We start from the raw sequence: 57,043 nt of genomic DNA, 5'->3' as shown, positions 1-57,043 counted from the left end.
AATTTAGAATCGCCAATTAACCTCAGCATATTTTTGGACTGTGGGAGGAAGCTGGAGTACCTGGAGAAAACCTGCACAGAGAGACCATGCAAACTCCAAACAGAAAGATCCTAGGCTCAGGCTGGGACGCAAACTGGAGATCTTCTAGCTGTGTGGCGACAATGCTAACCACCAACCCACTGTGCAGCACATAAATAATCTAGTGATGGTATTTTAAATAATACCTTAGCCACAGGTATCAAACTAGTACTTTTATTTTAATGCTTTAACTACAATCTGCTGTGATTACTTTCCTAAATAACATTTTTTTTGCAGCACTTTTACTTGTCATGGAGTACTATTACATTGCTACATTGGTGTTTTTACTTCACTGAAGGACTTGAATACTTATTCCACGACTGGATGCATCCTTCATTTGTTACAATTATGACTTTCACTGGTTCTGTAATGAGATGTCATGGAAATTAAGCAAACCACTGCCTAAGCTACTTAGTGCCAGTGAAGAGAAATTGCTTCATATCGTCATAAGGGTCTGACATCTAAACTAAAAATAAATTTCAAGAAAATGAAAGCAATTTACGGATGAATCATCCTTTTGTGAAGATGCAAGGTTGAACAGCATCAGCTCATGAAGACTTCAGCAGCCTTGGAAAGAATGCAATGTTAAATAGACAGAATATCTATCACAGAAGAAGACGACCCTTTTAGAACACCCTTGGAAAACATAAAAGTGCACCTGCATTGTTGCGCAACACCCACGGTTGTCCTAGCACCCTCAGTTCAATTCCAGATGGATTCTTTCAACCTGAACATGACCTTGGCTCTGCATGTTTATCTATCGTCATATAATCCACTAGATGGAGCACCAGACCACCGCAAGCTCACACTGCACAAATCAGACAGAGAGATCATTTGTATGGGCTTCTTTTGAAATAACTTCACATTTGAATTTGGTTTTGTTCAGTTATAAAACAATACGCAAAAGAAGTACTCACTTTTCCTGATGTAGTCTAGATGAATAAAAGCTGAAATAAACCATTAACTGAAGAGTTAAGTGTCATTCACCAGATAAACCATCAACTGATCCTTGTGTGGAAATTCACAAGCTAACCAGCAGTCGATGCATTTATTTGTTACCTTTACCAGCTAAATAAAGATATACACATTAATGAATAAATACATTTAACATACCTATATCACTGAAATGCATCATTCTGCATCATGCGTTACTGTTCAGCATGATGAGTATAGGTTTTATGCATTATGTTAGGGGTGTGGGGTCCTCCTCCATCAACGTTCAAGCATGTACCACTTTATTTTCTACATTCTGGTGAATTTTTATGCAAAGTGCAATTTGCAGATGCAATTTATGCACTTGTTTATGGTAGAAATTTATTTACATAGAGATAAACACACAGTGACAATTCAAAATTTTAATGCACTACAATACAAGAAGGCTCTCAGGCATTTTGCATTGCTTCCAAATATTAATTCTCCTGTCGATCAACTTTTCTCACGAAATATTATCCTTGCTGAACCTTAACATTAGCCTAACCTCAACTTTAGACAGGATTCTTCTGTCCTCTTTTGGGCCTTATGTTTAGGGGTGTTCTAAACAAAAGACACATGTTTTAAATGCTGAGTAGAATATATCCACTGCTGTCCCCCTCACAGCCCCTCAATACCTTCATCTATGCTGTTTCATGCCTTCAGTTATTTTTGATGCTAATGATTTTCTTCTTTAACCTAAGTATGATTTTGAATGCATGACTTTACCTTGTTATTGTGCGTTACACTCAGTTGTGGTATTGCTACTGTATATGTAAAACATCTCATTTATTTCATGGATAGGATAGAAACACTTAAAGTAAACAAATGAATGATCCCAAGAAGTGTACTTGCCGCTACAGGCCGATAGGCTGAAGAAACCCTCTTAGGACCGAACACAATTTGGTCACTTCCGTCCAACTAAGATCTGTTGAATTTGATCTGTTAAAATGATCATGTGGTCCAGTAGTAACCTACACCTGCAAATCTGTCACCACTTCCCTGTGACTGCTTCCTATATACTACATCTGTGACAACTGCTATCAGCAACATGTTAACTAGCAGCAGCTTAGTGTACATGTGTAGATTTCAGGGAGTTCAAACAGAAAACGTCCCATCTGTATGTAGAACACATGTATTGCATTTGTACTCCCCAATAAAAATGTGACAGAAGCTGGACTTTTATTTTGGAAAACTGCTTTTACCTTATGTTACTCACAGACCATCCTACATCTGTGATAGCTACAGTCTGGTACAAACATCTTTGCTCTTGAGCTTAATGTCATTGTACACTGTCCTGATGAATGAAATGAATGAAAATGAAATGAAATAGTGGCAAGTCTGTTTTCTTCAGCATATCAAAAACAGATACGTATATGTTCTGAATGCGCAGAGAGGTTTGAACAGAAGTAAAAAAAATCTTTAAGAACGTGAGCCCTTACACTCGAGAGGGTTTATAAGCAGAAATACAAATGCAGCAAGCAAATTGTCTTCTTTCTGACTTTGAGAAAAAAAGTTTAAAATGTAATTTATGCTTTTTTGATTTGAAAACTATTCAGTTTAAATACATTTTGCAGAACAATGTTTCACTTGTTACCTGGTGACAAATTCTGGACATTGTGATAATCTCACAGTCTGGTCAGGCGTTACTTTAGAGGACAATAAATGACCAATGACGACAAAAGACTACTTTAAAATGCAGTTTTATTTAAATGATACAGATGGCAAGAGAGACATTAGAACAGGCTGTTGGACTGCTGGATCTATTGGGGCCAAAGTCAGGCACTTGGATGCCCACAATTCAACAAATTGTCGACTAAGAAACTGCTTCAGACAGACAATCTGCCACATGAATGCAGACCACATGTCACCACCTGAGCCCAGAGTCATAACGTCCGGCCCTTCCATCTGTGAAATGGTTTGCGATCTGCAAAGACTGCCGATGAAGTTGTTGGTATATCTGCTCAATCTGTGAGAAATTGCTTGAGGCAGAGGCTTCCTCGCCCACACCAAGGCCTTGATTTAACAGCAGAATTATGTTGTAATCGGCTCCAGTGGGCAACCACTCAAGTTTATGGAGATGGAGGGTGGCCCGGTTCACTGATGAATCTCACACATCAGTGATGCATAGAGTTAATAAGGTTGTCACTGCTGCTTGATGAATGTTGTCCCACTCTCTCTGAAGGGCTTGGCAAAGTTGGTGGATGCTTTCTGGCACAGGATCGTGTTGTTGGGTACATCTGTCCAAAGCATCATGTGGCAGATGAATGAAACAAGCAGGCGATTTCTTAAATGATGAATTGTGGAGTTGTGGACATTCAAGTATCTAGCTATGGCTTTACCTGATGTACCAGCAGCTCATTCTTGTCTTTGTCTTGCAGCATAGTGTCATTTGAATTTTGCATATTAAGGATGCCGTTTATGGTCACTGTTTTAAGAAATGTCTGTGTTCTAGTCACACTATCTGATCTCTGCTCATTCAAGACATACCTGACTAGGCTGTCTCAACTCAGTGACTGAGAATTTGGCACTAGTTGAACAGTTCAAAAACATTTGTGCAGTACTGGCTAAATATAGTCCTTGACAATAATAGAAATGAGATTCCAGGAAAGAAGATTGCTTGCATATTGTCTTGTTTTTCTGTTTTTGTTCATCATATCTGAAAGCAATGCTGAATGCCTGAAAGCCTGTTAGAAAAAACTGTGATAATCTGGCAGCAAAGGTGCCAGAAAAAACTATGCTGAAAACTACTGAAGACTATCATATTCAAAAAAAAAAAGTGAAAACTGTTAAAATAATGGCCACTATCAGTAAAACAATGATATTTTAGCTCAGTTAAATTAATGATTTACTTAAAAGTGTGCAGTTTTATGGTCACACATTGTACAAGAACAAATTGTTTAGTTTTTACGGTCAAAATGTAAATGAATGCAGTTTTCCATGTAAAAATAGTGTAATGTTACAATCAAGCCTTCTAAAATAACTATTTCCTATTTACTTACGATTGACTTTTTTGTGATTTTACTGGTTGTTATCTGTATTTTACCAAGACAGTAACAATCTGACAGCAAATGTACCAGAAAAAAAAACATACGTTAAGACTGTACGTTCAAGAACTGTGGAAATAATGGCAAATACCTGTAAAGCAATTATATTCTTAGTTAATTTAAATACAGTAAAGCAGTGTAATTTTGTGGTCACACATTCCAAAACAAGAAATTGCAATTTGTAAAGATAATTTTGAAGAGATTTTTTATGTACAGTTTTGACCTGTTGTTTTCATACTAAAATGGAAATTAATATTTTTTTTTCTATGATTAAACTAGATATTATCTGCAATTAACATCACGGTGAAAATCTGTAATACAACAGTTAAAAAATGTTTAGCATTTTCGAAATGCAGTGAACATAGTGTCATTTTGCAGTCAAACTTTACAAAAGAACAAATTGTTGTTTGTAAAAATACATATTTTGTAGACATTATTTGGAATTTTACTGGGATTTTTTTTTGTTTGTGTGTTTTTTAGGGTTAACAAGTACATTAATGTCTTTTTCTGTGATTTTACTGTTTTTTCTCTGTAATGTGATCAAACAGGGACAATCTATAAAATATTTATAATTTTTAAACAGTTCATATATTTTATTTTGAGCAAACTTAAATACAGTTTCAAAAAGGTGCAATTTTACAGTCAAACCGATAAAGGAACAAATTAGTATTTACAACAATACATGTTTTGTGGGCATTATTTACAGGTGTGGTGTGTTTTTTATGGTTAAAATGTGTAAATTCATGTGGTTTTTTTTAAAGTAATTGTCTGTAATTTAACCAAAAAAAATTGAAATCTGTAAAGTGTTTATCATGTTTAATTTTTTAAACAGCTCCTATGTTTTACTTTGTGCAAAATTAAATACAGTAAAAAGAAAAGAAAAGTGTAATTTTACATTCAACCCTTATGACAGTACAAATTGCTATTTGTAAAAACACAGATTTTGTAAACACTTTATCCACAGTTTTGGTGTGTTAATTTTTTAGGGATAATATGTTATTATGTACTTTTCCTGTAACTTTGCTGGTAATTATCTTTAATTTAGCCAAGCAAGGAAAATTTGCAAAATTATTTTAAAAATCACAGTTGAAAAGCTGTTTAATAACGATTGTTTTAGAAAACAATGTATTTCATTATATTTTGAATTCTCACTTGGTGCCTGTATTCTGTTTTCTTTTACATAAACAAAGACACTTTTACCATAAGTTGATACAAAAAAGGACCAAACTGGAGCATAAAAATACACCAGAACTGAGTGTTTGATGAGACTCACCATCACCTCTACCTCCACTGCTAAGGTGAAACCCATGAGGCTGTGTGAGTGTTCAGCAGGGTGATTTATCACAGGCACAGTGAGTGAAACAGTACACTCATCTGACACTACAATACAGTACGGCACAGTACAGTAGGGGGGTCACATCTGAGGGAGGTGACCACCAGCGAGGCAGCACCGTGTTACCTGTGTGCGCTACAGCTGGGCCGCTGATTGGTCCGCCGCCGTCCTGCCCCGAGGTGACGTCAGGCGGAGCGCTTCTGGTGAAGCTGCGGAGTTGAGATTCAGAGACAGACGGGGAAAGACGCTCCGAGCCGGACGGACAGGCGGACAAAGCACCTCACTGACTGACAGCATTCAGGTAGGAAGCACCGCTGCTGCTCTGTCATGACACAAACTTTGACTCGAACTCCCCAAGAGAGGAAGGACGTGTGTTTTTTGGACGCTTTTCCAAACAGCATTTATCAGTGTGTGAGGTTAGCTGTCGTTAACGGTCGCTTTAGCTAAAACTGCTCCGTGTTGTTCGGACTTCAGAGGGACGTTTATATGCAGAGACCTCAACTCGTTTTACTACAGTAGAGGCAGCTGAAGATCACAGGGTTGTATATACTCTCATTCACAGACCTCTGTGTAACTGAAGCTGCAGTTTAGAAGATGAGATACTGACATGGAATATGCCAGAGGACTAAAGTGATATCTTTGTTTCCTCCATAGGAGCCAGTATACTATAACTAGGCTGCTGTTTGAATTAATGAGTCTAGTTTAAACTGAAAAACTGTATAGAAATAACTCCTGGGTGTGTTATTCACATTGAAAAGCAGAAAAGAAGTGATGCTTCTCTCACTAAACAAGACACGGTGTGTAGTTTTCTCCCCTTAGTATTTTTACTTCTTCCCTCATTTCGCATTCCCTGCCCTCTCACTGTTTCTCTTTCATTCTCACCTCTCCACCACACACCTCCTCTGACTGGAAGGAGAAGTCCACTGATCAATTAATAAGCTCACGTTGACAGGAGAGTTGTTGTGCGTCACTGACACCAGTTGACCAATCAGACTGCTGTTAGCAAATCTCTGTGTGTTTGCCAGTCAGACAGTGGGGTTGATTGATAATTCAGTTTTGGATAGAAAACAAGGCAGCTGTTCTCCAGATCCACTAATAGGTAAGGTTAGCAGACCTAAGTTAATAAACGGATGGATTAGAAATGGACTTTTCTTTGCTCTCTCTGCTTTGAAACACTTGGCATGCCGGGAAAACAAAGCGCTCGCCCACCTCAACGGAGGCCTTGAATGTTTGTCAGTTCAACTGCTTGACCTAATGAATCTTTTTGTTGTTTGGTGCTGTCGTATGAAGTGTGTGAATGGAGTTTTGTTGTCAGGTCCAGCTTCCTCAAGCTTCTTGCGCATTTCATGCTGCTCGACGTGCACATCTCTGCTCATCTACAAATGTCTGAGAAACGGTTTTAGATTTTATTTCAGTATGCCTTTTGTCCATTCTGTGTATGCACTAAAAAAAACAAATCTGGTGTTTGTACACAGCGCTGGCTCTGAAAATTGGAAACAAACAAAGTGGCGTTGATCGATCCATAGGACACTGTCCCAGCATATCCTGCACGTGCACGTTTGAGCTTGTTTGTGCACATTTGTGTTCGTGCACAGGACAAAAGGGGAAGTGGGAATCAGAGGGAAGGTAAATCTCTCACAATAATCAACAATCCCCATCTAGAAAATGCAGACCCCTCCTTTTAAGGTTATCATTAGCAAATACTAGTTAAACTATGAAATGTGACCCAAAACGGGCAGCTGAATGTGAAGACTGCTCAGCTTTGGTCTTCAGATTTCAGATTGCTCATAACTATCTGACCTTATGCACTTCTGAAATCATTTGCAGTTATTAAAAGTTCAGACATGCATGACTGAACAGTGGCAAAAACAAATAATTCAGTCAGATGATTTCAGAAACAGTTTGGCTTCCAATGTAGTGGGTCTGCTTTAGTAAGAATGTAGTTCGTTGACATGCATCTCTGACCTGAATTTTTGTTCATAACTTGGCAGCAGAGTTCCTCACAGTTTGGAGCTGTGCCATGGATTGTCTGCTGAGATATGACATAATAGTAGTAATGTGGAGCCAAAATCAATATTAAGCTGTGTTTAAAGACAACAGAGAACCAGCTCGTAAATGTGTTAGTTTGTTATCAGCACTTGTGTGGAGACAAAAGTCTAACCAGCTTAGAGTAAATCTGCAAATTTGTCCAGAGATGTGCAGAGCTTTTAATGAAACTTTTAAACACATGCTTTTTTTCTTCAGTTGCTTTACTGCGTCTGTTTGTATGATGAATTCTTTGTGTGAGCGTGTGTGTATTTGAAAGTGTTTCCAAACATTTTGACACCACTGCAGTAAATTTTGCGTTCAATCTTGTAACTACATGTCATGTTGTCACGTTTAACCGTCGTCGTGTGTATGTGTGTGTATTTCTTCTGTCCACTGCACATCACAGGAATGGGAAACCAGTGAGTACAGCGACTATCTCTGTGTAAATCCTAAACAAGGGGGAATGCTGCATGTCACCTACGACTCAGGGAATGTGGCTATGACATTATGCATCTCCCAATCTCAAGCTTCTTCAGTCCTGTTGCTTCTTGGGGTTTGAGCAGCTTTTCTTCACCCACTGGCCAAAAGTCATGTCATCAGTGGACATTGAAGAGCTTTTTTTGGCCCTCCTACACGCTCATACGATACCTGCATGTGTCTTTCCTCTACTCTCCCACATATTTAAGCTTTGCCCCGATCTGCCCCTGCGTGTTTGAAACATGAACCTGATTCTGCTGTTTATAGCATTTGCCTGTTTGAAAAACAGACCCCCTTGCTCATCTTTGACAATGTCCTTAAAACTCAGTGGCTTGAAATGTGCTGTCTGAAATGTGACATGAAGTTGCCTACTAGAAACCATTTCCAGATCTTTCTGCCATTGAAATGAAAGTGTTCTGCCGGAGATTTTAGGTGCATGTTGGCATCTGCTGGGTATAGCTACCTGTAGAAAATGATCGCAACTAGTGAAAAGCAAAGGTTGATGCATCCATAGATTTTTTTTAAATGACTTTGATGTTTAATGTCATTCATTCTCAGTGCATGAATTAACATGAATCTACATGTATCTCCATATGAGCAAGGTGAGATGCTACAAACAAGCAGTGTGTGAAAGGTGTTTTCACTGTTTCTCTGGTTTCAGTTTCCTTACAAAAAATGTCTTGTGCTGTTGCAGTTATTTTTAGCAAAAAGGTACTACTCCCCAAACAGAACAACTGCGAGCCTCTGGGTAATTATTGCTGGTTAGAGACTGATTATAAGGCTAAAGGTACAACTATTGTTTATTTTCACTTCATCAATACTGACTCACTTTTCAGTGGTTTCATTATTTTTTTGATTTATAAAAAAAGGGTCATCTCTCAATTCATTCTGTTTCTTAAAAGCTGTCTAAGCACGCTGTGGGTTACATTCACTGAGATAGACAGAAGCAAATATTCACATTCAAGAAGCTGCACCCATGAACTGATTCTTAGTTTTTAACTGAAAAACCAGTGATGATTTGCATAATTAGCATATGATGTTTATTTATTTATTTCTTAGTCATCAATTTTTCGTACATATATTCTTCTAATTAAAATCAAACATTAAAAGCCTAAATCATCTCAACATACTAGAACAAACACAAAAACACACACTATTATTTATACAAAAACTGTGGCCTCAGCTTACTCCAGATCATTTTTCAATGAAAACAGTGACATAAAAATCATGCCTGGTAATGGATCCTCAGTTTCCACAGAAAGAGTGGTGTCAAATTGAAGATGTACGTGGGAATAGAGTTACAGTCTACTCTGTATTGTTTGTTTATCCTCTACAGGGGTTATAAGACTCTACTAGCAGAGGCTGCAAAATGTCAGATTTACCACTAAAGCTTTCACACACATTTTACTGGACTTCCTCATACTGCTTCCCTTAAGCACATTACTTTGCATGCTGTCTTTTCATTTCAAATTAGAGACACTTCCTTTTACTTCATCTGCTCTAAATAGCATGCAAAATGAAGTGGTGTAGAATGACTCAGATGTGTTTAAATGTTAGCTGTAAGCTCCGTTAGCTCTGTTACATTTGGTTGTACTTTTCCTTAAATTTATGCACAAAGTTGTACATACGTGCAAAATATGCTGTTTGAGAATATATAATTAATAACCAGTCATGTGTTTAGTCTATTCCAAAAATCATCAAACTAAACATAATCTGCTGCAGCCAGAAGCAACCAGAATGATATCCAGCTTAGCTGCCACCTGCCATTAGACAGTAAAGCAATTTAGACTCTCTGATACCATAACAGCTCCTTTGGGTTTCCATGGCGACACATATGAAGCTGACTTCTGGCATTAGTGAAGGTAGGAAGAGGGCCACTACATGTTACGTGTGTGTGCGTGCGCATGCGTGCGTGTATGCATGTGCGTGTTTGCAAAACAAGAGACAGATGAAGAAGAATCTATTAAATTATGCTGCTGTGTGCATGTGTACATCATTCAGTGGCTGCAGCCAGAGGAGGCCATGTCCTATTAACATTTATTCTACAATAACTGCAGTGTTAAGCCCTCCCATGTTTATCGCTTAATGCCTCTTAAACACACAGTTCAGCATTTAAATGAGCTGATTCTGAACTAATTGCAAGACGATTAGCCACGCTCTTATATTTAGCAAAACAGCATTTGCACGATCCAGAACAATATGTTATATCATCTCATGTCGACAGACTGTGAAGTTGCCAGGCAGGCAGCAGGAACAGAGGAGGAGTGAGGCATGCTGATATGAACGGGGCTATTTTAGTCTTCCAGGTCTTGAGTTATAGGCACTTTCTGGGTTTTGATGATGATAGCGGTGACAGCAGGGTCCTTTGTGATCACTTCCACTCTCCAAAGTGTGCCATGGACAAACATTTGAATGTTAACTTCTCCTGAGATAAATGAAGTGATAAGAGAACAGGAAGCCACAAGGGAATCAACACTTTTTGATTGTCACCTTTTCTAAGTTTTATTAGTAAGGATGTGTTTATAATGATCACCTATTATTATATCCACATTCATTGTTATGGTTTTAGAGCATGAGGCTCTTCAGTAAAGTTACAAACACATAAGCTTGATTTTTCACTTCCTCACAACAACAAGCTTCTTCAGAGTGAGAGGCTCATCTTAAAGCTTCTGTCTTTGCTCACTGCTGAACCTTTGCTTTCGTTAGCAGTATGTTCATTTTTGAACCCTGGATATAACCGCTTGTATTCACCTAAAGCCACTGGGCACGTGGTATGAAAAATCAAACCACTGTATATTTGAACATATGCACCCATCAGAATACCAGAGTGACACTATAGTTTACTTATTAACCTGGTTACTCAGCTTGACTTTTGGCCCTCTCTACCATAAATTCCACTCTTGGATAAAGGTTCTTGAACATGACTGCAATGACAAAACTTTTTACTACATGTCTGAAAAAAGACTGAAATAACCACAAGGTAGCCACAACATTGCAGTAGCCACTCTGAATGATCTTGAAACATGACCACTGAGTAGCCTTTGAGCAGAAGTTGTAGACACCAGACTCACGTCAACAACAGTGATGCTGTATTTACCCATGACAAGGGTTTCAGTACAATAGATAAAAAGTAACGTGAGCCTGTGTTCAGTATCCCATATCGCATGATATGTTTTGTGTGTAGAAACAGTATTAGAAAAGAAACAGGATTTATTTCATCACTTGACACATAGACACATGTAGTTGTTGCTGTAACAGGAAGTTGCAGCTGTTAGTTTGTCAACAATTGCAGCAGATCTAATGGTGTTTACCATAGAGCATGTTTGACATAGCAAGGTTTCTTTGCTTTAGCTGACCCAACAAAACCTAAAACCCCAATCAAAGAAAATGAGTATCATGACATTGGTTGTAGACTTTATTTGTTAGCCAGGTTTTCTTCATCAACCTCTGAGCACAGTGAGTGTTCTGACACATAATTTGACTCTTCCACACAAAATGGACCAATCACGTGTCCCCTGCTTCAGTCAAGAGATTACAAAGCGATGAGGGAAAAAAACACTTACTACACTATACAATAAAAGAGTTTTCATAGAAAACTGTTCATAATATAGTTCATGTTATTTTACAACTGTGTGCTCCCAATCCCACCATTTACTTCTAATGTTACAGCTACACATTAAAACTCTTAAACTAAATTTAATGTCACTGATTGATTAGTTCTGTGATAAATCCCAACAGACCAATACATTTTCTAACTTCTGCTCTATTAGCTGCAGTACCAGCAGTGAAAAAGAGACTTCAAATCAGCACCACACATATCAACATTTTATGCATTTTATGCATCACCAACTTAATGTAAGTAGGATCGGATTGAACACATTGGAGGATGAGGTGGAGAGACGGGCACTGAGCAAGATGGAGGCCATTCTGACAAATATGGATCATCCACTTCACATCTGCTTCAATGAACAACGAAACATCAGTGGACGGTTCCTATCCCTGCGCTGCAAGACCGAAAGATTTAGGAAATCTTTCTTGCCATCAGCAGTCAGGCTATTCAATTCAAAATTAAACAGATAAGAACCCTGGCAACTGAATTTCCCTTCGGGGATGAATAAAGTGATTCTGATTCTGATTCGCAGAACAACACATAGTTTGCCTTCTGTAGGTGCACAGCTTTGTTCAATGAAATTACTAATATACAGCTAAACCGGTTTGCAGATGTAAGATATTCTCTCAGCTCAGAATTTGTGTTGTTCATAGAGTCATCAGAAAAAGCAATTGGCTAAAGGCGGACTCTTCTTACAGCTGATTTAAATCACAAATTGAAGCAGGTTAGGTATACGACATCTGTTACTATGATGGTCTAGCTGGTAAAAAAGAATTACTTTTATGCCACTAAAAACCGTGGATTTAGGCTCAGCATACTTCGCGAACTCATGTGTAGTACATTTGTTTGGTTGTAATTTAGAAACTTAAATTTGGGATCATTCCTTGTCTGAAAATGTGAAATGGAAGGTTTCCTTGTGATTATACATTAATTTAATAATACCTGAATTTTGGAATCCTAAAATTCTCTTGTGCTAAAATATTAGTCAGTTACTTTATTGTGGGACTTTGAGCTGCAGAACACACTGCTCTCCATCACACACCCACTACTAATGCAAAAACCAGCAATTCAGCTCAAGAACAGAAAATATTCACTGCACAGCAGCACAGTGACGCTCATACAGTCATGGGACCTGTCTTTAATGAATAATACAAACAAAACCACCTTTGTTTACATAATGTACTTTTACTCCTCAACTGACATCAGCTCTTGAGTACCATTAGTAAGTCAACAAAAGTACCAAAGAAAACACAGATCTCAGTAATCCAAGTTATAGAAGTATCAGCAGTATTTGCATTAATGCAATCACCCATAGCAAAAACAAGCACGGCACTGCCACTGAAATACTGTATTCACAGCAGGTGGGGGTTGAGTCAGTTAAAATGCTGATATTAATGAGCGTTTCCTCCTTATCCTCTTTTTCCTCACTAGTATTGTTTCTGACCGTCACAATAAGAAGATGCCACTGGGTGAGGATTGCCATGCCTGGAAAAAGAAGACCACAGATGTGAAGGAGAAGTATGACTTCAAAGAGATCCTGGGAACGTAAGTGTGTCATAGCTAGCGGCAAAAGCCTTTGTGTCTCAGCTTTGCATGATGGCTGTTTCACACTCGGTGAAACATTGCCACGATTTGAATAAATGATGTGCGTTTTTACATGTTTAATGATGCATTTAATGAAATTCTGTCAACTGTTTCTTCAGATGGACAAAAGAGAGAATAATTTGCATTTGTTTCTGTATCCGATACTTGTGTATTGGTTGATTTTTAACGTGCAACTGTATGTTGGGTTGATCCTGTGGATGCCACTAGATTTAAAGCTCAATTGGACTTAAGAGGACGCAATTTTGTGAGGGTGAGTCGGCATAAGTGCACATGACTGGCTAGCCATTTGGTGACTATATTTATTAGTGTCTGGTCTTGTTGGGTATTTTAACGACTGCAGATGAATCCATTCATGCAATAGTGGGGCCAATGGCACAGTTTAATTTGTGTTGTTGCAAATCAGGTGTTTCAGTGAAACTTCTTGTTTGATTTTTTTTCCTTATTTAAAGCACACAGGTAAAGAATGGAAAGTTAGCTATAAGGAGAGTAACTCTTCACTGCAATTTTTTTTCCACATTCATTAACTTTGTTTCGTTTTTGAGTACACATCTTATGTCATTAATCTTTTGACAAAACACACGACCGGATTATTTGGGAGAAGTTGGCAGGTATTTCAGTATGCAATTCAAATCCGCTGCGGTAAATTCCCAGTAATAGAATAACCCTCCAATACTGTATGTCTTTGTGAGGCGTGAAGTGTTCGTTTTGTTAACTCTATGTCATCGAAACCCTGTTTGTTTACCTTTCAGACACAGTGTCAATAAACCAGCCACAAAGCACTTCATTGAGAGGCTGATATCTTCACCTTGTGTGTAAATGAACAGAGTGAATTAGAAATGCAGTTAATCGTGGTACGCCCCACTAAATATACAGCCTTATAAATTACCATGGAGTTGAGTCAACATCTCTGGTACAGTGTCAATGAAAACCTGATACATGTGACAAAGATAAGAGTTAATGTTGGCTTGCTGTATCGGATTACTGTGGATTGTACTTTTTTAAAAAACTCTCATGATCTCTCGAAAGAATAATAAACCCTATTTTATAAAGCTGCAGTGGCACAAAGAGCTGACGATGGACAAACTACAAGCAGATGACGAAATCCTATTCCCCTGTCGTACTGTTTCACTGTAAAACTTTATTTTAATCTAAAAGTCAGTGATGCTGTTGTCAACTTGAACACTTGACCCTGTGCTCATGACAGCCGTTATCTCAAGTCAAGCTACATAGGTGAATGTCTGTATTTTTCATGGCATTTTCATCAGTAGATCAGATTAATCACATATGAAACGTTCCATAAAAATCCTTAATGTTTAATTTGACATCATTTGTGCTCTTGGTTTCTAACGTTTCTGTCCGTTTTATTTCTGTGTAATTGGTGGCTATGAAGCACTGTATCAACGGGAATAGCTGCTTTTGAACGATTCTATTTTTCCTGTTTTGTTTTTTGCTGCAGTAGTTTTAATGTACAGATCTGTCAGCACTTTGGAAATTAACACAGGTTTACAGACCCACTTCTGTACACAATAGGGCCAGGGCCTTTCAAAATGTTTTCTTGTATGTTTCTATTTTTCTGTTCTGAAAAGGATCAGATACCTTATGTCAGTATTTAGATGGGTCTTAAAATTAAACAATTAGCAATGGCTCACTCAACTGCAGACGGTATTTGCCTATCCTCAGTGTTATCAGTATTTTCTGAGAAGAGCGTTATATTGTGGTTATTGTTGGGGTATTGTGTCTCGACTTCTTTTGGCAGTGACTTTGGGTTGGGTTTCCTTCTTTGCTGTTCTGCTTTTTTTGGTGTCTCATCTGAATCTCTTTAAACCTCTTAGCTTTTCACTTGTGTATGTGTGTGTGTTATTCATCTGTCTCAAAATGGTCTTGTCTGGTTTTTGGAGTGCAAGATGGCTTGTCTGCAGTGTAAAAATAATCCTGTTTAAAAAAAAACAACTGTGAAAATCTGGTAGCAAGGGTGCTGTAAAACATTTGTTAAAAACAGTGGAATACTGTAACGTTAACAACCTGTAAAAACCGTGAAAGTAACAGCAAACGTCTATCTTCTTGTCAATTGTAAAGGTTTTGACATATACCTATATCTTGGCAAGCCAGTTGTTAAAAGAACAAATTACTACTAAGAACAATGTGTAGGATGGAGGTGGAGACAGTTAACAATATTCACCATTTTCAATCCTTAATCCTTTCAATCCTTGAATTTTAGCACATTTCTGGCATCATGAGCCCAGCCTACATGGCACTCTGTATTTTAGGTATGCAAATAGCTTAAAAGTGCATTTCTTTATATCAAAATGAGATTTGTCAAAAATTACATTACAACATATTTCATCACCATGACAGAACCATTTCCTTTCTCCTGGGACTTGGTCCTCTAAATGGTTCTGCTGCTCCATCTCACTGTGAAGTGTTTGCCCATCTTTCAATTAGCCAAATTGGCAGAATCAATTTGGACCGCAGTTTGTTGTCAAAGAACAAATTGCTCTGAGAGTGCCCAGCAGTAACTTTTAATCCCCTGAGTAACTCTTTGCCTTAAAATCTTTCATAATTGTGGATGCTGAGTGTCATGAGACAGGATGTTTATCCAAGGTGTCTACTCAAAGCTCCTCTTACAGTCACCTACATCCTTGTTAGGAAAGGATTTAGTTGTGTGAACACTGACTAAATCCAAGATGAATCCTAAGCCTGTTTTGTTAGTTTCTGAAAGATTCCCATGCTTCTTTCATCTTGCCAATGCACCGAAGGCTAAAAAAATATTCTCAAGACCAAATGAATATGATTTGAAGTAACTTAATCACAATTGCAAATGTTGCTATAAAAGTCAGTCATGGCATCTCAGTGGGAACCTACCATCTTCTCTGCCTGTATCTCTACTATAATATAATGAAACAAAAATCCAAATAGACCAGATAATCAAGAAGCTGCATATAGAAAGACGAATAATGGTCTTCAGTTGCAAAAACATAATAGTCATGTATGAAATGTAGACAGGCTAATTCAAATTTTTATGTAACCTCAGGTGGCTTTAACTGCCATTTCTGATGTGGTAACTGGCAATTTAACATCTGATTCCTGAAATGTCCTTTGTGCTTTGTGCAGACCAAAGTTCCTAACTGACCCCGACTGATGGATGTGTACATGAAAATGCTTTCCCATCCTTTCAACCCTCTCATTGTCATCCCTTGATTTCTCCACCTGCCCCCGGTTCAGGGCTGAGCTTGTTTATGGAGAGATCACCAGCTCACCGCATCACTCAGCTGTGTGCCACATTCATTTGCCATTGCTGGATTGTTGTCTTGGTAACAACAGGAGACACTTTTCATAATGGACTCAAACAGTCACTATGGAAACAAAGTTTTTGATTTGCTATTAATAATCCAACACCGGGGTATATGTGTGCATTGTGCAAGAGATAAACTCTGTCTCTTTTTAGCAGAAAAACAAAAAATTGACGCACACACATTTCTCTATAAATGTGCTCGTATTTTTGGAGCCTCCTTCAGAGGCATTTTGACCATGAAGGAGTCTGATGCACCACCTCATCGGTAAATCAAAATTACATCAAGTCTCAAAGACAAAAGCCCATAAATGTAGCTGTCCTGAATTAACACAGAAAGATCAAGAAATGGAATCCAAAATAATGTGCTGTATGCTTAAAACTGTGCAATTAAGTAAAAATATGCAGCAGTGTTGCCCAAGCTGTTTTAGCTTTGATTAAAAGTGCTCATCAGTCATTGGCCTCTGCAAACAAAGCATCAAACTGATCATGCATTTGGATGTAATAAAGCTTTTCTCTGCAAGTGAGCACATGATAAATTCAACACAGTGTGGTTTTAGTGAATGTCAATGATATGTGCACTTAAAACCACATACCAGTGGCATGCATTAGTTTGTACTCATAATCCCCAGCTGCGGCCACATGCTTCAGTAATCAAAACAGATGGGGATTAATAATGCACAAACAGGCAACGGCACTTTCACTGCAATCAACTCAAATCCTCACTCGCCTTCCTTCTTTTTTTCATTTCTCTTACTTATGTTAATCTGTTCCTTTTCTCCCTCTCTCTGTTTGTGTCCAACCTAGCTCAGAACCACATCCCTGCTGTCAGAAATCCAGCTTCATTTTGGCCTCCCTTCCTGTCACCTGCTCACTGTTTCCTACCTCACATTGTGTTCACTGTGGAACAGGGATCCCAGTGTATCCTGCTGCTCTTTGATTTTCAGCTGAAATTAAAGCGTTCATTATACAGGGATGAGGACACACAGCTGAGCAAAGGACCACTCCGTAAATCCTCTACGGGTTTATTGTCAGTAATATGTAGTATGAAGTCAAGTAACACATGATTACTATTACGATTGAATTGTTGGAGACATTGAAAACCAGTCATGATTATTTGAAATAGCAGCTATTGCTGTATAATCCTTTGTGTATAACATGTCAAACACTAAACACATCCATCTAGATCTTCTTGCTTGGAAAGTTTGGATTTTCTTGAACTCCCTTAGCTTTTTTCAAATATTGACTTTTTCTGCACTCTCCAGCATATTTAGTTAAGTGTGTCATCAGTCAAATATGACTGGTTATTGATTGACAGGTCCTGTATTTGGAAAATTAATATTGATATTTTCCACATGCTCTGACACTATTAAATGATGTATCGCCACACAGAAGACTGTAAAGCATACTATATTTAATGCCGCATAAAGTAAGTTCAATATGAATGATGTCTCATTTTGGAAACATTTTTGTGTCTCAAAATTATAATCAAAACTAACAAGCTAGTCCTGTTAGGTTACATGATTTAAATCCCACTGTTTTGCAGGGTTTTCTCCCCATTTCTGTTGTTTAGATGCAAGTCTTTTTACTTTACTGCCAGAAAACAGCTCTAAAAAAAATTCCCACACTCAAGCTACAGGCTTTAAGATTTCTCCACTGATGACAAACTGCACAAATGAACCATGTTGACTTTTCTGACATTTAAATGGATGCACATGTTCTCATGCTGCGAGCAGTAAGGGAAAAATTCTTGGCATTTTCCGCCCAGAATACATTGCAAAAACACAGAGAAGCTGGAGCAACAAGGGATGGGAGCATGGGAGGAAGTGGAGGGTGAGTGTAGGGGAGCGTGGTGTAATCATCTAAAATCATTAGGGCTGATGGATTGCCCCCCCCCCCCCCCCCTTCTGTGTCACTCATGTCGAACGGTGACCCAGTGGCCCCTGCCCTTGCTGGTCGCATGATCTGCTGCAGGCCCCGATTGATTTGGAAAGAGTATTTTTTTGTCTACATGTGAGTGAAGCAGAGAGTGAAAGTGTTCATAACAGCAACACTTGTTTTGACTACAGTTGTGTTTCTGCTTTTCTTGCACTGCTGCATATGTTTGTATGAGCACACACGGTAGGTTTAAAATAGTTCATAAAGTTCATCTGTGTTTAGTGAATAAAAGACCATGTAGATGCAATACTCATAGTTTCAGTGTTTGCGAGTGCCCTTAAACTGTTTAGTAGGTATTTACTTGATGATATGAGTTGGTATTGCTGCTGCTACAACCAGAATCAAGCCAGATTTCTGTTGTCTTGTGATACAAAAACTATAATCAGGTCTAGGACAGTCTGGTTGTCAAAAGAGGAACTCTGTGCTTCACTTGTTCCCTCAGACTCATGCCTCTTGGCTATATTACACCGGTTTTAACACTGATTTGCCACTCTGTCTGAGGGCTCTCTGCTGCTGAGTGGAAGGATTCAATAACACTAACACACTAACTGGTGTACGAATGACTGTGTTTGTGCGTTGTGCTTACAGATGCACTTGTGAATGACTATAGGTTGAGAAGAGGCGACGCTTTGACGCTGCCTTTGTGCCAAATGTAGTCGTATTAAAGTATGACATGAACGATCATTAATGAAACCGAAAAATGAATGCTCCGAATAACTTCCGTCTGACTTGTGAATCTGCCAGAACATGTTTGACGCATGCTCTAATTTAATGTTAAATGTAATCTAAATTCCCCAGAAGGTGAAGGCCTACATTTTTTCAGACCTCTTTATAGTCAGTTTTCAGGAATGTGTCAGAGGTTATAAATGAACCTGACTCATTCAGAACTTAGTTATTGTCACATTTAAACTGTATCAGCTTATTATAGCCAAATGCATTTGTTATTAATAAACCACCCAAAACAAAATGCGCAATATAGTGTGCAATATTTTCTGATTACTCTACATTTTAATTATGATTTGAGAGATCACTGTGTTGCTGTTTTTAATTAAATCCAGTAAGATATACATTATTAAATTAGATGCTGTATCTGCAACTGTGTTTTAGCACTTTGTTTGCTTGTTTGCTCTGTGTATATCTTCCTGATTTTCTCGCCGTAAGTTGGCAAAACACTCGAACTGTAGTCAACTAAAAGAAATCGTGGTTGACTGAAATTGTACCTAATATTTAACAAGTTTCAAAAATCTATACATTATCTCTAGAGGTTAACTATATCACTTCCATTACATTCAGTGTGCTCTACCTGCTAGTCTTGTTCGTCTAAATTTATTATATAGTAACATAAAAGGGTATTTTTTTTGGAACTTGAAGTAATTTAACCAGTTTGTTTTATGTGGAAATGACAACATTAGACTCTGTGCTGACCTGCCTATATTCATATGATTTTTGAAATAAGAATACAGCTCATAATCCCAGCATATTCTTCTTCTTCTTCTTCTTATTATTATTATTAATGTAGTGGGTGCTGTTGAGGAATATAATGCAGGCATTTTAGCAGATTGTGTTTGGATTATTTTTGTTGTTTCCAAAGTTTACTTGTCCTGTTGCCCATCCGTTTTAAGATGCAGCCAAACTGCAGACTCCTTTGTCATGGTGTCAGTTAGTTTGTAGCCGACCTAAAAAAAAAACATTTGGTAAAATTAACTTTAAATAATTTAGACAGCATTCTATTAAGTTGGGTGAGTTCAGGTTTGTGATAACATGAGCGTGTTTACAGGTCGTCTGTTCCTCCAGCTGCCAAAAGTAATTATTGTTGTACAATTAATCCTGGAAGACTATTGATGTTGGCTTTTCTCCCAATGAAAGTAATGCTGGTGATTGTTCAACCAATAAAAATCTAATTGGATGAGAGCATATCGACCAGCCGATTGATCAGGAGACTACAGACTACTAATCGCCTTGTGCCCACTGCCACCATATTTGCTGTCAGCATGCACTTTTAATAAACACTGGAGTGAAGATCCAATGTTGAAGGAAACTCGAGACAATTTTTTGGGACTATTTTTGTTGCTCCTTCGTTATTCAGTGTTTCTATGTTTGAGTCTGAATCAAATAATTTCAAAGTTATGATAAGTAAAATAGTTCAGACAAAAAAAACTGCCACCTTTAAGGAGCAGATGAGTCTCCCAGCGTGAGAGCTGTCCCACTTCATCTATTTTTCATCTATGTCTCTGTCTGTGCTTGTGTTTTTCTTTCTCTGTCCTAAGTCTGTCTCTCTCCCCATCATTTACTGTCACTTTTATCCCATCGTATTCCCATATAGCTCTTATTACAGCTGTTTTTATCTTCCCCTAATCCCCTAAAGTCCGTTCCTCTGCAAGGATATTCCACGTACATGCCACTACCTTTCTAGTTTAAAAGACGTGAATTGCTTTTCTTTTCCTTGCTCTTCGGTTTTCTTTTGTCCTGAGGTTGTATTGAGTCCAAGCTGAAGTCTGAGATGAGCTAAGATCTTCCTTCATTAAAAGGGAGGCCACAGACATAGTGCACTGCTCCTCAATTGGACCTCACAGCACAGGACAACATGTTACTGTCTCTGCCCTTGTAATGCTATCTCAGCCTCTGATCAGACCATATAGGAGTTATGAGTAAGGCTTGTGACACACTACTCCCCTCATCTGTCCTCTCATCTCTTCTCCTTGCTCTTGATTAAGCACACAGTCATTATTTGCGCTCAGTGTGCTGGTTACCTTTGAGCGAAGTTATCAAGCATAATTAGACACATTCCAGTAATGACAATCAAGCAGGACTGATTTATTCTGACATTAAATGTGCATTCATCTACATATTCCAGCATCCATGGCAATAATCAGCATAGTTTGACAATTACTTGAAACAATGACAACTATGAACGATTTCCAACTACAACTCAATCCTGAAAATACATCCCTGCTTATGGCATCCTCAGCCCTTCAGCCCTGCCCTGACCTAATTCGAACAGAAGTCTGCATCTCAGCACAGCACAGCTCAGCATGGCATAGCCTGCAGTTCCTGGAATACACACACACTTAGACACACACATGCACACACATACACACACACACACACACACACACACACACACACACACACACACACACACACACACACACACACACACACACACACACACACACACACACACACACACACATATATACCCACTGCCTGGCCCACTTATGCATCTCCATCTGCTCACAGCAATATATCCCCCTTAACAGTTTTTAGTATACTCATAGGCTTGTCATGTACATCTTCCCACAGTCTTTCTCCATTGTTAAAATCCCTTATTGCCCATATTCCGCACATTTCAAGCTGTCTACATATCAGCGAACTGGCTTGGAAAGACTTTCCATGTGCCTATTATCTCTGGTCCTGGAGATCCTTAGGGAAACATGGTCTTTGCTTTACGGCTTAATTGCAATCCACTGTATGATTTGGTTAGAGATTTTGATTTTTTTCATGTGTGTGCTTCAAAGCCATTCTTGTCAGTTAGCCAACTTTCAACAGTAGAAGGCTGAATCAGTTCTTCTCCTAAATGGGTAATAAAGCACTTGTAGTTAGATTGATAGTTTGAGCTCCGGCCTCTAGATGACTAATGTGCGAGCAAACCGTTGCCTACACTTCTACTATGAAGCAACTTTATCTTTTTATTTATTGGATTTCAGACCATCTTACACATTAGAGTAGCACATTCAATCTCCTTTTAGCTCATTTTGGTCTCCCCTAACTCTTGAGTAAAATATGTGTGTTTAAGTTGCGAGATGTTTGACATTCTTTAGCAAGTACTTGCTATCATTGTCTCTGTGGTGTTTGTTAGGTGTAATAATGGAAACAGCTGCACAGGAAGAATGATAATTGGACTGTAAAATTAAGTCAATCACTTTGTTTCGCACATGCAAGAAGTTTGTCTTGGGGCATTCACACATGTAGGGGCGGCATGGCTCAGTGGGTAGAGTGGCCATCTTGTAGGTTGCCGGTTCGATCCTCGGCCCGTCGTGCTCATGTCGAGGTTTCCTTGAGCAAGTCACATTGCTCCTGATGGGTCGTGGTTAGCGCCTTGCATGGCAGCTTCCACCATCAGTGTGTGAATGTGTGTGTGAATGGGTGAATGTGATGTATCATGTAAAGCGCTTTGGATAAAAGCACTATATAAATACAACCATTTAACATGTAGCATACTAAACCAGCTGGACAAGTAAACAGACTATGTACATGCATTCAAAAGGGTCTAAGACATTAAACTAATGAAAGGATTTAAACAAGAATATCATAAAGTTGAGAAAGAAAAACTAAAAGCTGATTTAAAGGAGTGTTAACATGCGAGTGTAGAGTTGGACAAAAATACATTATGGTCCCAATTAGGCCACAGTAAGAGAGCTCATTGATGTTTTGTTTAAAGTGCAGAGCATCTGAGGTTAATGAGGGTGCTCAGGGGAAAAAGCTGTTGGCATTTTTTGTTGTGCTGGCCTCAATGGCTTCTAACAGATGGAAGTGGCTCGACGAGTTAATTTGGTTCGACGAGTTAATTTCTAGATAACCTTACCCGCATGCTTTGCCACCCTGCCATTGGAGGTCTGCTGAGAGACTGGAGTCAGTGACCTTCTGCACAGTCCTGATGCGCTGAAGTTTGACTTGCTCTTGTGAGTTGAAGGATTCAAAAGATGAATTCTTGAGAGTTGAAATCCACCAAAATCTTGAGTCTTTTGTACATTCAGCAACAGATGATTGTTGTGGGAAAAAAACATATGCTGTTCAGCTTTGTTTCTGTAGGCAGACTCATAACTGTCAGTTGTGAGACTGAACGCCATGGTGTCATCTAAAAACTTTAGGATCTTCAGAGTTAAGGCGGCATTGGTAAAGAGACTGCAGAGAAGAGGTGTGAGGAAACACAACTTTTTGACACTCTATTACTGACAATCTGAGTGTCTCTGTTTTCTTAACTGCACCTGCTGACTTCTGTTCATTAGGAAGTCTGTAGTCCACAAACAGATGGTGTCTAGCACAGAAAGTTGAGAGACTTCACCTGCATGAACTCTGATGATACAAACTGAGCTGAAGTCCCCAAACAGCATTCTGGCTTAGGTCCCTGGGATGTGTAAATGGTGTTATATAAAGGGCAGGGTAAGTTCACAGCATCTTCAACTGACCTCTTTGCTCCGTATGGAAACTACAGGGGATACAGCAGAGGGTCAACGTTACCTTTCAGGTGAGATAGAACCTGGGGTCAGTGCGAGTGGCATGCTTTGGTGAAAATTCTGTTTTTAACATGTCCTTACGGTGTTTTTTATGTGCTGTCAGATATATGGTGAGCAAAATAACCAGTCAGCGCCAAGACTGAACATTTCCACCTCGAAAGGGACGTTTACAGATTATCGTCTGTAAAATACGGATTCAGATGTCCAGAGTCATAAATAACAAATATAAAGAAGTTTGTAGAATGGGGCTTTCTGTGAAATTATTCAGCAGTTTTCAGTTTAAACAATTTTCACTTTGGAGTGTAGAATAGTTTTACAATGTTTGAGCAGAGTTGTAGGTGAGCTGGTGTGCAAGTGCTGCAACCAGCGTGTAACATCAAAGCAATTTTAAAAGAAGGGATTATTTTCATGGAAATATAACTTCATCCATCCACTTCTAATAATCCTCTGTAGGGTCATGGAGGGGCTGGAGCCTATCCCAGTTTACTTCGAGTAATGGCAGGGGGTACCCTGGACAGGTTGCCAGTCTATCACAGGGCTACACAGAGAGAAAGACAACCAAGCACACTCACATTCACACCTATGGACAATTTAGAGTCACCATTTGACCTCAGCATGCTTTTGGACTGAAGCCAGAACACATGGTGAGAACCTACACAGCACAGGGAGAACATGCAAACTCCACACAGAAAGACCACAGGCCGGGATGTGAACCCAGGACTTTCTAGCTGTGGAGTGACAGTGCTAATCACCTCCCCACTGTGCCGCCCTGGAAAATAACTCTAAATATATAATTTTAATGCACAGAGATGAATTTTTAGGGGTTACTTCAATGAACAGAGCCACATATAAACAGGACTTTATATGTGACCAAAAGGCTTGCAGAACCACAAAGTGGGGTAACAATTCTCTGTGCACCTTAGCCTCTTTCCACTGAAGAAGTAGTTCTGCTAAAACCAGTTACCACAAAGTTTTTCAACTATTCCGAGCCACCATGACACTTGACACATAATTTTGCAATGCCTAGCATTTCCTTACACAATCACAATGTACGTCACACCCTTTCCATGAATGACAACAACACTTAATGTACCTAGATTTACAGCTGTTCGTAGTAACACATGATGAGCTCTATGCAAAGGAAGAACTGTCTGTTGTTGATGGTTTGTAGTGTCTGATGCACGAACCAGATGTCCAAATGTAAATTGTTAGTAATTCCCATACTTGGATTTACAAATGGACAAAAATGTTTGTGAAGTAAGTTTCGGAGGACAAAGAAATAGAAGTCCAGTGTCACTGACTGCCTTGTCACCATTCTCCCTCATAGTTAAGAGCACACAAACACTCCAGGGGAAATATGTCTCTATTGCTTATATTTCTAGATAAAGCTGTTATGTTTTCTTGATATGGTCATGAAATTTGATCTCAGGCACTGAGATCTTCTGCCAACACACACAGTGTGCCAACTAAACCAGCGGCATGGCTAAATTCATATTATGTTGTTATTACAAATGAACAAAATGCAATAATACCATCTCTTGTCAGTTAAAAGGAAACCAAATAAACGCTTCTTATCACACAGTTCTGTAACTAAAGCAATGATCAACACAATATAAAGTTTTATTACTGCATAGAATAGAATAGCTTTTTTGTCATCATACATGGGGGTATGATGAAAATATAAATAGCTGCCACTGGACAATGTGTGTGTGTGTGTGTGTGTGTATATATATATATGACTTATCTCAGGAGAACACAGGATTCAGTGCAAGTGAGGTTAATATGAAACCAGTCCATTCTCTGATGATACATCATTTCTACATTCTAACTACTTCAATATACACTAGAACACTGTTGGCATGTTTTCGTTTTTTAGATCTTACTGTTGAAACAGGTTTTCTACATACATAGACAGAAATTCCTTAACATCCACACTGTACCAAAAACAGACAGAACTAATGAGAGAAGTTAATCTGAAGCACAACAGTAAGGCTAGTGTTATACTTTGAGTGTATGAAGATCTGCTAGGGTGTGTGTAACTCATATTTTTGCCATTTTTCCAAATCTGTGTGTCACGGGGCAGGCAGGTTAGAACCCAGAATGCAGCACACAGATCAGCTAGAGACAGATTAAATTAGCCAAGGAGTTTTACTTACAAAGCTACGTGTTAGCACAAAGCGAAACCAAGCCAAGCTCAGTTCAGAAAACCGAAGATTTAACTGCCAACTAGAAATCACACAAATCTAACCAAAGACTTTGGCCGAAATTGCAACCAAAGGTGATTAGCTAATAGATAAACAAATCGGCTGACTTCAAACGCTCAAAACCCTTACGGTGGGGAGAGGTGTGGGGACGAGCAGGCTCAATACTGGCGGTCTTGAAGACGCATGCCAGCGCTGCAACTCGTGCGATGGGGAGCTGCAGCGGAAACATGGGTCCGGGTTGCTTGGTGGATCGGCCAAGCAGAACAGAGAAGTCCAGGGGGGTCTGAGGCGGAGAAGAAGACCAGCTCGCGGCTGAACCAGCAGGACTTAGATGACCCAGGTAGTATGGCCAGCAGAAACTGTAAACAGAATTCACATGGATTAAAATGTAACCCGACCAGATTGTGTGATAGTGCACAAAAGACCAGACCAACTTGGCATCTTAGCTGATGCTAGAACCTGGCGGGACGAGCAGGTCTTTACCTTGCGCTGATGACTGATCAGATCCAGGTGCGCTCCCTCTGCAGCTGGAGCCAATGAGCCCCGATGACCGGCACAGCCAGAGGCGCAGCACAGAGGAGCAGAGAGAAAGCAGGAGATGGGAGAGAGAATGCAAGGGAGAGAGAGAGAGAAGAGGAGAGAGAAAAAGGCAGACAGGGAGCCAGGGCAAGACTGTGACACTGTGAAATACAGCACAGACTTCTCTGCAGACGTCCACGTGCAGCCCGATATTTGTGAACAGTCTGAGTGATAACTATGTATACGGGCAGTAATGTGCATGCACGACATAAGTCAGCTGATTTATTGCACATGTATGGAACCAAATCCTCCAGGTCAATTAGAGAATAATTTAATAACCATAACTACATGCCCATTGTGTCTGCAGCTACCTGTGTACATCCACAATTACACATAGTTATCCATGTCCATTGTAGATGTAACATTAATCAGTCGTAAATCATTTTCTTCATCATTAGGGTTGAAACTTCAGATCATGCTCATATATTACGTTCTCGCATTAAACTGTTACATGCATAAGGAGGTTTGTGTTAGTGTGTGGTTTGGTTGAGCAGATCTTCATGCTTGGAAAGCCCACAGAGCCAAGATGGTCTCTTCATGTTTCATCGCCAGTATCACAGTTGGGCGTCTCTCAGCTCTGATTGGACCAGATGGTCCTTCCCTATGTCTCTCTGACCTTTCCACAGTTACCATTTTGTCATCTGTTTATACACCTTCTTGACCAACTTCTCAGCAGGACAGATGGCACAGTTGGTTGGAGTTTGAGAAAAGAGAGTTTTATGGGGAAAATGTATACAACAGGGAGTCAAGAAATGTTGGTATTCTCAAAACATCACACAATATGAGGGATACTTTCTGTGTTTTTTAAACGCATACCTTACAGTTCAGTTTAAGCATATTCAGTTCAGCATATGTACTGTATGTGTCTGGATTGGCACAAATATCTAAAGTGTTTAACACAGCAGATGGTAAGAATAGACAAAAACCTGTCATTAAAGAGAGTAGATTGAGACTTCATTTCTGTTTATTTCAAGAGCAAACTGCAAGAAATGACAGTTATACCATATAGACAGTGGATCATGGTTGACTCCTTACTAAAAAGACTAAGCAAATTTGTTTTTGTCTTGTGATGACTGCATGTGAAAGTGTGCCTTATTGTTATCTTTGGAAATAATGAGAGCTTGTCTGGTCATGTGTGCACTGAGTGCACGTTGCTGCGACTTCTTATGATCATCTCTTGGAACACATTTGCATTTATTGCTTGCATTTGAATGTTTGGATGTGAGCGGAAATGCATGCACAAAAGATATGTGAGTTCCTAATTTTTTGAAAGCAAAGAGTGAAGCATTGTGTGTTACACTCCGAAAATGATTGTCACAAAAACTACCTAATGACAAGTTTGTATTTTAGGCAAGCAGCTTAGTCATATGCATAAAATGACATCATAAAAGGGCTGAAATAACTATTTGAACTTTCAGCTGTGTTTGGTTACAGAATGTGTGCAAATATTTGAACAGTTTAAAGCTCTACACTTGTACAGTTTATATTTGTCTATATTTAATCTCCTGTGTTGAGTATTTGCACTGCGAAGTTCTGAGAATACACCCTACTCTTTGGATAGTGGCAAGCGTATCTTCATCGAGGGTTTAGTTGCTAATAGCTGTCCATTGGTACTCTGTGTTTGTGTGTATGTGCTTCCTCTGTCTGGACACGGTTCCCATAGCGGGAGTAAGAATATCCTGTTTGGAGCAGGAACAGCTCAGTAAACACAGTTGTTTACCTTTTTCTCCAGCTCAAACCTTTGCTAGGATTAAGCTTTCAGCAAACTCCCAGCACTACTGTACACCCATCCAATATTGATCACAGTCATGCACTTCATATTGTCTGAGCCTGCACTGTGCCAGTGGCAGGGCAAAACTGAATTTAGTTTTCTAATTTTCAGGATCAATGTGGCCTCTTGGGGGTGAAAAATTGTAGAACTGCTAAGCAATACATTTTCTTAAAGGCTATTCAGAGTTTAATAGTTTTAGTGTTGTGATTTGTGTAACATCTGCCATGCAGCCACATGCAATATGGCTCTCAGATGATTATCTTTCCTGTTCCGTGCATTACGTAAAGAACAGGAGTGGTGTTGTGCCTTTCCACTGTACTGTATAGTCTATCGATAGGTATTTGGATCTGTGGGCCTTTACGCTGCCACATGAGAGACAAGGAGCAGAGCTTGTGGAAATATTGCTCTTCAGTATTGTTTCTCCAAATAAACTTTTAAAAAGTGCCTTTGTCGTAAGATCTCTGTTTGTTTTTTATAAATCAAACATGAAAAATCTCCCTCCACTTTATCAGTGCATATAAAAATCTTTTAAATAGCAGAATTTATCTCTTCGATAATAACAGTGGAGCAAAATGTAAGTAGCTGTAGAACTGAGCAGACCGTACCCAATAACATTATTGTTGTTGTTATTTTTATTATTATTATTGTTGTTGTTGTTGTTGTTGTTATACCCAGAATCAACATTATTCAAAGCACAGTGATTGTATATTTCCATTTATGTTGCTCAGTGCAAAATGTATGAAAAGACCTGTTTTAAACAGAGACTCTGTAGATTGTACTCGGCTTAATAGTCTGAGGGTTGGCAGCTACAATCTCACAGTCAAGCATCACAAATATTGGGAGCAGTCTCTGCAAACTTCAGGTAGATTGTGCTCTGTAACTCACATTACTGAGTCTGTTCATCGACTTCATGAATGTTTTCTCCTCGTGCTGCTTTTTTCACAACATTTTAGCATTATCAAGTATGTAATCGTCAAGCAGAATAACTGTAAAAAAAGTGGCAACCGCAGTCACTCTTCAGCAAAAGTAGCAGTGTAGTTGTAAAGATGTTGTGTTAGAGAACATTACCCAGCACAATGAAACAGCAGTTTCCTGAGATTACAAAGGAGGAAGTATCCTCTGGATCTACATAAACACAATGTGCAGTGTTGTTTGGTGGCAGGAAGTTGGAAGTACAGAGTTTCTGTTCTTTATAGGTTTGTCTGCTGTCCAGCGGAACAAGGCTTGTTGTATTAGTCTGTGTAGCAGACTTATCAAATCTTACTCCAGTTACATATAAATCTTAATAATAAACCTATCTGAAACAATTTTAATTAGAAAAATTGGTGTTTTGACAAAGATGTGACACATGTAGCAGTTTGCTTGCCAACAATAGAAAAACAATAGAAAGATAGATGACTGTAATCAGAAACACATTGCAGTGTTTCTGCTGTATGTGTGCAGAGACAGCCTGCAGCATCTTCTGGGGACCACCTAGACAAATATAATTTTTAAACAAGACAACAATTATCAAATCTCTCAGGCTAGCTGTAGTTACATTCTGTTCTGTTGATCTGCTTATTCTTAGACTAACAGATGAGAACAGGAGATTGTAACGGGAGCATCAGGGTGTCAGTTGTGTCTTTCAACTATATTCTGCAATTCAGCATACTGCCTTCAAGCTTTTCTTTAAAAAAAAAAAAGTATAAAAAATGGAGTGCTCTTATGTGTTTGACTTATCTACTGACCACCGGCATATTACATGCACACACCACCCAGGTACAACAAAACCCTTCTCTCCTGGCTGATGACAAAATTCCTAGAGGAAACACTGCATTAGAGTTCTCAGATTTCCCTTAATGTTTGTGTGAACCACTGTTTGACACTTCCCCAGAGCCCTTTTGCTCTGTCAGTGGATGCATGGAGAATGTCAACTAAATCCTCCAGATGCTGCATTGGAATTTGCAGCTCTGACAGCCTCCTCCACACAGCTGGATTCCTGCCAAAGTTAATGGCCTTTCTGTGGCAGTTTTGCTTTCTTGTTGAGATGTGACCACAAGATTTCATTCCCAGGATAATTGTTACTTTGATCAGAAAAATGGGTTCAGTGTTATCTTAGTTAGGTTGATAGCACCAGAGATATGGATGTAGTTCACTCAGCATAAAGAGTGTTATGGAACAAGAGATTAGATGTGTTTTTGATGTTTACGTTCTGTTTATTCAGCTATATCTGTCATTCTTTGCATGGACTAAAATTTTCTGATTGGGAATAATGTACAAAACTCCAATTGAATTAAATTTGTAGAAATGTATGCATGACTTAACCAAACTCACCTCAGTTGTTTTCTTAGGAACCCAATGTACTTCAATTTCATGTTCACTGAACAACTTCATACTGACTTGGCTTGCATGTTGAGACATGCATTAAAAACAGCCATGCGCCTGGGATATTATCATATTTTCTGAAAATCCAGCTCCAAGTTTATCAGCCATCAGGAGCAAGTAAGACAACTTCAGCAGCTTTCAGGTCACAGTAATGCTGGTTGGCAAAATGTCACTAGAAGTTGTCACTACTGTAGCTGGTGTTTGAATTTTTTATTGTCAAAAACGATAATTCTTTGAAGCAACATTTCTATTAAAATAGCTGCAAACTGAGGGCTTGAATACAGAGTTTGTTGTACTGACAAAGGATCAGTATAACTCTTAAAGCAAAACAACTAAGCTGAAGCTTAGGCCACTAAAGGATCCATAAAATACAGACATACCAGTATTCTGCACTATTTTATCAATTTTAGATGTATCAGGGAGGACAAACAGAAAGAGACACAGCAAGCTACAGGCGATAGACTGCGACATCAAGTCAGACAACTTTACCTCACTGTGCAGTGTTGTGGAAACATTCACACCTTACTAATGTAGCTCAGCTGTTCTGCTTCGGGCCTGCTGTATAGAAAAACCTGACGTAAGTGAGCCACCAGATAATAAAATCTATACATTTCTGTTATGTTAACTTATAAGAAAAATGAAAACACTGATAGTGTTTTACACATTTTCTCACAAATGAGAGGTTCTACTTTGTTATGGATTGTCAAGTTTAAGTTTAAATATTGTCTGCAGGAAGGTCTTTTCATTTACACAGAAGAGAGCATTGTTGAACAAGACCTTGTCTGTAGGTCACGTAGCTTCCTTTTCTGGTAACTCTGGTATGGAACTGTGAACTGCGTTTCCTTCTTTGTAAATGATAATGTATCTATAGCCCTGCTGACTGGGTGGTTGTGGTTCCCTTCTACCCACACATGTAGCTATCTGTAGCCACAGAGATAGTGATGCAAGAGGAATGCATGACTTTATTTTTGAGCTGGGCAGGTATTACGGTTTTAAAGTTTCCTTAAACCTCACAGCCAACGATTTTAAGAAGAGACTACATGTGCTAGTGGTGATACTGCTAGCATTTATTGGCACCCTGCAGACCAATATAGTAATCAAATAATAGAATGTTCTATTGTACAAAAACAAAACAAAACAAAAAAAAGTTTATTTATTGTGAGGTGATGTGAAGTGACTGACGGTTGGTAGCAAGACAGCAGCGGAAGTATGAGTAAGGTGTGATATGCAAACTTCCCTGTAAAAATGTAACCACAATCATCCAAAAGTGTTTGTCTCTTCAGCTGAAATGGAACAGAAGAGTGTTTTTCAATTGTTTATGCCTTTATTGACTTTCATGCTATCCTAAATAGAAACAGAGTCTTTAGTTCATGTGACAAAGTAGATTTGTATCAAATAGGTGATGTAACAATACTTATATCAGTGCAGTGCAACACATTTCTGTCTTGAGCCTTTACTGTGACAAAAATAAATAAATGGAACACGTTTTGTTCAGTCAGGAAGATGCAAATTCAAGGGACTTGGACAAATGTTGAACTTCTGTGGATTCAAATATATATTCAAAATAAGAGTCTGACTACATTTGATTGTAGGAATCATTTTTATTGTTTGGTAATGAGTACAGTTATCTGATCATTTGTTGTAATGGCATGACTTTTACGTACCATATTTGTGTTTTGCAAATTGGAGTTGTCACTTAATAAAATGTTTATCCTATTTGGAACTTAGTTTAAGACATTGTATTCTAGCCACGCTTGTAATCCATGAATTTGAAAACACTGCGAGGCTGTTTTCATATCATACTACAGCTGGGATTTTTCTGAAATCCCCAAATTATCCGACTTGGCACTTTTATAACCTGGAAAATCAAATAAATACCTTGCATCAGGCATATCAGAGAATTTTTAACCTTCACATGACCAACTCAGAAACCACAGAACAGCCTAGAGTTTTCCCGGAACATGAACACTTGCAAGTTGTAAGCATGAGGATCTTTCCCGTTTCTGCAGTCCATCCTGTATAACATGGAGGTCTTATAGTGGGGATACACAGATGTTTTGCATTGGGCTATGGTTATATATACACTTAAATCATCCTTCACTCTCTATCTGCTGTCAGCCTCGAGACGGTCTATATCCACAGTGTATGTGAAACTGTAAGGAGATCCCAGTGTGTTTAAAAACCCTTCTGTCTAGTTTCAGAAGTAGCATTTAAAATATTGCTAAATGTACAGAAGCGCGTCATCAATCTACTGCATTAAAAGCAGAATATAATGTTGATTTATGCCACACAGAAACAGAATCAACACAATTTTCAGCCATTCATTTTGTTTTTGCCGTTGTTTTTCTTTTAAAAGCATCACGTCATTTCAGTTTTGAACACTTATGTACAGGTTCAACTTACAGACACTATGTGACCTACTCTTCCACGAACTTTCATACCTTTTTTATCCCCCACCTCCACGAAGTGAAAAAGGGTGATAGGTTTGGCCTCCGTCCGTCCGTCCGTCCGTCCGTCCGTCCGTCCGTCCGTCCGTCTGTCCGTGCGTCCGTCCGACATGAAGGGGACAGCTTTTCTCTGAAACTATTGCAGCTAGGATTACGAAATTTAGTGTGTAGCTTCACACCATGGACACCTTGATCAAGTTCGAAAATGAGACCTGTGCGATAATACTTAACACAGTTATGGCCCTTGATCACTCTTTTGGATATAGACTCATAGACATCACATGTGGCGGGGGATATTGATGACCATGTCGTCTTGTTTACAGATGACTTCCGTTGTACAACTTTACTGCCATCATTATCAAAAGACTTCAAAAGTATGATGTTCACACTGAAACTTTAGACATTAAGAAGGTTACTACAGCTTAGCTGGAAACCTCTAACACAGCCAAGAAATAACAAGACGACATGGTCATCAATATCCCCCGCCACGTGATGTCTATGAGTCTATATCCAAAATAGTGATCAAGGGCCATAACTCTGTTAAATATTATCACACAGGTCTCATTTTCGAACTTTATCAAGGCGTCCATGGTGTGAAGCTACACACTAAATTTCGTAATCCTAGCTGTAATAGTTTCCGAGAAAAGCTGTCCCCTTCATCTCGGACGGACGGAAGCACGGACGGACGGACGGAGGCCAAACCTATATCCCCCTTTTCCACTTCGTGGAGGCGAGGGGATAATAATAATATCTTGCTCCATCCCAACTTTAAACATCCTTTCCTATGTTGTACTACTAATAGCACTAGGTTGAAACTTACATTTGTGGGTGATGATTTTATGTTGTAATTATGCAGCTTTGGATCTGAGTCAGAAATCCTGGTCAAAATGCCAGAGTTCATATTAAAAGTCTGCCTCTGCTGGTAAATGGGTCATGGGAAAATGCTATAATTATTTTGCTTTTACTTTGACTTATCTTGCTGTACTTGTTTTGATTTGACTTGGGAGGGAAACGGAGAGAGAGAAAGAGAAAGAAATGTGATGTTCTTTATTGTAGAAGGAAAAGATGCAGAAGCTGTGCATATAACAGCATTGCACAGCGCTACAGTGCAACATTACTAGATGCTACTATTTTACAAATATGCTAAAAACGGAATCACACATGGACTTAGTTGTATATCAGCTTTACTCACCTTAATATTAACTGTTGTACTCTACACTTTTGCCATCCAGTTGATTAGTGGGCATTACATGAGTCAGTTTTAATTTAAAAATATTTTTGGCCAGTATCAGCACTTGGCACTAAATATAGACCTCAGAGTTTGATATTGGTGCTTCCAAATCTTCCCACCAGGTTGTAGGCTCTCCAAAGCTTGACTCAGCAATCCAAAGACTTCATGAAGAGGCTGGTGGTAAAAATAACCACAATCTGGCTTCAGCAGGCTAAAATTTCTACCAGCACTTAGATAATAGCAGCCAAGTTATTGCAAAAGTTAGGCCAGTTTACTATAGAAGTTGGAGTTTCCTTTTTTTCCTCTACAATGTCAATGATGCATGTGAGGCACTGATGATCTGACCGACTGACCTGTGCGTTTGTGTTTCAGGGGAGCTTTCTCAGAGGTGGTTTTGGCCGAGGAGAAGAGGACCCAGAAACTGGTGGCTATCAAGTGTATCCCCAAGAAGGCATTAGAGGGCAAAGAAAACAGCATTGAAAATGAGATAGCAGTCCTGCACAAGTAGGTGGAAGTTTATAAATTTCTTTATTAAACAACATAGATCTATATATAGTAATATATTAACTAAACTTGTAATTTAAGCTTGCCATAAGCATACAGACCTTTTGCCTTCATCTGAAATACTAGCTACAAGGGTTAAGATGGTAAATTTTTCATCACTGTATCTCCATTACTGCACCATGTAAGTTGTATCACATTACTAGACATCATATACTGTAAATCATATGTGACAGACTGTAGTAAAATGATATAGTTTCAGACATTTCATATACATCATTTTGAGCTTTGCATAACTCATGCACTCCAGGAATTAAATACAAACTGTATATCTAAAAGAAGATTTTAAATTTCACTTATTTTTTACTTATTTTGCATTCCAACAACAAATACTTAGATGTTTTTTTTAGTGAGAAAACCAGTTTATCCAAATTAGTACAAAAAAAACTTCCCTCTTGATTTTTAGCAACCCAATGGTTTTGTTTTTACGTGCCCAAGCAGAGAACAATAAGGAGAATGGAATTTCATATGTGGTGCTCAAATGACATTTTCAAAATTCAGCAGCATCTTCTGTTTCCTGAAACATGTGTCATCTGGAAGACTGTTGACAAACTGTGGATTAACTGGACCAGCAGCTTTCTTTTTGACTTTTCCTTTGCTGTGAGCATCATTTCTATGAACAGGTAGTAATAGTCGGTTTGTAGTCGTTTACGTGAACTGATGTAATCTCATGTTTTAACATAAACATTAACATGAACAAGTAGAAACATAATGCCATTTTATTTAGCATAATCCACTTTAGTTCAACATTAGTTCTTAAAGACCAAAGTGCTGCGTCAGTTGTTTATTTAATTTAAAAATACAATTAATACACTTTGATTCTTCGTTCTAGACTTATATTGTCTCCAAAAACCATAATATGTGCCATAGAGTCATATCCCCAGAGGCATATACTCCTACAAAAATTCCTGCACATGATTCCCCTTCACCCACCTCGTCCACAAGTTTTCTTTGTACCTGAACAAGGCACGTAGTGTTTCATTATATTAAGACAAAAGCGGTGGCAGTAATACTCTGTAATTGTGGAGCGCTTCAAACGCACCTTTCTTTAGATGTAGGGAATTACAGACCACAGTGAAAATGGCTGATCTACATTGGGTCCCAAGTTATTTTTAGAGCTCTTGTTGCCTGGGTTACAGGAGACACACAACTCGTGCCAATATACAGCGATGATCCCTCCTGAGGTGAGGACGCTGGAATGACAGTGGTGGGGGGTAGTTAGCGGTTCGGTCGCAATTTAGACAAATGAAGTAAACTGATGTAAACTTGGCTCGGGAATCGGGGCTAGCTCTGTCTGAAGTTTGTATAGACAATGGTTTCATTAGTCATTTTAACACACCATCCACAACTCCCCCTCAGTACACAGAGCAGGGATGGGGTCTGAGTGTTGAGGATTTTAAAGGTATAGTATACATTTATCCAAAGCTGCTGTGATCAATAGTTATTCAGTGGAGCAGATGACTGGGTGATGTGGGAAGAATATTGTTTTTAGTGCAGAAACTAGCATCTTTCAGATCACTTTTGTGGTTTATTTCTTCCTTTTCCGTCCTATTACTAATAAAAACTACAATCTAGTGATCGTAGCTGAGCATTTAGCTTGTAAAGGGTCAGACAGTTCCCTGAAGATTTGGTGGAGACCAAACGGCAGCCAAGAGGAGACTGAATAATTTACTTTAAACTTTTTTTAAACTAACAAAAAAATTCTAATGTTGTCCCATGCCTGCTGGATATGAAAATAAATCCACACAAACAAATTTATAAGGAGATACGTCAACGTTGGTAGTCAGCTTGTTCTGCTGCTCCAAAGTGGCCTAAAATCTATTAATTCTGCTCAAAATGTGTCAGCTCAAGCAACTTTGTTTAGTTTGTCGGTCATGAAACATCCAGACTAAAATGATATAATCCAGCTGTTTGAGTACAATAATCAAACCAGAGCTAAAGTTGTGACAACACAAAGCCGATCATGTGGACAAAGGCTGAAAGACAAATATCATCACCGTACTGCTTCCATGAATTAAACTTAGTCTCACAGCCAACTTTTTTGTCTCTTCTCATAAATAATTGAGGTAAACCTGCTGTCTTGTTTTTGACTGCAGGACACAGCTGTCACCTGGAAATGTGTGTCTTCTATAAACACTCCAGCACTACGTTATGTGATTCAGTCCATCTCTGTTTCCACCTCTTGTGAGGCCAGAGCCAAACCTGTCACACTGACTTTTCTTTAGCAGCTCTACTTATGTCTGTGAATTGAGATTTATTGGTGTTTACTTGGTGTTTCCAACCTGCACTTGTAATATTGTTTATTTGATTCATATGAAAAAGGTCAGTTTATTATCACTCAAGTGTCTAATGGCCAAGCGAGTGTGCAAAGAAATAGGATCCTTGTGTAATTAACTCTTTCTTGTTTTGGTTTTCTGTTTTCTCTTTTTAATTACTGTAAAGTAGCTGCCCAGCATACTGGTGGTTTAATGAACCAGTGTGTTATAATCACACTGGTTAGCTAGCTGTTCCTCCTCTTCCCATTTTATCCAGACCAAACATTTACTCAAACACAGACATTTGCACATGCAGTGACTAATCACACTCTCCCGGTCATTTGTAGTTGTGCCAATTACAGCAATTTATGTGAAGTTTCTTTTTGATACTAATCTTAGAAGACTCATTACAGTATGTCTTTGAGCTAGAAATGCCATGTGGACATCTTGCGTAATGTTGGACTCTAGATACAGTGTATATCGGACCGTAAGATTATATCTGACACCTTTGCTACATAGTGCGTGCATGAGATGAGGCATGCAGCGAGTCATGTGATTTTATATTCTGCTCCATGTCAAACAGGGGACAGGAGGACAAAGGAGACTTTCTAGAGAAACAAGTCGTGGGATCGTGCAAATAAATTATTCTGAAAATGTTTAAAAAAAATACTATAAAATGTATGATCCTGTTCATGCACATGAATCCAAGTAATTGTTTTACAGCCACTACCTAACTAGAAATTTATATACACCATAATATGGAAGGACGCGTGCCTTAAACAAAAGCATCTCCCCTGACCTGGGAGAGGCATCTTCTGATTATAGTACAAGACAGTACTGTATATCATTGCTGATTACAGTACTGTTTCTCTTTGGAAACAGTTCACAGAAACTACAAGACACTTTAGAAAACACTTCTCCCACCACAGGAACTTTAAGATCCTTCAGATTCATTCATCCATAGCTGGCCCACTCAGTGCTCTGGAGGAAGAAAAACAAAAACATTTTTTCACAGTTGTAAGAAAACAGGATGAAATATAAATAAGGCAAATGTGTTAACAGTTTAAACAAGTGTAATTCCAGAGGAAACTGAGGTGGCTTTAATTCAACACACAGAGATTTAGCAAAAATTCTTATCCAAAAGGTTTCTTCAATAAATCAATAAAATGTGTCAGAAACTTGACAGATTGTGGATTTAAGAATCTGCTAGTTTCACAAGATGTCAAATATTGTCATTGGTTGCTGCACAGTAGTCAACTCTGTTCTTTAATTTGCTGACTTCTATGATCTGATGCCCTGTGAGGTCCACAGGTGCTGACAGGAATCAGCAAATGACTAAAAAGACATGTCAGTTCTCTGACAATCACCATGACTAGCATCCACCACTGGTTCATCACCCACCAAACACACCTGCACAGGAATTCAGGTTACATGTGAGGTTCTGGACCTTGTGTAATTGAGTGACCACATTTGAACCCGTATGAGTTCACCCTGTAGTTTTAATCCACCACTCATCCCTCACTGGGTCCATCTCTTCTTCCACATGGAGCTAAGCTGGTGAATGAAGGTGTCCGTGCATCGTTACAATCTGGATAAGAATGATTGCTGTAATCCAGCATGAGCTCAGGCTGACTCATACACAAGTTACCTCACAGTACATCTCAGACACATGGCTTTGTGTTGTCTTTGTCTTCCAGCCTTCAGCTCAGTAACCTTCAAACCACACAGTCAGACCAGATACTGCTGTAGGTGTGAAATTTTCAGTTAAAGGTTCTCTGCAGTGTTTGTATGAGTGGGTTCCTATTTGTTTGTGGTGTTTATTCACATCTTGTCCTTGGATAGCTGCTATTCCTGCAACCCACAGGGGCATCAACATGCCATCAGAGACGGGCAGTAAAGAAAACTAATGATGATACTGAGTATTAGGGCTCAATAGAGATGTTTTTTTCTATTGTTGATCATTACTAATCGAGGAGACAGACATCTGCTATCTGGAATCAATATTCATTTGCAGTAAAAATGAGAGTCTTGTTGTCAAAATTTAGAACGACATAAACTCCCAACATAAAACCCAGTTGAAATGCTTTGGATTCTTAATGTTTTGTATCCATTTAATTAAACGAGAACTTTTCAACATTTACCCTTCAGTGTTGAAACCTGTTAGTCACGATGTCGATCCATTCAGGTAGAGGTGTGGGCAGGACACTGCTCAAGATGACTACACATAGAGAGAGGCGGCTGCATGAAAGCCACAGAAGTGAAGCACTTTTGAATTAAGTCATTTTAAGCACAATTGGTATACAAATAAATTAATGAGCAATACAGATAGCTGGAAGAATACAGAAACCAATAATCAGTCAAACCAGTAACGGTATAAACAGAACGTTTGTCTGTTTCCAGCAAAACCTCACAGAGCACTTTTGTACTAAGTTTGTCGTATTTCTCACATCACAGGAACACAATAATGACACATGTACTCATCCAGGGCTGGATGTTAGCAGTTTTTGATACCAATGCTGAGCGGCTTGCCTCACAGATAGAAGGTCATGGTTTCAAATGGGGCCTTCCTATGGAAAGTTTTTGTGCTCTCCCTGTGCATGCATTGGTTTCATCACTCAGTCTTACATGATAAGTTAATTGGCGAGGCTAAATTGACATGTGTGAGTGTCTGCAAGAGTGTACTCTGCCTCTCGCCCTCAGCTGGGATAGGCTCCAGCCCTCTGTGATCCTCAACAGGATAAGCTGGTAGCAAATGATGGACAGATGCTACTAATGCTGATATGTCACCTACATTATGCTATGATAGTAAAATCTACTTTAGTATACTTCCTTTTTTTGTATAAACCAATAAATTATCATTCAGTATTGATATACATGATAGATCAAAACGCCAATGTTTACAGGATGTGTATGAGACAGATGTTAAACAGAATACGGGTGTGGTAACAGTGTACACTGGTTAGACAGAGAAGAACAATACCAGTCTTGATCTGGTGAGTCATTTTCTCACCTCTGTCACCGCACTCACGGGTCTCAGACAGCAGCAGAACACAGAGTTCAGCCAATTAAGGAGCTGCATGCCAGCACACAGTGGAGTGTCCCATCCCTGCCTATAGGATTTCAAACCCCAATTAAGACATTCTCTGTTATCTCATGACACAACTGCAGGTTACCTCACAAGTATTGATGTCTAAGCAGAAATATCTTGAAGTATTAAACAAAGGAGACCAGAATTAACAACTTACCTTCTTGCCTTCTTTCTCTTTTCTCCCTCCTCACAGGATCAAACACACCAACATTGTGTCCTTGGAAGACATATTTGAGAGTAAATCACACCTCTACCTTGTCATGCAACTGTGAGTATGCACATATGTACAAGACTGTGTGATTCCTGTCTGTGTGTTGCCAGACTGCCTACTTGTGCTATCTCCCACACATTGCTTGTCACTTGCTATTAATTGCACTCTGTAACACACTCACACGTGCATAAACACATGCACACACACACAAAAAAACACTGTACTGTGTTTACTCGTGAACAACAGTGGGGAGTTTGCCCTCACACCAGCAGCCTGTCAGCGTCCCACCCACCCCAGCTACCAAAATGTCAGAGACAGAACCAACCATGGGAAAGACCGGGATCAGGAGCAACACTGACTAAGCTGCTCGGCACAATATGAATGATTTATGCATTAATCACAGTTAAATCAAAGAAATGAAAGGCAGCAGCGGAGAGGGAGGGTGCCCATTTATCATTCAATATTAGTTGCATTATGTGGCAACACATTTCTGCTGCCTCATAATAAAATTTGTGTGACCTTTAAATGCGCAGTGTTGCACATGATTCATAGTTGCTTGCTCTCTAATGGATGATGCCTAATTTTGATTTTAACGACGTCAAACAAACGCTGCAAAGAGATGTCGAAATGTTTGAAGGAATAGGAATGCATCATGAAGGAACTATAAGTGTGTTAAGAAGCTGGCAAGAAGGACTTTGTTGCCTACTTAGCTTTCCTTTGTAGAAAAAGCTAAAGACCAGACCCCCATGCTTCTGACATATTTTGCTTCTATATTTTATTTCTTTCATTACCTCTGCATGTGTTGTCCTGTCTTTACTTTTCTTGTCTTTGTATTGAGGTATGTTAGAATACTAAGTATGTATTTGGTATGTGTGTTGATAATATTGGACACTCAAACACCCGTCTTCATGTTCTTGTGTGTTCTGTTAGTAGAATAAAGGCTCCACCTAGTGGTTAATGTTGAAACTAAATGTGGCTTCCTCCGGGCATATCACACATAAACACTTTCAAGTTTTTCGCATTTTAAAGTAAGACATTCAGCTGCCGCAGATGACAGGACATTAGAAATATTTTAACTAATTAATATGTTTCTTTGTTCAAGTTATTAGGGATTATGGTTAGTAATAAATCATTTTTTAATTTCCCTGCTGCACATTTGATGATACTTTCAGACTTCATCTTATTACTCCTCTGTTGCCCCTTTATTCCCTTTAATTCCATATCTTGGAATCTCTTTGTCCAGAGTGTCTGGCGGGGAACTCTTCGATCGTATCATTGAGAAAGGCTTCTACACAGAGAAAGATGCCAGTAAACTCATTCAACAGATTCTGGATGCTGTCAAATACCTCCACGACATGGGCATCGTGCACCGCGACCTCAAGGTCAGTCAGAAACGTTTGTCTTTATGTGACAAATGATAATGAATTTGAGTCTCTTCTGTTGTTGGTTACATCATGGAAGACAATGTTATCTTTTTATCTGTGGATTCGTTTTTTGAGGATTTATTTTCTGTGTTTCTGTACTTTAGTAAATTAGTAATTTACATGTTTTTGTGGATGAATATGTGGAATCTAGAAGAATCTTTATCTCAAGCAGTAAATGCCAGAAAACTGCTTCATTCTCTCCATGCAACAGCTCGTGTAACCAAGATATTGTCAGAACTTCAAAATGTCTTGTGTTTGCCCAAACTTAAGACATGTCTGTTCCTTTCTAGCATTACTTTGCTGAGAGTAAACAAAAGCAGGCTTAAGTGTTGTCCATGTAATCCCATGTTTACAAGCACATGACTTTTATGGAGATTAGTTATTAGTGTCTTTATGAGGTGATGGTGCACAGGGAAAAGTTTGCATGCTCTTGTGTGACAGTCCTTTATTTACATCCCTGCTTATTATTTTGTCCAACTCTCAGCCAGAGAACCTGCTGTACTACAGCATGGAGGAAGACTCCAAAATCATGATCAGTGACTTCGGTCTGTCTAAAATTGAAGGTTCTGGCAGCGTGATGTCGACAGCCTGTGGAACACCTGGATATGTTGGTAAAGGACTCAGACACTGTCTTAAATTAGGAAGTCTGCTTCTAATTAGCCAGTTTTACATGATAGGGAACATATGCTGCGTTAGCATAATGACAATGGAGAGCATAAAACACCACTTTGATCACAATTTTTACACGACAGTTTAATGAGTAAAAGGCTGCGAAAAAATATGTACAAAAGTCATAAAAAGAGGCACAGAAACATGTGTTCAGCATAATGAAGTTTCAGTCCATTTTTTGTATAACCTGTTGTATCACCTTGTATTTTCTCTTTAAGCCCCTGAAGTTTTGGCTCAGAAGCCCTACAGTAAAGCAGTGGACTGCTGGTCTATTGGTGTCATCGCCTATATTCTGTGAGTACACTTTTAATAACATAACATATTTCTTTCTAAGAAATTGTGCATGGATGCAATATTTTATTAGTCAAGTAAACTTTTGTGTTGATACGGATCAATCGCAATGCATCGTGATTTGCAAACCTAATGGGATACTTCTCGTAAGTTCAAGCATGTCTGTTAAGAACCTGTCCTCTCCTCTGTTTCAGCTTGTGTGGTTACCCTCCCTTCTATGACGAGAATGATGCCAAACTGTTTGAACAGATCCTGAAAGCAGAATATGAGTTTGATTCTCCTTACTGGGATGATATCTCTGATTCAGGTACAGAACAAATCAGCCTATTTTCCGCCAGTCCTGCCATGGAAGGCAGGAGGTAAACCGTTCATAAAGAGTTCTTTGAAACCCTCATTTTTTGAGCTGCAACTCATCATTTTCATGAATTATTTCATGTTTTTCTGGGCCAGCTGGGATCCTTTCCACAATCTCATTATATTTAATTAGTTTATTTTTTTCCTCAACTTCAAACTGATGCCCAAACCTAACAAGGTCCACTAGATATATTTGATTAGTCGCCAGGAACTGTCATCTTCCTAAATTACTGATACTTCACACACAGAAAGGAGGTCAGAAGTTGCATTGCTGTTGCTCTGTGATGTCATTCTTTCAGTCGCAGCCCAACGCTTGTGATCAAAGGTTGTGAGGGAGGAACACAGACTCCAGAGAGCACATGTTTGGGAAAAATTTCAAAATGCTTTCATGAAAATATCTCTGGGAATGAGTATTGAATATTACATTGCACAAATGTCCTATAAAATAAAGGAAATCTCATTTTCATAGGGTATTTGAAGCAATGTGCTGATCTCGTGTTTGTCACAGTTACACAATATTGAATTCTTCAGACAGAAAAGCTCTTTAAACATCAACATTTAACATTTTCTAAAAACACTTTAATACAAAAGTCATCTTTAAAGACCTAAGAACGGATCAGGGCTTAGCATCCACTGACACATCTCACGTTTAGCAAGTATCAACTACAAGACCATCTCTGTCCTTTTTAGACGGAGTAGTTATTCGCTTTTTTCAAGCTAGGAAACATTTTATTCGATCTTTATGGTTCACCTGGCATCCGTTGAACCCACAACGCAAAGCAATGATTCCATGCTGAATTTTTTCCAGTCTTGGTTCTTGCCCTTAACTCAGATCTCTCCAACTTTTCAAACAAATCCTACATTGATAAACCAGGGACTTTTGTGGAACATTTAATACCTCAACATTTGGATTGGACACTGAACTGTTGTTGAATAAATTAGCTGGATAAAGCTTCTGATAAATACTGTAATGACATAGAATGCACCAATTGCACCATATTTTGTGAAAATGATTTATACAAACACTTTCAATCTTTTTCATTACAGCTAAGGACTTCATAGTGCATCTGATGGAGAAAGACCCAAACATACGCTACACCTGTGAGCAGGCTCTGCAGCACCCCTGGTAGGACTCCAGTAATCCTCTATCATGACTGGAAAGAGTTCTGTTGCAAAGATACCCTGATACGTCAGCTCAAGTGACTCACTTCAAGCTTCTAGATTTAAATTTTCAATTTTTTCAAGCTGATCGTGATTGACACTATGATTGTGCAATAATGATTTATATCCATTGCAAACACACACACTCACAGATGCTTTCTGTTTCCTCTGTCAGGATTGCTGGGGATACTGCACTGGACAAGAACATTCATGAGTCTGTCAGTGCACAGATCAAGAAGAATTTTGCAAAGAGCAAATGGAAGGTAAGTTAGACTCCCAGTTTGTCTTGGATGCACTTGGATAAAACAGGGTGCATGAGGTCTGGTCTTGATCTGAACCGTCAGGAATAACTCCTTTGCAGTATTTTGCTTTCATAATTTTCAAGCATCATGAGCATTAAAGATTTAGTTCGGGTATAAATCTAAATTAAATTCTGCGGTCCAGACCCTAGTTGGTGCCAATAGGGCAGCTAGTCAGGTATGTGACATTTTCCTGTTCTTGAAAGTCCTCTGTATTTGTGACTTTTCCTTTGCAGCAAGCGTTCAACGCCACAGCAGTGGTTCGTCACATGAGGCGTCTCCAGCTGGGAACAGGTCAGGAAGGACCAAACCCCACCTTGCCAAGTCCGTGCCGAACTCATCTGCTGATGCCAGAAGAAGATGCAGGTGCCTCAGAGTCATTAGTTTTTCTCACACGCATAGTTATGACGATTATAGACACAAGAAGACATGTCATTTAACTGCCTTTAATGCCAAAGTACTGATAGTATTGCCGTCTCTCTCTCTCTCTCACTTAGAGGCTTGTTGTGAGGGAGGATGTTCCCCGAACGTCGACGGCGGAGCAGACCCTCTGTCCAACTGCACCTACCGCTGCCACCCAACCAGCAGGGTGTGATCCTAACCTGCTCCACTTACCTATCTAATCAACCCCAAGTCACTCTCTAATTTTAACCCCCTCGGTGGAACCAGAGGCACCGTCTCCCCCCTTATCTGGTTAGGAATACAGCGTCATTCCAACCTCTCGCCTGCAGGGGGAGCAGGCCTGTCCAGCCGGAGAAGGAGATACAATGGGTTGAAAAGGTGGAGGAGGGAGACTTGATGATGATGATGCACCAGAGCAGATCATTTTTGGGATGAGTTAAAACGGGGGGAAGAGGATACTACTGAAGGAGTGGAAGACAACTTCCTCCACCAGCGTGTCTGTGGGATTGTTTTTGCCGAAGCAGGACAGAGCTTGTTGGACACTGTTTTTATTACTGAGTTGTTGATTCAGCCTGTCTCTTTGTTTGTTTTATTGTTTTGTACATTTTTGTGTTGTCTTTTTAGCCTCCTAATGTTAGACTTTGGAGTGTAAATCCAGCAATGATATCTGCATGATCAGGAGATAATTTCCCAATGCATGTTTTGTTATCTTTAAAATATAACCTGCTGCAGAAACGCAGTTCAGTGATGGAGTGTCAGAGCGATGGAGCAAATTAAGTCAAACCTTGTAATATTACAGCTCTGCATTCAGTCTTGAAGTCATGCTTTTAGACAATCAGCAACAGAATAGTTTATGCAATGAAAACTCCATTTATCTACTATGTAGCCTTTGTTGTGGCGATACAGTGTTTCCATGCTGAGGTTAGGCTTCATGAGAGAAAAAGGCTTCTCTTGTCTCTTTTTTTCCAACCCTAAACCTCTTCAACCACTCGAGCACAGGGATTTATCTTTGTCTAAGGTGCCTTTAGAATATACAGTATGATGGGTTTATTGTTGATGGGTAGCATCTGAAAAATGTTGTCTCTTTCTGCAGAGTTGTTGCAACACAAAATCTTTAATATTTTGTATGTGTCACATTATCAGCTTAAAAATTATTTTTTCCCCTCCAAATTAACTGCTTTAGACTGTAATCCCACACAATTTGTATGATTTTGTTTTTCATGAGCTCAAATTGAAGAATCTGCTTAAAAATATGCATAAAAAGTGCAATATGAAATGAAAAATTACTAATAATGTTAAAAATTGGCTGATGAGCTTGAAAATTGTATTTACAGACACTGACTTTGTGCGTTTAGCCTTTACTGAGGCTAGCTATGTAAGATTACATAGGTTGTGTGGATTCAAAAAGAAAAAAAAAATCTGCAGCCAAGTTCTTATAAGCATCTGTCATCTTGTCCTTTTTAATTGGCACATTTACTTCAAATGCAGCCTGCTAAGAAAGAACCTTGACTATAGAATGGGGAATATGCATCACACTGACTCACTTCATCTTCATCAGTACTTTTCGTGTGTGTCCATAAAGAGTGTGTGCGTCATACTTTTTTCATTCATTTAGCTCCCTTTAAAAAACCTGCATAGACAAGCACACAGCAACTGACTTTTAAAAACAATCTTAAATGTAAATGTTGGGGAGTTGTGTTCATTTATATGATTTAGATGCTCTGCGTCAGATGTAGAGGAGCTTAATGCAAATTTCTTTGATTAATCCATACTTTATTCTCCAGGGAATGTTGCAACCACTTTCAAAGGCAGTGAAAATGAAAATTTTCCACTGAGGTGACCTTCATTTGCCCTCTGATCACTTTGTTCTAGCCTGGAAATAATTCCATTTCGTATTGACACTGTTCTCGCTGAAGAGTATAGACATTACTTTATGCTTGCATGATGTGGCGTGAAAATTGTGAATCTTTTTAAAAATGTGATCATGTTAAAGGTGCAATGAAATGAGTGCCAGTTAAAGGAAAGACTTTGTCTTATTTTTTACTCTTAACTAAAAATTCCGTCATGCAAAGAAGCAAAGAGCAACAAAATAATGTAATAACATTTCAGCCGGTTAAAACAAGTTCAGTGTGTTGCTTTGAAAAGTATTTTTGAGCTTTATTCTGCAGCTTTGTTGCATAGGCGTCGTGGTGTATTTGGACTATGATGATAACGCCAAACTGTAATTTTAAAAGAGGAATCATTTTTTTTCAGATAATTTCCTTTGTGAATTGTTTGTATGTCATCAATTACTGTGACAGAGAAACACCCAGAGAAGCAGAGGACACATGACACATGGAGGCACTTGTCATCTCCAGTCTCATTAATGTTGACAGATTCAATATTACTGTTGATCTCCTGCTAATGAAAACAACTCTGCTAATTTGATCTGCTGCCACAACTGCTAATCACTGGTTGTGTCTCCTGCACTCTAATTTAGCTCCTGTTCTTTGCCTTCTAATCCATTTTATATTAAGTTGGTTTACATGAAGCTCTTTCTTCTTTCGATTCATTTAAAAAAAATAAAATCTGTATGAAAAATGGCAACACCTATTGATGTACAGTAAGAGAATGGTCAGCTGTAAGGAAATAACAAAAGCAGCCCACCTTGAATCTTTTTGCTTTGTTCAATACTAACAACTTATTGTGCACGAGCAGAAAAACTTCATTTTTTAAATTTCATTGTAATGAAACATGCGGTGCTGACATGCATACCCATGTGCCATTAGCTGACCACTCTCTTATTTGCTTTGGAAATAAGAATAATGTTATGTAAATTATTCAGGAGGAAAATGTCACACTGACCTCACCTAGACGCTTTCATAATTTGCCACAGCGTCAGCATTTAATATGAATATTTATAAAGCACCTTTGTTTCGTTCATAGATTTTACACAGCCTCAGTCTAAAAGAAAGAAAGAGATAATTTGCGTTGATGTTTCTCCCGATCGCTCATGAACCGCTTGTAGAGAATGATGGTGTGTGGTAAAGTTTGTTGTACAAATGAGCATTTGTACCATACATTTGTTGCCTTTTAATAAATACTGTTTTGGGCTACAGTACTGACTGTATGCACAGATGCAATGCATCGTGGGTTGTGGAAAAGTGACTATTGCTTAGTGTGGAAGCCAGTGATTTGTGCTTGGAACACATTTGTAAGTGAAACATACATTAAAATCCCTGTCTATGCATTATTGGATTGTCCGAGCTCATTTGTACAGGGAAAAAAGGCGTAGTGTACACTTTTATTTCACACCTAATCATTTAACAATCTTGTTAGTGGGGGTAAAAAAAAAAAAACATATGAAGCAGTACATTACTGTACTCGAGCAGGAATTAGTGCAGCCAACATAAATAGGGTATAACGCTTAAATTTTATGTCTTAACTCCTGATATCTTTTCAAAATGATTTATTATTTTACATGTAACAAATATAGGACCTTAAAAAGTTTGCAGTATCAACACATTTCATACCATTATCAAATTAAAATTAAAAAATAAATTAGCCTACACTTTAATACATATAATACAAGGCTGCCAACTTGTGACCAGACGTTAGAGTGAGATTTGGTTTGTGTGTGATGCTAACAGGGGGTCTGGGGGTGCTCCCCCAGAAAATTTTGAAAATTATTGATCTTATTTCCTGCATTCTGGTGTAATATAAGAGCGTTTTGCCTGTTAAAATCTTATCATAGAGATAACATTAAGGGATAATAATAAAAAAATGAGTTAAAACAAAATAAAAAAAACAAAACAAAACTGCAAGCGCAGGCAGTATTGAAAATGGTTCTTCATATCAAATATGGATGAAAGTTCTGTGGCTGGATGTGCACAACACATTTCAGTATTTTCCATAAATATCTGCATAATTGAAATAACTCCAGCAACCACTTTGTAACATTTGTCTTGGAGGATTCTAATCCGCACACTCAACAGCTTCAAGTTGACCACATCAGGCAATTAAACAATAAAAAGTGCTTAAGCAAAAACAAAACATATCTTCATAACTTAAATGATCCATTCACTGAACAGAATTACAATCAGACACTAAACTCTCTATTAGTTGTCAAAACAATTCATGTGACTCTAAAAACTCAACAGCTTTACAAACTCTAAGACTAAACTCTCCACAAGGATCCAAAATAAGTTGGACTTCTACATGAGAGCTTTAATTATTCTTCATCTACTTCCTGAAAATTTTGGTCAATAAAAAAGACAAAAACTAATATTTTCAGCTGAACTAAAGACAGACTTTGTGATTTTTCTGCTTACATGTTGTGTTGTTGTAAACTTATTCTTTCAAATAAATAGCCGCCTAACCCCCAGGAAACCAGCGTTTGTCCTGTTTTTGTGTCATAATGTTTTTTGAGCAACACACCATACTATGACTTTTTTACAATGAAGGTTCTACTATGGAACCAGTTTGACATGTTCAGGCATTCTTTGTGTGAAAACTCAGAGATTTCAGGTATCAGAAGGTGGTTTTCAACTTTCTTGGTTCACTTTCTGCTTCAACTTTAAACTAAATTTCCTTCAGTAACCCAGCCCTCTGGACTTCCAGTAAGCTGTGTTCCTATTGGCTGTCCAGGTGGCTGCTTGGTGTCATCAGGAACACCTGGGTTAGACTTTAGAAGATCAAATTAAACAGAAGAGACAAAACGATCAAAAAGAGCAAAAACAGATAAAGGTCTTAAAGTGTTTTCTAGTCTGAAATGAAAACATCAAGTTGCTTCTTCAAACATTTCCTCTTTCTATATTCTTGGTTTGCTTGTGGACAGATTTACTAAAAGCTCATTTCAGAAAACTTTAGGGTCATGGGGGAGTGGAGCCTATCCCAGCTGACAGTTTCTTGCTCAAAAAATGTATGGCTGAATTGCTAGAATATTACTAGTTGCCCTATGTGTATTGCAAACTAGCTTTACAGCGTTTGAGCAGAGTTGTAGGTGAGCTGGTGTGCTCAGGCTGCACTGAGTGGTGAGAGGTGGGTGGATTCTGACTCACTGGATGTAGACTGTGGGTATAAACCTGCCATTGTCCTCTCTGCTATCTGTTTGTTAATTTTCTGAAAATCTCCTTTAAGGGAAACAACAACCTCAAGACTAGTAAAAAACCATGCATTGAAAATGTCAGGTCAGGTCTGGATCCATAAACCAGCCTTGCTAGTTTTTTTGTTTGTTTTTTTGTTCGTTTCAGCACAAAGTTTAACGCAAAAATTCTATTGAAACAATTCCACGTGACTAGTTTGAGGGGGGGCTGCACAGTGTTGTAGTGGTTAGCACTTTCGCCTTGTAGCAAGAAGATCCCCGGTTCAAATCCCAGGGTGGGCCTGGGATCTTTCTGCATGGAGTTTGCATGTTCTCCCTGTGCATGCGTGGGTTTTCTCCGGGCACTCCAGCTTCCTCCCACAGTCCAAAAATATGCTGAGGTTAATTGGTTACTCTAAATTGCCCGTAGGTGTGAATGTGAGTGTGATTGTTTGTCTAGATATGTAGCCCTGTGACAGACTGGTGACCTTTTCCAGGGTGTCCCCTGCCTTCACCCGAGTCAGCTGGGATAGGCTCCAGCACCCCCCGTGACCCTAGTGAGGATAAAGCTGTCTATAGGGAATGGATGGATGGATGGATGGATAGTTTGAGGGGACACATTTGCTGCATCCTGGGCTTAGCTCCACCCATGTTTTCTCTATTGTAGAAGGAAACTGAGGTGCAGTCAGACCAGCTATTTTGAGACAGGAGGGATTATTTCCATGTAACAAACTTTGATACACAGAGGGGTTAGGGGTTGAATCAACTGCTGGAGAGGGATTTTAGCTCAGCATGCAGTTACAAAAGATAAGTCAAAAATGAATCATGCAATAGTTTTTAAACCTTGTTCTCATTCTTTGTCATAAAACTGCTCATCTGAGAAGCTAGAACAATACAATGGGAGTGATACTTTTCTCAATGGTGCAATTTTGCAACAGTTGGTCCTCGTGAAATAGTTATGCGGCTTGAGAGGTTTGTCATGAATGTTGATTTCATAGTCTGGTACATGAGGCCTCTCTCATCCTCTCCAAGGAATGCTGGGTAATTGAGGCTTGTGGTTTGGCTGCCGGAACGTTTTGCTGGAGGAGAGCAGAGAGCCAGAGAAAGTCTGGTGGTCGACCTCATTCAGGAGACAGTAGACAGTAAAAATTATGTGGTCAAACCAGGAACAAGGGACTGATTCAAAATAATGGGGGAGAAATTGCATGGATCACAAGGTAGAAAGTGTTGAAAGATGCTGGCCGTGTTTAGATATGAAAGAGTGGAGAAAATAAAGCGAAACATGGCCAGGAGTGAAACTTGGCACTGTGTAGAGCAGTACAACCAAAGGAAGGATGGTACGAGATGACAGTAAGCCGGCATTTTCATTTCTCTGCAAAACAAAAGCAGCAGCTCGCTGATGAAGATCGTCCTTAATCCACATCCTCCTCACAGCATGTGCTGTTGCCCATGCTTGCATGGAATGTGAAACAGACTTGATACAGTGACGAGCCAAAAGTGAACAATGCAAGTATGACAGACTCATCAGTTGCAAGCTGACTTCTCTGAGCAGTGGCAGTAGCATAATTCAAACCTTTAACAAGCAGTCTAAGCAAACTGCTGATGTGAAGGTCTGCAAAGATTTATGAAGTGGCCGGTGTCATGTGTACAAAATACAAAATCCCTAGCAAAGCGGCTGTGAATGCCTGATGCAAACAGTGCAACAAATGTATCTTAAAATTTACTAGCTGCTTTAACAGTCCAGTGTGTAAGATTTGAGGAGACCTAGTTGCAGAGATTGAATATGATATTCAGAATTATGCATTCATTTGTGTGCAATCAGCTGAGAGGTGGGTAAGGCAAGGGATATTCAGTCAGTTGTAATCTGCGACATCACCGCTAAATGGCACTAAATCCAAAGCACTGCACATTTAAGTCTTTCGTTGGATGAAGGCTTAACAGTTTGTTATATTTCACATCTTTATTATCAATATAGTGGGTGTGGCTACCATGATTCTCCAGAAAAGACGTGAAGTTAAATGTAGCTGCCCTGCTAGCAGCACAGAAGTCCTTAAAGGTAAAAATGAATTTTCAACATGCTAAATTGCTCAACATGACATTAACACTGTGTTAACATCAGGACGTTACCATTATACTGTACTGTAAGCTATAGGTGATGTTCATAACTTCTATGAATTTTTCCTCATTTCTGCTGCATTTCCACATACCTCTGTGCAAGTTAACCAGAACTGTATAGATTCCTAGTGTAGCCTCTATGATATATGATTTGCTTGTAAAACTTATTCAGTTTTGTTTTAGTTTTTTGGTTTGTTTTATGGTTTGTTGTTTGCCTCAAGTACATTGACAATTTGTAACTTTTGCAATATTCTTTTTGCAATAGATCGAACTGTGTGCCATAACACTGACACAATGAAGTAGCTAACAAACTGGCTAACATGCTAATCAGCTGTTCAACTATGCTGACAGTCGAAATGTATGAATGTAGAATTTAAAACAAACAAGTTTAGCTAGTTCATTACATGCTAGTTGTGTAATGCATGAAATAGTGCCTTATAGAACTTTTTTCCTAAATATTTCACAAAACTAGCTTCACCACTGATAAGTCAACCTCCTCACTTACTTACCATGTATCATTGATAGTGTTCTCCTGGCAGTAATGCTCCATGTCCATCATCCATAAAACTGGTTAAACTAGCATCCATCCAGCCATAAAGAAATGCAATTCCTTGAGTTCAACACATGGGGCTGTAACCGGTATATCATACAAGGACACCAAACAAAGCTGTATTGAAATGAGGCGTTAGATTTCCTCACAGACTATAAACATAAAATGAAATGTTCTGGTAGAGATGGTCCTCGACAACAATTGGCAGATTGTCTTGAGCTATGAAAGTACAAAGCATAACTTCAGTCCATACTGGAATTTGTCACGGCATTGTGTTTTTTATGCACAAACAGCACCGTCTGTGGCTGATTATGTTTCCAATGTTTCATTAATCTGGTGCAGTATTAATTTGAAATGTTCCTTTGTATTCTACACGCCATATATTGCTGATGTCTGACACAGAGACTGTGCAGTGTGTTTATTCTTTTTTTTTTTTACCCAACAATAATACAGGTGAACGTTGGTTTTTAAATATTTATTAATAAAATGTTTATATGTAGTAGAGTGACGTTTATAGATTCTGCAGATATTTTAAATTAATTTTTCCATAGGATGAGGCAGGTGGGCGTCTGAAGGGGTTGTAGTGTTGTTGTAGGATTTCCATTTGACCCATTTGGTTCAGCATGTTGTCATTTTAACATTACCTGAGTATCACTACCACACAGCTTATGTAAATCTCACTAGTTTTGCAGGAATTTAGTCATAAACTAAACTAATTAACCAATTTTAATTATCCTGATTTCACCACTATCCATCCAATAGCCGTTTCATGAGGACACAATAGGAAAAGTCTTAAGATTACCAGAGTAAGTATGGTTCATTGCTGGATTTTTGTACAAAATCACCTGGCGATCCATTCACAGCCAAACCAGTGTTAGTTTCTACAGGTTTCTGCCCAACAGAGCTGCCCACCGGTCTACAAACATTAATTTGTCACTCCCATCCAAGGTGACCTGCTGCCTCTGGCATAAAGTTACACGGTAATTATAAAGATAACTGATAAGATATAGTAGGTTATTGTAAATGACACACAAGCTTCAACTGTGTGACTTTATACAGCATTTTGAGGCGAAAAAGCACCTCGCAAATCAAATATCTCTTTTAAAACCTTCGCTCTTCAAGGTTACCTGTTTCACCTCACTGTAAGTGTTGAGTTCAGGATTGAAATGAACGGTGTTGCGTGCACGGAAAAAAAGAGCGAGTACATGTCTGTCAGCAGGAATCTATTGTGTTAATATCTGCCAGTGTTCTCAGGAGGTTTATGTGCCCATTACGTCCATGCTGTCCATCAACACGTGTGCTGTCATAGGTATGGAAAGTTTTTACCAACTCTTCAAGCTTTTCACTCTTTCTACACTTTTTCCAGGTGAAAAAATTATTTAAATAAATATCAGGTGAATCTGTTCTTCTATGAGACCATTTGGAAAAGAAAACAGGGAAACTATTCCATATATTTTGAAAAATTCTCAAAAAAAAATAAATGTGAAATATTTCAAATATTTCAAGTGTGTTTTATAAGCCTAGTGACAGAAATACAGCCACTATCTGTATGATGTTTACTTGCAATATTTTTCCTATTGAAAGAAATGCTTCACTTGCTGTGTGTGCTGCTTGCAAATAGCTAAACACAGTGCGTCAACAAAAACACGTCATTTTATGTGAAATATTATGTTGCATGAAACAACAGGAATTATAGAATATGAAATAAAAACGAATAAATGAGTTACACTGTCATGGGTTGTATTGCATTCCACTTTATGTGCGTGCATCTTTTAAGCATCTGCAGCAAGTCAGATGTGTTCCTCCTCTGTAGCCCGTGGCTGAACCCAGCAGATCTCACCAACATATGACTACAAACAGACAAACACAACAATAAAACATAACCTCTTTGGTGGAGGTAACAGCTAATTCAATGACATGCCATGTCCACTCAGATATGCTGTTTATTTTCATGTGACACACACAGGGGGACATTCAAAACTTAATCTCATCCAGAGGTCGCTGCACAAACAGCTCAATGATGCCACATTACATGCAGCCTACAGCTAAAACTCAAAAAAGACGTTTGTGTTTTGTTAGTTAAAAAAAATAGTTTGTTGTAAAATGATTTAAATGATCCAGCTGTGACTAATTTCTTTATCCTTACTGGTAAACTGTGTCACTCTCTCTCTCTCTCTTGCACACACTTCAGGACTGGAAAGGCCTACACATAGATCAGGCGAGCAGTGGCTTGACTAACAAACAGATGTTTTCATAGCTTAAGGGTAGCTTTATGCGCAAAATACCAAATAAACACACACACTCACTCTCTCTCCCTTCAGCTAATCACTGACATCTTTTTTCCCTTGAATCTCAGTTGTGCTTTTGTTTTGGATGCAACGTCAGATAACCCCCGAGCATCTTGGACAAATATTTCTTTTGGACCAAAACACAACAAAACAGACAAAAAGCATTAATGCACAAAGATTTTCCAGTTCCATTTCTCCTCGGTCCTGTGGCCTTGCATTGTTTCAGGAGCAAAACCAGGTTGTTTGAATTTGAACAAGTAAAAGTCCCTGAGGTGATGGAGAACAGCGGAGAGCAAGAGTCTAAACCACACAGTGAGATCACCGTCCTCCTTGTGCCCTGGAGATGAGTGATGTGCAGTTTGTGAACAATTCACTCACTGTGAATGAGTCATTTTAGCAGACGTAAGTGGGAAAAGGCGATGCGAAAGGATTCCTCTACAGACCCATGGTTAATAATGCTACCTAGTAAAACCTGAATTCATATCCCAAAAACTTATACTCATGGTCTGAATCCTGGGCTTTCTTGGATCATCACACAGAAGACTGTAGCTTTTGAAGCCAAAGCACCACAGTTTATGAAAACTCGCAGACGCTCAAAGGCCTGCATGACTGTGCAAACCACAGTTGGTAATAATAAACAGGATGGAGAGGAGGATGAAAAACGAGGGATGGAGAGTATCTGGCAGAATGAGGAGAGCCACTAATTTTCCACTTTTGGGAAAATTCAGCCTACAATTAGGGTTAAACATCGCCAGAAACTTGACATTCATGCTACTTGCATTAGCAATACATCTGATACCAGCCCCGGCTCCGCTCGTGAGACGACGGCACGATGAAAAGGAAACACTCTGTCAGGAGGAAAACATGAGAGGAGCAGGATAGATGGAGAAGAAAGTCATGAAAGAGTGTTTTTTTACACACCTTTGCACATCTAGAATGGGATTTGACGGAGTTTGTGGGGACAATGGATCAAAGCAGACATCAAACAGGATACAGAGTGGAATCCTGGGTCGCCTGAGGTCACAGTGGGAGACAACGTCGCTGAGTATGCCAACAGAGAGATGTGTGAAATGTGCGTCCATGTGAATGACTTCCTAATAAACCAATTTCACTCATTCATTCACCCTGACGTTGCAGTTAAACTTTCAGGGCAGATTTTGATTTGTGTTTGTGTGCTCAAGCTCAAAACTGCCCATTTTTAATGTCTCTGCTTCCAAACCCTCTACTCAAACAGGAATGCCTGTGGAAATAAGACTGAGAACCCATTTCCCAGTCCTTTACATACTCTGTTGAATGCATGCACACGCTGCATTTGCAAACTGCAGGTCTGTGATTTTGTGCGGTTCTTTTTATAGGGAGTAATTTGTTTTCAGATATTATGTTCAGGCTTATTATGCAGGAGACGTTTGTACCAAAGTGCAAGGAGTGCTGCTGATTAAAAGAGCTGCAAATAAAATCTGCTCTAACTTGCCCAGTGACTCATGCCCTCTTCAGCTTCAAAACGTTGGTTTCTATAACAGCTTACAGCAAAGATTTTATTTCAATTATGGGTTTTGTTCCAGGAGTCAGAAAACCTCATTTAACATCCCACTGACATGTGTAATGACACTAATAACCAACAATACAGGCTAAAACACAGCCTTCCTCTGCAGTATTGTTCACTCCATATTTTGAGTGTAATATATATCTGTTTTCAGCAGCCTTAAATACAATTTCCCATAAGCCCTCAATCTTAATAGGGGTGACTAAAGAGTCTGTGAGCAAGTTGAGGAGCCGTACACACAAATAATTGTCTAGGTTTATTTAAAAAGGTAAGATTTTAAGTACACTCTACTGCAGGAGACATTATGTTGGATGTGTGGTCCTCTAAATTCTCATCTGGCCTTTATCAGATTAGTCAGGTCAATTTAACCTTTATTTTGGTTTATCAACAAATACCTACAAAATTGCCCCTCGGCTTCAGTTACTTTGACTTTAGTGCAATTTAGTGAATGTTAGTATGCTTGAACAGAACTAAGGAAAAGGGGGAAGGGTTATTTGTTTTTGCTGAAACAAAGGTTCTGTAACTTTGCGTAGAAATGGAGGTGGTGTGTTAACTTTGCCTGG

At 38.9% G+C, this 57,043-nt stretch overlaps 1 protein-coding gene across 3 annotated transcripts; it reads left to right on the top strand.

Moving 5' to 3' along the window:
• The first annotated feature begins 5,592 nt into the window (after window positions 1-5,592).
• Window positions 5,593-48,154, top strand: camk1b (calcium/calmodulin-dependent protein kinase Ib). 3 transcript variants are annotated; one of them, XM_051948284.1, is made up of 13 exons: window positions 5,614-5,728; window positions 7,862-7,874; window positions 12,974-13,087; window positions 34,580-34,711; window positions 40,305-40,379; window positions 41,566-41,704; window positions 42,231-42,357; window positions 42,634-42,709; window positions 42,901-43,013; window positions 44,108-44,186; window positions 44,397-44,484; window positions 44,757-44,886; window positions 45,018-48,154. In XM_051948284.1, exons 2-13 carry the CDS (start codon window positions 7,864-7,866, stop codon window positions 45,113-45,115), a joined length of 1,182 nt encoding a protein of 393 aa, XP_051804244.1. In that variant the 5' UTR covers window positions 5,614-5,728; window positions 7,862-7,863; the 3' UTR covers window positions 45,116-48,154. The 3 variants fall into 3 exon arrangements, with proteins under 3 accessions (XP_051804245.1, XP_051804244.1, XP_051804246.1); XM_051948285.1 differs by lacking the exon at window positions 7,862-7,874 and having other exon boundaries at window positions 5,593-5,728; XM_051948286.1 differs by lacking the exons at window positions 5,614-5,728; window positions 7,862-7,874; window positions 12,974-13,087 and adding an exon at window positions 18,424-18,557.
• Window positions 48,155-57,043: the final 8,889 nt, after the last annotated feature.

Source organism: Acanthochromis polyacanthus, chromosome 5 (assembly GCF_021347895.1).
Source record: "Acanthochromis polyacanthus isolate Apoly-LR-REF ecotype Palm Island chromosome 5, KAUST_Apoly_ChrSc, whole genome shotgun sequence".
Classification (NCBI taxonomy): Eukaryota; Metazoa; Chordata; class Actinopteri; family Pomacentridae; genus Acanthochromis; species Acanthochromis polyacanthus.
This window is presented reverse-complemented; position numbering and strand designations above follow the sequence as displayed.

Bases quoted from the DNA above. Each gene is read 5' to 3' on its own strand.
- camk1b (XM_051948284.1), top strand. The intron at 41,705-42,230 runs GTCAGTCAGAAA...TCCAACTCTCAG, and splicing joins TCGTGCACCGCGACCTCAAG to CCAGAGAACCTGCTGTACTA. The intron at 44,187-44,396 runs GTAGGACTCCAG...TTCCTCTGTCAG, and splicing joins CAGGCTCTGCAGCACCCCTG to GATTGCTGGGGATACTGCAC.